Raw genomic sequence first — 72,089 nt, 5'->3', positions numbered from 1 at the left:
CTTCTTTAAAGGTTTTGTAGAACTCCGCTGTATACCCATCCGGTCCTGGGGTTTTCTTGGTTGGAAGTCTTTTGATTGCTTCTTCTATTTCATCTATTGATATTGGTCTGTTTAAGTTGTGAGTTTCCTCCTGGGTCAGTCTGGGCAAATCATATGAGTTAAGGAATTTATTGATGTCTTTACTATCTTCTATTTTATTGAAATATAGGTTTTCAAAATAATTTCTAATTGTTTTCTGTATTTCTGAAGCGTCTGTTGTAATATTGCCTTTTTTATCCCGTATGTTAGTAATTTGAGTTCTCTCTCTTCTTCTCTTCGTTAGTATGGCTAGGGGTCTGTCGATCTTATTTATTTCTTCAAAGAACCAACTTTTTGTTTTGTTAATTTTTTCAATAGTTTCTTTTGTTTCAATTTCATTGATTTCTGCTCTGATTTTAATTAATTCTTGCCTTCTGCTACATTTGCTATTGTTTTGCTCTTCCTTTTCTAGGGCTTTGAGATGAATTGTGAGCTCATTTATTTGTTGGTTTTTCCTTTTTTTGAGGAATGACCTCCAGGCGATGAATTTCCCTCTTAAAACTGCTTTCATTTTGTCCCATGGAATTCAATATGTTGTGTCTGTATTTTCATTTATCTCTAAGAATTTTTTCATTTCCTCCTTTATGTCTTCTGTAACCCATTGATCATTCAGTAACGTATTGTTCATTGTCCATGTGATGTAGGATTTTTCCTTCCTGCTTTTATCATTGATTTCCTGTTTCATTCCATTATGATCTGATAAAGTGCATGGTATTATCTCAGCCCCTTTATATTTACTGAGGGTTGCCCTATGGCATAATATATGATATATTTTTGAGAAGGTTCCATGTGCTGCTCAGAAAAAAGTATATCCACTTGATGATGGTTGATATATTCTATATATGTCAGTTAAGTCTAGGTTATTGATTGTGATATTGAGTTCTATAGTTTCTTTATTCAATTTTTGTTTGGAGGATCTGTCCAATGGTGAGATAGGTGTGTTAAAGTCACCCATGATTATTGTGTTGTGGTCTGTTTGATTCTTGAACTTGAGGAGAGTTTGTTTTATGAATGTCGCAGCGCCATTATTTGGTGCATAAATATTGATAATTGTTATGTCTTGTTGGTTAATGGTTCCTTTTAACAATATATAATGTCCCTCCTTATCCCTTTTGATTAACTTAGTCTTGAAGTCGATTTTATTCGATATGAGAATGGCCACCCCTGCTTGCTTACGAGGACTGTGTGCGTGGTATATTTTTTCCCAACCTTTTACCTTGAGCCTGTGTATGTCTTTTCCAATCAGATGTGTCTCCTGGAGGCAGCATATTGTTGGATTTGTTTTTTTAATCCATGTTACCAGCCTATGTCGCTTTATTGGAGAGTTTAAGCCATTAACGTTTAGAGTTACTATTGATATATAGTTTGTACTTCCTGCCATGTTTGATTATTTATCTCTCTTTTTTTTTTTCTAATTTAGTTTGTTTCTCCATGATTAGCTTTCCCCCCGTCCTCTGTCTTTACCGAGGCACTTCCCGCTGATGGTTTTGGTTAATGTTTTTCATTTCTTCCTCGTGTAGAGTTTTGCTGAAGACGCTTTGCAATGCTGGTTTTCTGGCTACAAATTCATTTAGCTTTTGTTTATCATGAAAGATTTTTATTTCGTTGTCGTATCTGAAGCTTAATTTTGCTGGATACAGAATTCTTGGTTGGCATCCATTGTCTTTCAGTGTTTGAAATACGTTGTTCTAGGATCTTCTCGCTTTCAGCGTCTGTGATGAAAAATCCGTTGTTAACCTTATTGGTTCACCCCTAAATGTAATCTGCCTCTTTTCTCTTGTAGCTTTTAATATTTTCTCTTTGTTCTGTATATTGGATAGCTTCATAACAATGTGTCTTGGTGTTGGTCTACTGTGATTTTGTGTGCTCGGTGTCCTGCATGCATCTACAATTTGTATATCTGTTTCCTTTTTTATTTCTGGAAAGTTTTCTGTAATTATTTCATTCAGCAAGTTACTCATTCCCTTGGCATGAATCTCTGTGCCTTCCTCTATCCCGATGACTCGTAAGTTTGGTTTTTTTAAGTTATCCCAAATCTCTTGGATGTTTTTCTCGTGATTTTTTACCAGCCTATCTGAGTTGGCTAGACTCTTTTCAAGATGGTATATTTTGTCTTCATTGTCTGACGTTCTGGCTTCTACTTGCTGCACTCTGTTAGTGATACTCTCGATTGAGTTTTTAATTTGGTGTATCGTTTCCTTCATTTCTAGAATTATTGTTTGATTTTTTTTATAATCTCTATCTCCTGATAAAGATGCTTAACTTCTTCTTTTATCTGTTTTTGTAATTCATTTTAAATGTGATCTTTAAGGTTCCTTTCCATCTGTCTAAGGTGTTCCTTGAGTTCTTTATATGGCCATTTTTCTGATGACTCCAGGTCCTCCTGAATATTTAGGCTGTCTTTCATTGTTTGTAGTCCTTTTCTTCTTTGCTTTTTTATGCTCATGATACTTCTTGTTCTGTTTGACTGCTGAGTTACTGTTCACTCTTATAAATTTATTTGATGCTTGGGAGGAGAAGTATTAGAAGGGAAGGGAAGAAGTCACTAAAGAGAGTGAGTGTAGGCAGGTAGAATTCAAGAAAGGGGGAATAAGAAAATTGAAAAGAAATGAAAAGACAAAAGAAAAAAAGTGAAAAGAAAGAAAGAAAAAACGAAAAAATGAAAATTCAAAACAAACAAAAAAATTATAATGATAATAAAAAAAATGGAAAATGGGGACCCGCTGCTCCTCGGCCCGGTGCCTAGCTCCTGGGGCCCACGCGGCTGCTGCCGCGGCTCTCCAGCCCCCTCCTCCGGAGCACGGGTCCCCTCGCGGGGGATGCCGAACGACCCCAGAGCAGGCTCTGCCCCAAGGTGCAGCAGGGAACAGGTGACCGAGGCACTTGAGGCCGTGGTCCAGCCTTCGGAGGACAGGGCTCGGCACGCAGCCCAGTTCCAGTCTCTAGATGCGGCAGCTGCACCGTGTAGACCGGGCCATCAAGATAGCATGAAGAAAGCAAATGGCGGCTCCCGCGGAGTGGATTTTCGGCCCCGAAACCACAGCCCAGCCAACAATTCCAATCCACTAACTCTCCCTGTATAGACAATATTCAAAAAAAAAAAAAAAAAAGGCGGGGTGTACTGAGCTTTCTTTACCTCAGGTACTTACAATCCACTGCTGATTACCCATTCAGCTTCTCTGCCTGGAGCGAAGTTATGATCTATTTTTGAGATGGATCCATGTGCTGCGGAGAAAAAAGTGTAACTGCTTGATGTTGGGTGGTATATTCTATATATGTCAATTAAGTCTAGGTTGTTAATTGTGTTATTGAGTTCTATAGTTTCCTTATTCAACTTTTGTTTGGAAGATCTGTCCAGTGGTCAGAGAGGTGTGTTGAAGTCTCCCATGATTATTGTATGGTGGTCTATTAGACTCTTGAACTTGAGAAGAGTTTGCTTGATGAACATAGCAGCACCGTTGTTTGGGGCATATATATTTATGATTGTTATGTCTTGTTGGTGTATGGTTCCCTTGAGCAGTATGTAGTGTCCCTCTTTATCCCTTTTGATTAACTTTGGCTTGAAATCTATTTTATTTGATATGAGTATGGACACTCCTGCTTGTTTCCGCAGTCCATATGAGTGATATGATTTTTCCCAACCTTTCACCTTCAGTCTGTGTATATCTTTTCCTATCAAATGCGTCTCCTGTAGGCAGCATATTGTTGGGTCTTGTTTTGTGATCCATTCTACTAGCCTGTGTCTCTTAATTGGTGAGTTTAAGCCATTAACATTTAGGGTTATTATTGAGATATGGTTTGGTCTTCCAGCCATATTTGTTTATTAATGTTACTAAACCTGATTTGTTTTCCTCTTTGATTATTTTCTCCCCTTTACTGTCCTACCTCCCATTGTTGGTTTTCATTGTTATTTTCCATTTCCTCTTCCTGTAATGTTTTGCCAAGGATTTTTTGAAGAGATGGTTTTCTAGCTGCAAATTCTTTTAACTTTTGTTTATCGTGGAAGGTTTTAATTTCATCTTCCATCCTGAAGCTTAATTTCGCCGGATACACGATTCTTGGTTGGAACCCATTTTCTTTCAGTGTTTGAAATATGTTATTCCAGGATCTTCTAGCTTTCAGAGTCTGTGTTGAAAGATCAGGTGTTATCCTGATTGGTTTACCCCTAAATGTAATCTGCTTCCTTTCTCTTGTAGCTTTTAAAATTCTCTCCTTATTCTGTATGTTGGGCATCTTCATTATAATGTGTCTAGGTGTGGATCTCTTATGATTTTGCACATTCGGTATCCTGTAGTCTTCTAGGATTTGGGATTCTGTCTCATTCTTCAAGTCTGGGAAGTTTTCTCGTATTATTTCATTGAATCGATTGTTCATTCCTTTGGTTTGGAGCTCTGTGCCTTCCTGTATCCCAATGACTCTTAGGTTTGGTCTTTTAATGTTATCCCATATTTCTTGGATGTTCTGCTCATGGTTTCTTAGCAGTCTTGCTGAGCTGTCTATGTTCTTTTCAAGTTGAAATACTTTGTCTTCATTGTCTGATGTTCTATCTTCTAAGTGATCTACTCTGCTGGTAGTATTCTCAATTGAGTTTTTAAGTTGGTTTATTGCTTCCTGCATTTCTAGGATTTCTATTTGTTTGGTTTTTATTACCTCTATCTCCCTGTGTAATTGATCTTTTGCTTCTTGGATTTGTTTATGTGATTGATTGTCAAAGTGATCTTTCATTGTCTGATTTTGCTGTCTCATGTCTTCCTTGAGACTCCAGATCATCTGAAGCATGTATATCCTGAATTCTTTATCTGACATTCCGTCTGTTGCAGCTATTACTTCTTCTAGAGTTGAGTTGACCTGCATTGCTTGCGGTCCTTTCTTTCCTTGTCTTTTCATACTGCTCGTGTTTCTTTCTGCTTGGTGAAACTGTTGTGTTTTTGAAATTGCCCTCTATTTATTTATATTGCTCTTGTATAGTTGAAAAATCTCCCTTGCAGGGCAGGTAGTGGCTGTGATCCTCTTCCAATTGGGGTGATCTGTCTACCACGCTGGCGGGCTGCTACCTCTGCTCTGCCGGTTGGTCGCAGGTCCGCCTACCTTGCAGGTGCAGGGGGAGTGGGCGGCTCCGCCCCTCAGCAGGCTGTTGGGCCTGATCTGCTGGTGGTCACAGTTCCGCCTACCTTCCAGGCATGGGAGGAGGGGGCGGGCCTGCCCCTCAGCAGGCCGCTGGACCTTTTCTGCTGGTGGGTCGCAGGTCCGCCTACCCTGCAGGCGCGTGGGGCAGCTCTGTCGCTCTGCAGGTTGTTGGGCCTGACCTTGCAGGCACTGGGGGAGGGGGCGGGCCTGCCCCTCAGCAGGCCGCTGGACCTGTTCTGCTGGTGGGTCGCAGGTCCACCTACCCTGCAGGCACGTGTGGCAGCTCTGTCACTCCGCAGGTTGCTGGGCCTGACCTCCTGGTGGGTCGTAGGTCTGCGTACCTTGCAGGTGCCGGGGGAGGGGGCGGCTCCGCCCCTCAGCAGGCCGCTGGGCCTGACCTGCCAGTGGTCACAGTTCCGCCTACTTTCCAGGCACGGGGGGAGGGGGCGGGCCTGCCCCTTAGCAGGCCGCTGGACCTTTTCTGCTGGTGGGTCACAGGTCCGCCTACCCTGCAGGCGCGTGGGGCAGCTCTGTCACCCTTGTCTACATTTCTGTTGGCAGTGTATAAAGGATTCCCTTTTCTCCACATCCTTGCCAACATATGTTATCTGTTGTCTTTTTGATGTTAGTCTTTATGACAGTTATGTGAGATGATACCTCATAGTGGTTTTGATTTGCATTTCCCCATTGATTAGTGATGTTGAGCACCTTTTCATAAACCTGTTGGCCATTTTTATGTCTGGAGAAATGTCTGTTTTGGGTTTTCACATTGGGTTGTTTATTTTTAATGCTGAATATTAGGGACTGTTTTGACATCTGGTAAAATTAGAAGGGCCTTGATGGACTAGCTCCTCCCCATTCTGCTTCTATGGATACGGTCCTCTAGCTGAACAGTCCTCCTCAGTTCCTGTTTATTATGAAGTAACAGATTTCAGTTCCTAGCTGACTACAAAAGTAAACAAGACAATATCCTACTCATCCTCTTAGTACTACAAACCCTGTTTCCCAAAGCCACTGGTTGTTCACTCTATTCTAATATTTATCCCCCGTGTGGCCATCAGTGAATAATGTCCTCCTCTCCTCCCAGCTCTGATTGCTTGTGAGGGTTCTGAGTACATGTGACTGTTGAACTTTACCTGTCCAGTGTCAGATGTCATGTGTTTGGCTATCTTCATAACCCTAGAACAGGAATCCCTGCCTCATTAATTGTATGAATAGGAGGCAATGAAAACAGGGTGGCATACATACATGCATTTTTCTAAGGAGGGAAACTATAGTTTTACTGTGTTTCTCAAATAGCCTTAAAATTCTTACGATCCCTCCCCACGAAAACTGCTGAATAAGTTTTGTGAGATGTATTTTTCTAAGTTATCTTTAAAATTTATTTTTCATTCTCTCATGTAATTTCTAGGACTTCTTCTATTGGCAGTAATTCATAGCATTTGCATGTATTACTAATGTTTTAAAGTATAGTATCCATGGTCTTTTACATAGAATCTGCTTTAGAAAGTGTCAAGCACAGTATATTCATTATGTATGTAGAACTAAACAATAAATGGAATATTGGTTTCTTGTTTTAGAATTTCATTAAGTCTGAATTTTTACATAACCTAACAATATTGTCTCTTGTGTAGAAATTTTATTTTTTCAAACATTGCTGAAATTTTTCTGTTGTTGTTTTAGATGGAAAGAATACTTTTATTTTATTTATTTGTTTTTATGTGGTGCTGCTGAGGATCGAACCTAGTACCTCACATGTGCTAGGCAAGCACTCTGCCACTGAGTATCAGCTCTAGCCCCTGAAATTCTTCTTTGACAGGTATAGAAGATTCAGAAATATTTATGCCACAAATTCATGTATTCATATATATATTTGGCTGTTAATCAGTGGCATTTTTTTGTAAATTTATAAATCCTTTGAGATAAAATGCAACTGAAATATTAATAGGGGCTGGGGTTGTGGCTCAGCGGTAGAGTGCTTTCCTAGCGAGGCAACAGGTTCAATCAATCTTATGTTGTGTAACTCCTCTCATGTAAATCTAAAGAAAAGTAGTTGTGGTTTAAAAAAAAATTGAATCAGTTGATCTTTGATATTAAATCTTACATTCTATAGGCAATTAATTTGCTTAATTTTCTTTTTTTTAAAGTATTTTTTAGTTGTCAATTGACCTTTATTTTATTTATTTATATGCAGTGCTGAGAATCGAACCCAGTGCCTCACACATGGTAGGTGAGCAGTCTATCACTGAGCCACCATCCCAGCCCAGAGATTTTCACTTTTGAAACACTTCTTTTTATATATATATTTATTTATTTATTTTTTTAGTTGGACACAATATCTTTATTTATTTTTATGTGGTGCTAAGGATCGAACCCAAGGCCTCACATGTCCTAGGCGAGCGCTCTACCACTGAGCCACAACCCCAACCCTGAAACACTTCTTAAATATTTTTCTTTCTAACAAAAATTTCATAACTGAAACAATATTTTTTAAACCAATCTCACTAAAAATACTTTCTTGTTTGTGCAATAAATCAAGCTCTTTTCTAGCTAGCCAAAAGTATAAGCTCATCTCTTATTAATAATAACCTAATGGGCTGGGGTTGTGGCTCAAGTGGTAGCGCGCTCACCTTGCATGCGTGAGGCACTGGGTTGGATTCTCAGCACCACATAGAAACAAAATAAAGATATTGTGTTCATCTAAAACTAACAAAATAATAATAAATATTTAAAAAATAATAACTTAATAATTTAAAAATATTTCTGGTTATTTAATTATAATTTGAAATGACTCAATTTGTGTTGGTTCTTGTTTTACTTTTGTGAAGAAGCTTATCAAATTTACAGTGTATTTTTGACAATGTCTTTTCCTATTGTATACTTATTATCTTTAAAATTTTGATTAATAAACAGGAAATTAAATTTTTGTTCTGTTATAGCAAGTTACATTTGATATTGATCATGAAATTTGAGATATCTTATTCCAGTTTTTCTTTCCCTTTCCCTTCGTTTTTGTTCTTTTACTGTTCCAATTGGAGGACTAGCTTCTTCATCGGCATGCAGTTCTATTTTGCCAATATAGCTTCAAAAAACATTTTTGCAATTTATTAATCTGCTTGTGAAATAAATACATAGTCTCTACACCTAAAGTCATTGAAAAATCTCTATGTCTGCTTTTTGCCAGCACCAACATTAGCTTTTGCAACATCCTGATTTTCTTCATTCCATTCTTGTGTTCTTGCTATTTTCTTGAGGTCTTTTTTTTTTTCTCATACAGACATACCTGCAAAGTCAATTTGGCTTTATTTTTCATTGCATAATCCAAAAATCCAAAGAAATCCCCCCAAATTCAAGAAATACAAAGAACTGGTATTTCTTGGTAAAGCCGATTGTACCATCATCACAAAAAATGTGTTGTGAATCTGAATACAAAGTTAACATCTAGTGTGGTCCTGTACATTTTGGCTAGGTTTTTTATTTATTATTTATTTTTAAAAAATTTTTAGTTATAGATGAACATAATACCTTTATTATTTTTATTTATTCATTTTTTATGTGGTTCTGGGATTGAACCCAGTAGTGCCTTACATGTTCTAGGCACACCACTGAGCCACAACTCCAGTCCCCTATTGAATTATCTCTCCCAAATGAATCAGTTTGTTAAACAAGATCTGTTATATTGGTGGTGTACTTATTTATAATGTCAAAAGAAAAATTGTGCAATTTAGTGGACCCCTGTCTCAAAAATTAAAAAGGGCTGGGAATGTAGCTCAATGACAGAGTACCCCTAGGTTCATTCCCCAGTACAAAAAAAAAAAAAAAAAAAAAAAGGCAGGTTAAATAGGCAAGGAAATTTTTATTTCATTTTGTCTTTTAAGGGTGCTGGGATTGAACCCAGGGCTTTGTGCTTGCTAACTCTACCTCTGAGCTACACCTCCAGCCCCAGGCAAGGAAGACATTATTCAATACTATTGCAATAGGGGAAAAAGATTGAACTTAACTCTCAATACAACTGGGATTTATAGCTTAGTTGCAGCGTAAATTAATTTGGTAATGTACTTGGTGTTGAGAGTGGGTGAGAACTTCATAAAATATCAAGTGGGGAGGATGAAGAATTTGATTAGATAGCAAGGGCTGGGAAATGCTTAATAAACTGGCTTAGCAACATTCTTGCTTAAATTGGCCTCATCAGACCAAGAACTAGTCCTAGTTGAAAAGAGCTCTCAGAGAAGCAATGTTTGGTTAAGGAGGGAATCCTTGTCAATAATATTAGAAACAATAGTTTCATATGTGACAAAAAGGTTAAGGTGAAATATTATCCTACCAAACAATAAAGTTGTGTTTAAGGAAAAAACAATGATGCTTCTTTTAGTTAGCTTTTTGTTACCGTGACTAAAAGAACTGACAAGAACAATATTAAGAGGAGGAAACGTTTATTTTGTCTCATGGTTTCAGCAATCTCATTCCATAGACAGCCAATTCCTTTGTTCTGAGCTGAGGCAGAACATCATGGTGGAAGGGTAGTAGAAGAAAGTATCTCAGGACATGACAGCCAGGAAGCAGAGTGTGCTCTATTCACCAGGGACAAAATATAAACCCTAAAGGCAAGCCCTAGTGGCCTACCTTCTCTAGCCACACCATACCTGCCTACAGTTATCACCCAGTTAATCCATATCAGTGGATTAATTCACTGGTTAAGTCTCTCATAATCTCATCATTTTATCTTTGAACCTTCTTGTATTGTCTTACACATGAGCTTTGGGGGAAACCTCATACCTAAAGTGTAATACTTCCTCAATTTAAAATTTGTTTAAATTAATTAAAATTTAATAAAGTTAAAAGTTCAGTTTTTCATTCTGTTTAGTCACATTAAAAGTGCTCAGGAGTTCATAACCCACTTGAATCAATCTGTGAAATATGGTATATTAAGAACTATGTAATGTTTTGAACAACCAACAATAAAATAATTAAAAAAAAAAAGTGCTCAGTATCCACATGTGGCTTGTATAGCAAGGCTCTAGATCTTTTTGTGAGTACATTTTTAGAAATATGTATCAATATTCTCTTTTATATAACATTCTCTACCTACAGAAGTAGTTAGCTTTATTGTTGTTATTATTTTTAAATAAATGTTGGGGCAAGGGTACCATCTCTTTTACTTCTGAAGATGAGATATTTGTTTTTTGTTTTTGTACTGGGCATTGAATCCAGCAGCACTTAACCACTGAGCCACATCCCCAGCCCTTTTTTGGGGGAGAGGATCTTGCTAAATTGCTTAGGGCCTCATTAACTTGCTAAGGCTGGCTTTGAACTTGTGATCATTCTGCTTCAGCCTCCCAATACACTGGGATTACAAGCTTGCGCCACTGTGCCCAGCTGATATTTGGGTATGAGAAATAGACTTACCAGCAGAAAATATTGAGTATGACAATATTCTGGGTAGTAACAAAAAGACATGCAAGTTTATTATGTACACGGCATAATCATAGGGGAATGAGTATTCTGTCATCTAGGAGATTTAGAAGTTTATATATCCTTCTTCATGGGGGAGAGAGAAATAGGCTATAGGTAATTTTAGAGGAACAGTAAATGATCCTTAGGGGAGGTAGTGGACCTGAAGAACAGACATGGCCTGGGACAAAGTTCATCTGAGTTCTAGATACGGTGTTTGACTTTCAGTTCTTCTGTGATAGGAGCTTAGTTTTCCTTGGTTGATGAAACTGGAAAGGATGGAAGACAATTGTATTTCTTTTGGTCCATGGATACATAGGGGAACTTCACAGAAAGAGGAGAAATGGGATGACAGATGAGGTAAGGTCAGTGAGACCTTGGTTGTGAGATTGCTTTTTGGGGTTCATTTTTGGAGCCCCAGTATAAGCATAATGGGATTATGGTGTATATATATTTTTAACTTGCTCTTCATTTACCGTATTTTAAAGCTTGTTCTGTGTCAATATATAGAAATCTGCCTCTTTTATTTTTTAATTTTGCTTAAGTAGACCATAGCATGGATATACTCTGATTTTAACTAGTTTTTAACTATTGTGCTTTTAGATTGCTTCTAATACTGTTAAAGTGCTATCCCCAGATTTCCAAATAATTCACTGTGTCCTTTGAAGATAAAGACAGAAGCTTTATTTCTGGCCAGGGCAGAGTGTGCAGAGAACCAAGCAGTTCTGCAACCCTTGAGCCCAATTGGAGTAGGAATACACTTGTAAGGACTAAAACCACAAAGAGGCGGGTGGGCAGGAGGAGCAATCATAATTACAAGGTAGAACTGGGTGTCGTGGTGCACCCCTATAATCCTAGCAGGTCAAGAGTTCAAAGCAATGGTGAGGTGCTTTGCAACTTAGTGAGACCCTGCCTCTAAATAAAAAACAAAATAGGGCTGGAGATGTGGCTCAGTGGTTGAGTGCCCCTGAGTTCAATCCCCAGTACCAAATAATAATAATAATAATAATAATAATAATAATAATAATAATAATTACAAAAAAGACAATAGTGATAATAGTGGTAATTACATTTCATACAAATGGAAAGTTACAAAAAAGAGTCATATACTAATATTTTCAGAAGTTACATTCTCAGAAAAACGATTTTGCTTTAGTCCCATAGAGCAAGGATATTGTGGGATCTGTGCAGGTCGGTGGGGGTGGAGGTGTTAAATTCTACAGGAGTAAGCTCATGTGGAAGGAGCGCCGACTTCATATAGGGTAAGATGTCTGAACAAAATGGGGTAAGTGTGGACTAATTTTTAAATCAACCGATAACAATACTCTGCAACTACGTAGCATACTTCATTACTCCTTGTGCGTATTTGAGTATTTTTCTAAGTTAAATTTTGAAAAGTACATTTACCACAGTTGTACAATGTTTTAGTCATGTAAAATGTTAAGATAGTTTTAGGTCTTTACCTAGGGTGTCATTTTATACTCTTGTCAATAGGACTGAAGAGCACTCCCTTGTATTCTCATTCACTCTTTGTGTACATGTGTGTGTGTGTTTGTGTTTGTGGTACTGGAGATTGAATCTAAGGTCAGTCTACCACTGAGCTACATCTTTGGCCCTGTATATTTTTATTTTTTAATTATTATTATTTGGTACCAGGTATTGAACCCAGGGAGTGTAATGAGCTACATCGCCAAGCCCTCTTTATATTTTATGTTGAGACAGGGTCTTCCCAAGTTACCTAGGGGCTCGCTAAGTGTATATTTTTTATTTTGAGATGGGTACTTGCTAACTTGCCCAGTCTAACTTTGAACTTGTGATTTGTCTCGTCCTACTGAGTGCTGGGATACAGGATTGTGCCATCATACCCAGATACCCTCATCTTATCTTGACATTTCTAGTTTAAAATTTTTTTGCCTATCTGTGGTTGAAAAATCATTTTAGTATACATTTCCTGATAATTAGTGAGATTGAGCTCTTTTAAAATAATTTTTAACAGCATTTCATTTCTTTACACCATACCTGTATTTCTTCCAAAAATAAGAAAATATTATCTAAATAAAGTTATATCCTGTATTTTTTTTATTTCTTTAGTTCTCCTTTATTGTTTTGAAATCTTAGAAAAAGCTAGAATGACTTTGAATATAGGGCAGCTTTGTGGTTGTTGGAGTGGGTCAATTTTTTTTTTTTTTTTTGATACCCAAGATTGAATGCAGGGGCATTTAACCACTGAGCCACATTCCCAGCCCTTTTTTTATATTTTATTTCAAGACAGGGTCTCACTGAGTTGCTTAGGGCCTCATTCAGTTGCTGAGTCTGGCTTTGAACTTGTGCTTCTCCTGCCTCAGCCTCCCAAGCCGCTGGGATTACAGGGGTATACCGCTGTGCCCAGTGGATCAGTTTTTAATATGTATCATTTTCATTAAGATGGATTGAACATCCTTTGAAATGCTTCAAAATCTGAAATTTTTTGAGTGTTGGCATGACTCCTTCTAGTGGAAAATTGCATAGCTGCTCTTTTGTTGAAATGTAGGTGCACTGAAAATATTGTATAAAATTACCTTCAGGCTATATGTTTAAGATATATATGAAACAAATGAATTTTGTGTGTAGACTTGAGTTCTATCCTTAAGATATCATATATATGCAAATATCCCCAAATCTGAAACCCTAATAACTTCTGATTTGAAGCATTTAAGATAAGGGATACTGGGGCTGGGGATGTGGCTCAAGCCGTAGCGCGCTCGCCTGGCATGCGTGTGGCCCGGGTTCAATCCTCAGCACCACATACAAAACAAAAAAGATGGTGTGTCCACTGAAAAAAACTAAAAAATAAATATTAAAAAACTCACTCTCACTCACTCTCTCACTCTCTCTTTAAAAAAAAAAAAGATAAGGGATACTCAACCTATATTTACTAAGCTATAAAACTACAAAAGGGCAAGGAAAAACTAGTACTGTTACAGAATCACATTACCTGTAAGGCAAAAACCTGTCAGAAAACAGGTAGCATTTTATAGAGCACCTAGCAATCTTTAATTTTTCTTTTCCTGCCACATTGAAAACTTCTAGCTCATTTTCCAGTTCAAAGTGATAATAATTTTAATTTGCTTCTCTTCTCTCAAAAGAATGAAAGCAAGATAATTGAGAATTTATAACGTTTCTGTAAAACTACAGTTCCCTGTGCAGGAGTTGTTTATAGATTCACTTTGTTTTCTTTGGGCTTTGCACAGTGGTTGGAAGCATTTTTATAAGTGTTTGGTAATTGGCTGAATTGAACCTTGTTCAAATAGATTATAATTAATTCCCTTATCAGGAGAAACATGTATATCATGAGAAAATAGGTTTGTTTTGTTTAAATTATTATTTATCATGTTTTCAGACTAGGATTAAGCATGGAAACTCATGGTCTTGCAAATGGCTAGATTAGGTGTTTCCTTTTATAGTCTATGTTTTGTGATTATAGCTAAATAAAAATTCTCTATTATAACAGCAAATGTGATTTTGTTGTGTGCATTCCTATGGTGTGATTATGCTGTTTCTCACCATGAATACTTATTTTTACACATAATAAAGCAGGCTAGTATATTCGCATGCATTATAGCTAGAACAATCCATTGCTTTAAAAATGTGTTACCTGGTTTTTATATTTAGTGTTCAACAAAAATTTATTCTTAAATAACAAAAAATATGCAGGAGCCAATGTAGACTGTAAAATGAAGGAGAAGCTTAACTTTACTGTGGAGTCTGAGCTGGGTGTAACCTAACTAGCTAGAGGATATGCAATTCCTGATTGACAGCAGGACCAGCATTATGCAGATTTTGTAAGGGAGAACACCCAGCTCAGAAACAGTGATTAGAGCTCTGTTAGGAATCACTACATTCACCACTCATATCTTTTAGTTTTCGGTCTACTGGATTTGTAAACAAATAGAACAAAACCGTTTCTTTTTTGTTTTTATTAAAGTGATACTGCAGTGCAGTTTCAGTCTGACAGGCATACATGTGTGAAAATTTGATATTCTCACTAAATTAGTTAATTTTTAGCTGTGTTCATGCTTATCTTTAGACCTTTGTGCATTAAATTCTATCTGGAGCTGTTCTCTTTATACACAAGTGTGTTTTGCTTGTGCCTTCCTGTCTTCAGTGAGAAGCTTTATGTAGGTCAGGCTTGGCTTAAGCAGATTTCCTGAACCTGCGTCAGCTTAAGCTGGAGGAATTTTAATAAACCCTCCCCTGTAGGCGTGGGCCTAAATGAGGCTAGCCTAGTTAAGCCTGATCTTTTTCTGTTTGTGAAAAGAGCTGAGCAGAGCTGAAGGCTGCATGGTGGTTTCAGAAACTGCCTACTTAATTTGAAAAGAACAATGGTAGGAAAGGCTAGATCTTCCAATTTTACTTTATCTGAAAAGCTTGATTTGCTAAAGCTTGTGAAGCCATATGTGAAAATTCTCGAAGAACACACTAATAAACATTCAGTCATAGTGGAAAAGAATAGATGTTGGGATATCATAGCAGTTAACTATAATGCAATTGGAGTAGATCGCCCTCCTCGAACAGCGCAGGGCCTACGCACCCTTTACAAAAGGCTCAAAGAATATGCCAAACAGGAGCTATTGCAGCAAAAAGAGGCCCAATCAGATTTTAAAAGCAATATTTCTGAGCCAACCAAGAAAGTTATGGAGATGATTCCCCAGATTTCCAGTTTTTGCCTGGTAAGAGACAAGAACCACATACAAAGGTAAGCTTTATTTTATTTTGTTGTGGAAAATTATGGCGCCTCCTATCTATTGGGCTTTGGCTTAGTTGTGATAGAGATATGCATAGTAAGCATCCCCACAAGGGGAGCAATGAATAGTGTCTTTGTTTTGCTTTCTTAAAAAAAAGAAAAGTGAGACTATAAGGAATTTTTCAACTGCATTAGATTTAAGCCACTTTTTACTGTCTTCCCCTCCCCCCTTCCCTCTTATAGTTTCTAAAAGTGAAGGTTAGGGAGAAATAAATGGGATGAAATTTGTGACATCACTTCATAAACTTTTTAAGCTTCAAATTTAAATTATTTAATTTGCCTTTAAGAGCTGCCTTTTTCTTCTATTAAGATTACATTTCACTAGATTTTTCAATTTTATGTAAAATTTATATGAAGTAAGTAGTTTCAGGAGAAATGTAATCTTTGCTTTTTTATGATTTGTCACTGTCTACCACTTATCGAATGCACTGAACAGAACTAAAATCAACATTTAAGTAAACTTATTAATGATATGATTATATATTTGAAGACAGGATAAATTATTTTTCTAACACTTAAAATAAGATGAACACAACTAAAGGGAATTAATACCTAATTAGAGATTCAGATTACTTAATGAAATTAAGTTTTTGTTGTTTTTATTCATTCATGGTGTAGTTTCACTTTGATTTTGGATCATACAGGAAAGGGTAAGCTTTCTTATACTGCCTTGAAAGGATATCAAACTATGAATTTTATTATACCCATAACAGCAACTGAGTTCTTTTAGGGTTAGAAACAATTTTTGAGATAATTGTGCTCTAAGTAATGTTTTGCCTGGAAATATTCAAAACTATATTATCTTGCCACTAATTAAAATTTTAACCTTGGCAAACGATAAAAATGGCAGTTACATTCTTCTGAACCTTTTAGGATAATTAAAGCAAACTGTAAACTCCTTGTTAGTTGCAGGGTCTTTCAAACAAAGCTTTACACAATGTGCTTTCTTACTAGTAGGAAAGGCATTATGTAAGCAAAATTATTGATTACCTGTGAAATCTCTTTGAAGTTAGAAGAACAGAAGAAAACACTTTGAACCAAGAGATTCTGTGATTTTTGTAATTTACCAGGAAAATATTTTTGAGCTTAGTTTCTTACTACATACTGCTTTTTTCTACTTGATAGAACTATTTTAAAAAATCACCAGTGGGAATTCAGGACATGGATGCACAGTGGATTAATTTCTTGGGGCCACTGGTTAAAATGTTCCCTCTGATGACAAATGATCCTAATATGCTGGACATCCAATAAAGTCTACAGTAAATTTGTTGTATGCTGTGCTGTATACTCATAATTTCCACCTCCATCAACCCCAGAGAAAAAAAGGCTTTTGCTTTACAGGTGGAAAACGACCTTTTTTTGTATTAAATTTTCTATAATTAAAAAACTACACATAAAAACACTGCAGTTTTCATTAGTTGCATATTTTAAAAATACAGTGAATATAGAAGAGAAATAATATATAAATATACAAGTATCTATAGTTTGTCCTCTTATTTGTGTATACATACATCATATAAATGTACATATAAACATTTAAAATGAATTGACTTATGCATTTCTATACTTTTTAAATAATAGTAATGTTTTTAAATTTTAAAGGGAAGAATATAAGAAATATACCACTTAAATTTTTACCTGTTAGTGTCTATATTGACATTTTCTCTTTATTAGCTTGCTTACTTAATATATATTTAATATACTTATTTGATGTCATGTTGAATCTTTATATCAGAAATTTATAATTATTCTATAATCTTAATTATGTTTCTACATAAATATTACTGTTAATCTCACCAAACTCTCCCTTTTTTACAAGGAAATATTAATGTTTATATTATTTAATGTATTTAAAAATATACAGCTGCTTAGTAAATCTGTTTCTACAACTTACTTTGAATTATGTCTTTATTTTTACCTCTCTCTAATGTCAGATTATGCTTTGTTTCTACAACTTCTTGATCCTTTAAGTCCTTTTATTGTTTTTACTACTTTTCTTAAAACTTTCTTTTTTTTTTTTAAAGTTATGCTTGTAATGTTTCAACTAAAATGGAATGGAATATTCCAGATATAAGTATATTTTTAATATAGTGGGAGAAATGTAATATTTATGTTTATACTGTTATACATACTAAACTGGAACAGTATTTATTTGAATTTTTAAAACTTAATTTTTATAATATATATTTTGTTGAATTGTTTAAATTTGTATCTTCTTAGACAAATATCTAATATTTCTGGCAACTTAATGCCATTAATAAGTAACTTATGGGAGTTTTTAATTTTTTTCCTTATTTTCTATGTGAACGTATTCCAACATTTTAATCATCATCTAGGATATATTCCTAATAATGTTATTTATCATTTATAAAATGTTCCTTAAATAATGTTAACATATTTCCATTAATGTTCCAATAATCTCTTTTCCCTTTTTATTTTCCCTTTTAAGTTAGGCAGAAGCATAATTAAAAAAAAAAAAGCTCAAGAATATACATATACGCACACACAAATATATTCTTTGAAAATTTTTTTTTGTAGTTATACATGGACAGAATGTCTTTATTTTATTTGCTTATTTATATGTGGTGCTAAGGTTTGAAGCTAGTGCCTCACACATTCTAGGCAAGCACTCTTGCCACTGAGCTATAGCCCTAGCCCCCCATATATATTCTTAATAGCTTCATGTTATACTTGAAATTATTATTTTTTTTAAATAGGATTTTAAAGTGCATTGTGTTCATAATGTCAAAAAAAATATGCCAGAGTGTAAATTATGCTAAAAACTCTTAATTACCTCTACTAGGAATGTATATGTTATGGGAATTGTTGTAAATTCAGCAAACCTTCAATGTGCCTATATAGGCCATTTAAGAATATTTCATATAAAAATCATTTTATTTGTTCATTTATTCATTCAACACATCTACTATATTCTAAGTAGTGCTATATTATGCTAGATACTGGGTATGCTGTGATGGATAAAACCGCTTGCTCTTGTTAACTTTACCTTCCCATGATTGAAAGACTTAAAGAGCAGCTGAGTTATGTGGTTCAGTATAGGTAAAGGGGTATACTCCAAAGCCATAGAGACCTTAGTTTTAATTTTTTGGGTCAATGCAGAAATCAGTACCTCACATAAATGGGCTTCCACTGTCTTCCTAGAAGTCATGAACCTTGATTATTTTTATAACAATCCAAAGACAACAGAGCGGGAGATCTAAATAAGGTATGGGAAGAGGGAGGCACAGAATATATTAAATGACCCTTAACACTATTTAAAAACCTTGAGGTTATAGGGACAATTGGTATCTTTTTGAGAGCATTAAAAATGGCTTTTCTTTTTTATCTACTTCGTTTATACTATATAAGATTTGTACTTCTTTTTTAAAAGCCCAATTTTGAAGTTAATAAGGGAGGGCCAGGAATTTGGCTCAGTGGTAGAGCACTTGCTTAACATGCCAGAAGCCAGGGGTTTAATCCCCAGTACCATAAAACAAGACACACAAAAAGGGATAAGGATGGGGAGGATACCTATATGTATGTGTTATTGAAATCCTAATCTTAAGTCTCTTTGTTATGCCCAGGGTTAAACTTCTCTTGTTTCAGGATTCTCATATTCACCCCCCCCCCCCAATTCTCTCTTCACTCTCTCTTTTTCTTTCCCTTTTTTTGTAGTAGTGATTGAACCCAGGATGCTCTGCCACCAAGCTACATCCCCAGCCCTTATTATATATTTTGAGACAGGGTCTCACTAAGTTGCTGAGGCTGCCCTTGCACTTGAATGAATCTTCTTGCCTCAGCTTCCCCAGTTACTGGAATTTCAGCATGATCACCATACCTGGCTTTTTAGGCTTAATAATTAGGTATATATTAAATATGAAGCATGCTATAAATATGCTCATATCTTCATTTGGTTTATATTTTATAATGCTTTTTTTGTGTGCTGTAGTGCGAACTTGGATGAACCTGCACAAGCCTGTACCAGTTCACTACAGGTAATGTTGGATCACCATCCTGTTGCTATTACAGTGGAGGTGAAGCAAGAAGAAGACATTAAACCACCTCCTCCACTGGTTTTAAATCCTCAACACAGCGATGTTTTAGAGCAAAGAGAAGAACATGAATTAGTACATGTTATGGAAAGATCTTTGTCACCATCACTTTCCTCTGTTGATATGAGAATGACATCATCTCCAACTTCTACTCCAAGGAGAGATGATTTTTTTCGGCATGAAAGTGGAGAACATTTTAGGTCTCTATTAGGGTACGATCCTCAGATCCTGCAAATGTTGAAAGCAGAGCATCAGATAATTTTAGAAAATCAAAGAAATTTTGGATTATATGTTCAGGAGAAGAGGGATGGATTGAAAAGAAGGCAGCAGCTAGAGGAAGAGCTACTGAGAGCAAAAATTGAAGTGGAGAAGCTGAAAGCAATTCGCTTACGGCATGATCTACCTGATTATAATAATCTTTGAGTTTTTTGGTTTTTTTAAGTTTTTCAATTTGATTATTTAAATTTCGTCCAAAATTACTTTGGGAATATTCTGTAGCAAATAGATGTATGGAAAATGCTGTTAGTCTCTATTATGGAAAAACTTTTGACATGATTTTCTTTTTTCTTTTTTTGCGGGGGGGGGGCATGGTTTCCTAATTATTTGACTTTCTTTTTGGATATCAAAACTTACTGATGTGTTGATTGGTAATATTTTTCCTCCAATTTATTTTTAATTATTGCCCTTATAGATGGCCTTTTATTTTAATCATTAAAATATATACAAATATGTATATATAAACATATTCTCTCAAAGTTCTGTCTTCAGCACTTTGGGTTAGAAGTTTGAAATTTATAGTTAAAGGTTTTAAAGTCAGTCCAATTTAGAAACTATACTGACTCAATAACAAGAAGCTTTTCTCTGTGGCTGCAGTTGCAGCTTGGTGGTAGAGCACTTACTTTGAGATGTGCAAAGCCCTGGGTTTGATCCCAGTACCACAATCACCACCACCACCACAAAAAAACCTTATCTATATGACACTGTATTTTTTTTTTTTTAACTAGAGGTTTATTTATAGTTATACACAGTAGTTGGATTAATCCTGACACACTCTTACATGCATGGAAATTGTTTTCAGTTCATGATTCTCCCCGTTTTCTTTCCCATCTTCTTCCCCTCTCCCATTCTTCTTCCTCTACTAGATTTCCTTTTGCTCATGTATTAATTCATATTTGATTGGCTCTTTATATTCTATCTTCCCCTCCCACTTTCCTTTGTTTTATTCTAGCTTCTGCATATGAAAGAAAATGTTGAATTTCTGAGTTTGGCTAATTTCACATAGCATGATATTCTCCATTTCCATCCATTTACTGGCAAATGCCATAATTTCATTATGACACTATTTTTTATGTTTTCATCTTTTGAAGGAGTAAGTCTTAGATTTTAGAGATGGAAGACATTTGGAAAATACTTTTTCCCTCCTCTTCAATTTAGAGGTAATGAAATAGGTCCCAGGTCCAAGGAGAACTCAGTGACTTACTGCGGTAACAAAGCTTCAGCAGAGCAAGCACCAGTATTCATTTTTCTTTTCTCCTCTCCTCCTCCCAATTTATTCTATACAAGTAAAAATCTGCTAAAATATCCTCCAGATTTCTAGATATAAAATTTTGAAGAATTTATTTAATTAAAGCTACTTTTAAGACTTGGAATGTAGTTTAGTGGTAGAGTGCTTGACTAGCATGCATGAGGCCCTAGGTTCAATCTGCAGGACCACAAACAACAGCAGCAACAAAAGATTACGGTTAACAATTGTTAGGTTAAAACCAAGGGAATCATACCCTTTCTCTTTTTTGTTCTATAAATTGAGATCTGATATCATACTGAAGTTGTATTTTGACTGTGTGATTGAAAGTTCTTTCCTATTTCATTTTCCTGAAATAGGTTTCTTTAAAAGTAAAAATCAGTGAAAAATGAAAATTTTACTTTGAAAATAGCAAAATATCTTATGTTTATAATTTAATGAGATAGCCTTGTTTCAGGTAAACATTGCTATTTTAGTATTTGTGGAAATAAAACCTTGATTTTTAAAGAACACATTAAACTTTTGTTAAATTTTTAATATGTGTTTTACTTAAGAATATCTATTTGGCTGGGATTTTGTTGAGAAAGAATTTTAAATCAAGCTTGAGAATGGGCAACTTAGAATTTCAGCAATACAGGGAGAAAGGGTGTTTGAAGTCAGAGTGAGCTCTTGAAAAAAGGAATGGAGAGTGGGGAAAAAAATGATCAGGATGTGCAAGCACAAATGCAATGCTAAGCCAGGTGCTTTAAAGTGAAATTACAGGGGCTGGGGATGTGGCTCAAGCGGTAGCGCGCTCGCCTGGCATGCGTGCGGCCCGGAAAAAAAAATAAATAAATAAAGTGAAATTACACAGACCCAATTCAGACTCTGGTAACCTAGACTAGGACACCTCTCTGGAGCTTTTATTTAACTTGAGTAGAATTTTACTTGCAGGAGTAAACCAGAAACCTGCAATATACATAATATTTTTCAATTTTAAAATATTCACAAATAATTCAAAATGTCTTTCAGATACCATGTAGACATGTGAGTGGGCTTCATTCAGCCATGGGGCTTCCAGTTTGTGACTTTTTGGAGTAGAGCTATCATTCTCCAAGTGTAGTGCTTTGTAACATCAGCATCACTTGAGAACTTGTTAGAAATTCCATTTGAATCAGAAACTTTTGAGGATGGCGTCCTGCAGTCTTTTGTAATAGGCCCTCTTATGGATTCTAATGCTGGTTAAAATTTGAGTCAATGAGATAAGTTTTATGTATTTTTAAAAACAGTATTGGGGGTTAAATCCAGTAATTTTTTCAGAGTTAGTCTTGTTTGATTTTGATTTGCAAAAGTTTAAATGTATTTTAAAGACATGTTTAAATATCTGAGCTACATCTCTAACACCCCCCCCCCCTTTTTTTTGAGATAGGATCTCACTAGATAGGATCTCACTAAATAGCCTAAGGCTAGCCTGGAACTCTCAATCCTCCTGTCTTCAGCTTCCTGAGTTGAGGTGCCTCACTGCACCTGGCTTGAAATAAGAGTATTTTACAACCTAACTTGGTGCCTAAATCATGTTAGACTCTCAAAAAAAAGTTTTGTGGAAAAGCAGAATGGGTTGAAGTAAGCAAAGGGATATCAATTTGGATGTTGGTTGGTGCCAGATAACGGATTAAATAAAATGCTATTTTAAGGAGTCAGACTTAACTGAATATACAATGGGAAGCCACTGCAAATGTTTGATTAGGGGGACAATATAATAGAGCTGTAATTTAGGAAGAGAGTATAGTAGCATTTAATAGTAGGCATTGTAGTGAGAGAAAACTTAATTGGAAATTTAGGTTGTGGCTATAGAAACAAAAAATAAACTCTTGTGGGTACTATTTTAGCTAATTGATTACTTAATTTCATTAGTTGAATTAAAAAACTTTTTATACCTTGTATTAGAGTTAAGCTTTTTATTATAGAAATGTCTTGGGTATAAATCATATTCATTTGACAATTTTATCTTCTCTCTTTCATCTGTGCTATGGCTTTCCTTTGAGTGTCACGAGTCCTCTAATTTGAGGTAGTATTTTTATAATTCTAGTAAATACTTCTTTAGACAGTTTTACTTTTTGAAATTACAATGCAAATTATTTATATGATATTTAATCACATATTCAGCATGCTATCACTTGAAATTGATGAGTGTTAAAGTATTGACTTCATACAACAAAATCAATTTAACAAAATGTGTTTTGTGGAATGTTAATTCTCTGAGATGCTTCTAGAATATTTTTCTGTTCAAAAAGTACAACATACCTCTTTTGGTAGTTTGGTTCTAAAGTCATTGTACAAGGTAAAAAAAAATCATGTATATACAAAATGATATGTAATTATATTGCCTTTGAAAATTCCTTTATTGCCCATCAGATGGCATAATCTGGTAATTGTATTTTTCTCCAGAATTATACAGAAGTTGGTTGTTTCAGGTGACAAGATTCATTAGCATTTTAGGACTGTGCAGATTAAGAAACTTTATTTTTATGTATTTTTAAATGCCAGAATTACATTCATTGGAGTAAGTATACTGAAGTAATTTTTTCTGAGTCAATCTTGTTTGATTTTGATTTGCAAAAGTTTAAATGTGTGTAATTTTCCATTTTCTAACCACTTCCTCCCTACACACCATGATTACCATAGTGTAGTTTATAAGAATTTCTGAATAAAGAAAATTGCTCGTTTCACCACAGAACATTTTTTTGGAGGTTGTTATTATCTTTTAAAGTATCTTAGGGAAATTATGAGTTAACCTTTTTTTTTTTTTGATATTGAGATATTTTGAGTTTGGGGACTACTTACCAACTTCCATTAGCAGTTTTTTTTTTGAGGACAGTATCACTAATGGGAGGAAGAAATTCTGCTAGTACCAGCGGTGTATACATGGAACCTTCCAGACATCCTACGTATGGAATTTTATCTATGACATATAGTACTGGGAAAATATAGAGAAGAGTGAATTTATTTTGATTTTAGATTTGATTCTGTATAAGTATTTTAAATTTGAAAATTAAATTGAAAGTTTATTTCACTCAATGTATTAATCTAGGTAGTGGATAGGTTATTTTTGCCAGCTTTCTGTCTTCCTTTTATCCATATGAGCTTAAATGGATATGTTGTTATTATTATAACTTATGATTTTCTAAACTAGATATGATTTATAATAAGAAAAAGCTTAATTTTATAAGAAAAGCTTAATTTTCTCATTTCTAATAAATGCCAGGTTTCTTGAAATATTAAAATTTTTCATTTTGTGTAATGAAACAACTTGGTATTTCACTTTTGAAAGAGTTGATCTTTCCTTTTCCATCTTTTTGTGATAATGTTTAAAATATGAATATTTTCCATGTGCCTTCTTTTAGAATAATCTGGTAATTGTATTTTTCTCCAGAATTGTCCAAACTTGGTTTCAAGTGACACAATTCCTTAGCATTTAGGGCTGTGCAGATTAAGAAACTTTATTTTTGTGTATTTTTGAATACCAGAATTACATTCATTGTAATAAGTATACTAAAGTAATTTTTTTCTGAGTCAGTCTTGGTTGATTTTGATTTGCAAAAGTTTAAATGTATTTTAAAGACATGTTTAAATATCTTAGAGTGCAATAAATTATATTTAATATATACCACTGATGATGGTGGTTAAGCAAATGATTTATTAATACATATTCTTTTAATTATAATTAATACATTATATTGATTTGTATTTTTTTATTACCCCCACCCCCCAAATACAATAGAGTTGAAATTTTTTGATGAGGTATAATTGAAATAAATTTATTTAGATGATTGTATAATACCAAATGTACCTATCTAAATATTATATTTTTTCAAATATTAAGACCCACAAATTCTCAAAATCAAAATTTGATAGTGAAGGTTGTGGTTGTAGCTCAGTGGTAGCAGTTGCCTAGCAAGAGTGAGGCACTGGGGCTGGGGATGTGGCTCAAGCGGTAGCGCGCTCGCCTGGCATGCGTGCGGCCCGGTTCGATCCTCAGCACCACATACCAACAAAGATGTTGTGTCCGCCGAGAACTAAAAAATAAATATTAAAAATTCTCTCTTTCTCTCTCTCTCTCTCTCTCTCTCTCTCTCTCTCTCTTTCTCCTCTCTCACTCTCTCTTTAAAAAAAAAAAAAAAAGAGTGAGGCACTGCTTTTATTCCTCAGCACCACATAAACAAAAATAAAAAATAAAGGTTAAAATCTTTAAAAATATTTGATAGTTAATTTGATTATAAAAAGAATTAAATGAAATATTGCATAATTAAATACAAGAGAAAATTCTTTAAGTATGCAACTAAATTAAACATTAACAGAATTATACTAAATCTTCATGTACTATTTTGAGAAATTGTTTAATTTTTTATATATCTTTTAAATTGATTAAAACTAGTAGCTATGATTTGAAATTATTTAAAGTTTTCAGTAGCTTTATAAATAGTGGAAAGCAAAATAAATGAGTAAATGCAAATAAAACTACCAATCAAGTTAGCCTAGGCAATTGAAAAAAATGGATCTATTAGTATTACACTTTATTAATAGATCTTTTGTGTTTTAAAAGTATGTGTGGTGCTGGGTGCAGTGATGCACTCCTGTAATCCCAGCTACTTAGGAGGCTGAGGCAGGAAGACTGTAAGATTGAGGTCAGCCTGGACAAGTTAGCAAGATCCTGTCTCAAAATCAAAGTTAAAAAGGGGTGCATCTCAAAATCCAAGTTAAAAAGGGGTGGAGGCTGGGGAGTGTAGGTCAATGGTAGAGCACCCCTGGGTTCAATCCTCAGTACCACCACCCCCAAAAATGGTATGGAATAAACAAAGATTTTTACAAACCCCAACATTTTTATTAAGAAATCATATATACAATAAAAAGTTGAAAGAATTTCGTAATGAATATTCATATTCCTACCACTTAGATTTTGCTTGGCATATGCTTGATTAGGGAACTTATACATTTGACTTTAAGAAATTGCCAGACCTTTCCCCAAAGTGATTATACCATTTTATAATTCATTCAATAGTGTGTTTTTCTTGGGCTGGGGATGTGGCTCAAGCGGTAGCGCGCTGGCCTGGCATGCGTGCGGCCCGGGTTCGATCCTCAGCACCACATACAAAACAAAGATGTGTGTCCGCCGATAACTAAAAAATAAATATTAAAAATTCTCTCTGTCTCTCCCTTCCCTCTCTCACTCTCTCTTTAAAAAAAAAGTGTGTTTTTTTTAAATAAAGCTTTACATGTTCAATAATTGTAATGTCAGAATTGAAAAGGTTCTAGTATTTAAATCAATTCAAAATATCAGTTAATGTTTTACTATATTTGCTTTATTGCATATTTATCTAACCCCCCATTTTTTAAGGAAACCACTCTTATTATTTTATTTTATTGAGAAAAAAGAAAAACAAGTTTTATTGCTTTGCTAAGAAAGGAGAGACACAGGGCACTACTGTCCCAGAGTCTGTGTCATAGGTCTTCTGGAGCCATCCCTTATTCCTGTGGTGGTGTGTGCTCAAGGACAGAAAACCCTGCCTGGGATGGGGAAGAAAGGTAATCCTTATTACTCCTTGTACCTCCTCTGGTCTCAGTATATTGTATTACTTGGTGGTCAAGCTAAAAATTTAGAAGCCATTTTTAATTACTGTCTTTTCCTAACTACCCACATCTAGGCTCGTTCTGATGTCCCTATCCTTAAAAGAACCTCTGAAACTGATCCTTTTCACCATATATGCTGGGATCAGCTTCAAGAAAAACATTATTTTAAAGCATGTTACAAAATTAGAATAGATATCACTAAACATTTCAACATTACTAGAGTCTTATGTTTATTTGCACAAAAATAAATATTTGTGTAGTTTTGAAATCTTAAATGTATGATTTGATAAGTTTTGGAAAATACCTACATTTGTATTGCTCAAACTCCAAATCAGAATTTAAAATGATGTAAGAACTGGAGGAAAAGAAATGTGGACTTGGAGATGTTTCAGGTTATCTTGCTCCTTGTTGATTTAAGATTAATCATTCCAGGGGCTGGGGATGTGGCTCAAGCGGTAGCGGGCTCGCCTGGCATGCGTGCGGCCGGGGTTCGATCCTCAGCACCACATGCCAACAAAGATGTTGTGTCCACCGAGAACTAAAAAAAATAAATAAATATTAAAAAAAAATTTAAAAAAAAAGATTAATCATTCCACAGAGTGGGAAAGAATTTACACTGTAGCTCTGTGCTAGCCTATCTTGGGTGAGGCCCAGGGTTCAATCTTCAGTACTGTGCATACACACAAAAGATATAGAATGTTATCACATCAGAAAGTTCCTCCTGCCCTTTTCTTGAAATCAATCCCCTGGCACCTCAGACAACCATTGTTCTGTTTAAAAATCTTAAGTAGATTTTGCCTGTACTAGAACTTCATATAATTGGAACCAGGCAGTGCATAATTTCTTTTTTTTTTTTTTTAAGAGAGAGTGAGAGAGGAGAGAGAGAGAGAGAATTTTTAATATTTATTTTTTAGTTCTCGGCGGACACAACATCTTTGTTGGTATGTGTTGCTGAGGATCGAACCCGGGCCGCACGCATGCCAGGCGAGCGCGCTACCGCTTGAGCCACATCCCCAGCCCACTTTCTTCTTTTTTAACTTGGTCTTAACTTAGGTTAACTTAGTGTTTTTGACATTCACCTGATTTCATATATTGTATCAATAGTTTATTGCTGTATAGTATTTCATTGTATAGATATATAAATTTATCCATTTTCTTTTGATGGACTTCTGGGAAATATCAAGATTTTGGCTGTTATGTATAAGTATTTTATGAATATCCTACGGATTTATTGTGGACATAATGCTTGCTTAGGGAACTTTTACATTTAATGTTTAAGAAACTGCCAGACCTTTCCCCAAAGTGATTGTACCATTTTTACATTTCAATCAACAATATATAAGTTTTTTTTTAAATAAAGCTTTGCATGTTCAGTAACAAATGTCATAATTGAAATTGATGTATAACTCATCTAATATTTAAATGAATTAAAAATGTCAAGCAGATAATTTAGATACCTGGAAATATTGTAGTTTGATTATTTTTTTCATTTTGTACTTGCTGCATATATTCTTTGACATGAGGTATTGAAGAAATATGAACTGTGTAGTCCCTGTCATGCTTATAAAATGTATTCAGAAAATGATCTCTAATGCAAAAAAGTATCTTCTAAGTTTATTTTACACATAATGATATTTGTACTTAGTTGACATTCAATTTCTTTTATTAGATAAGAAAACTATGGCTGATTATCTGTCTGAAGGGACTTATGCATTAATGTTTTATAATTTTTAGTTTAATAAAATCTTTTAGTCTTAAATTCATATTGCAGTTATGTGTTAATGTGTGTTAAAAGTTCTAGAGATTTGGTAATTTTGAAACATAAAAACAATCTGCAAGACTCTTTGCATTTTTTATTATTTTAGATATTTTAAATTTTATTTGTACCACTGAAAACAACTTTTGTGTTTATAATATTAAAGGCTTGCAGTTGTGGGATATATAATTAAGTCATCCTATACTTAGGAATCTTTCATTAAGATGATAATGCCCACTATTAATAGTAAATGGCATTATCTTCTTCAAAGCATGATTTTAAGCATCCTTTGTAATCTTGCTGATGGGCCTTCAATTGTCATGTTCATGCAGATCTGTTGATTTGGGAAGTACAGTACATGGTCAAGGGGGATATAGATCAGAACCAAGTTTAGAAATAACATATTGTTAGATTGGAATTTTTTAGAGTGATTAGCCTGGGACATAGTAAGTCAATATTTTCTGTTGTACAAATAGTCTAGATTTAGGAGGTTGTGATGTTCCACCATTCCATTACTGATCTTCATTGTATTTTTTGGAGTTACTCATCTTCTTTTACCTGCCCAAGTAGGTAGATTTTTTTCTCTTTTTTTAAATATTGAAGATTGAACCCAGGGTATTCTATCACTGAGCTACATTCCCAGCCCTTTTTTCTTTTCGTTTGAGACAGGGTCTTGCTCAGTTGCTACAGCTGGCCTGGAACTTTTGATCCTATTCCTCACCCTCCCGAATTGCTGGTATTACAGGCATGTACCACCATGCCCTGCACCTACATAATATTTTAAATGGGACTGATGGGAACAGGGCAAAGGTAAAATGATGATGACAGTAGTAAACACTTAGGGAGCATTTTTTATGTGACAAGAATGGTTCTAAGCATTTTACATCTGTTATCTGATGTTCATGATCAGTTTGAAGGTAGGTATTAGTATTCCTTTCATTTTATAGAATCATAAACTGTCACAAAATGTTTTAATAAGTACTTTTCCAGGGCCACCTAGCTATTAAATGGTGGATTTCAAGATTTAAACACATGCAGTCTGGCTCCATGGTTTGTGCTCTTCCCCTGCTCTGCGAGAGTGTATTAAATCTGGAGAGTCTAAGGCTATTTCAAAGTTAATTATAAGTAATTTCTGAGTTCCCGGAATTTAATTATTATGCTTTATTTAATTCAGCTTTTTCTTTTTCTTTTTTTTCTTGCTGGTGGTGGTATTGGAGTGTTCTTGGATATAACAATAATTTGTTTAGACAGTGAAAATATAACAGAATATTTGATCTAGGATGTTTTCCCGAGTCATTTTGATGAGACATTCTTTTTACCCTGCCTTAGGGAACTCTTGGACTATTTAAAGGAAATTATATTTTTCTCTTGAATAACCCAATAAAAAGCAGAAGGCCACATTAAAAAAAAGTTATTATCAGTGCTTTATTTGATTCATAGTAACTACAGCTATTAGAATTACTTAAGTACTAATTAAAATTGGTTACAGTTGCACAACACAAAATTTTTTAAAGTTCAAAAACTGGTCAAATCACCCCATCTTTTTTGTTACTGCTAAAAACCTTCAAACTTCCTCTGGGAAATCGGGCTTAAAAACAACGAAAATAACACATTGACAAGTAATGTTTCTGAAAACCGGCCACTAATTTTTGACTAAAAATTGGTGGATTAATACAATCTTGACTAAATTTAGTTATACAAAATGAGCAATTTACATTTGTTAGAAATTATGGTTTTAAAAGAACTCACATTGATAAAAGCTGTAATCATTAAGATATGATACAGAAAGAAGTGGCTGGTGAATCTTAGAAAGTTTACTTGGGAAACAGTTGCTCTGAGAGTATCAAGTCTTTAAAGTAAAAACAAAAATGAGTTTATTTTCTAAAACTATTTTCCAGATGAAAACTAATTTTGAGATAATTCTATCTTTCATAAATATTTTCAAAAACATGAAGTCAAAATTTACCTACAGTCAAAATGGCAATTTTGAAGAGTACCTATTATCTGGGAGTTTGTTGATGAACAAAGTCAAAACAGACCACTCAGCTCAGGATTCAGAGTATAGTGGGGAAGACTGATCCTAAGTAATTTGTTATATAATCAATTGTTGAGATAATGCTGAAATAATAGGGCAACTTGATCTAATCCATTAAACAGGGAAATTTATACAGAAGTGGGTAGAAATTAATTTAGTTAAGTGCGTTAGAGGAAGACAAATAAAAGGCCCTTTGACAGGAAGCAGCATACTTCCCTGAGAACTATAAAAACTAATGAATTTTAAGCAAGAGGGATACATGCTCAAATTTATATTTAAAAATAATAAATGTGGAATATGGTTTAAAGAAATATTGGCATGAAAAGAACTCAGTAAAGATTTCTCAGAATAAGTGGAGGCAACAGAGAAGGCAAATAATATATAACTTTGAGAATCGGGTCAACTTGTCTGGATTATGTGGTTGATCAGCTGTGGGACTAAGGAAGTAGAAAGTATCAAGGATGATTTCCAAATTTCTCACTTGAACAAGGATAAGACAGGAAAAATAAAGAAGATGCAGTTTTTGGAGAGAAGATAGTGGACATGATGAGTTTGAGATGTTGGTTAGACATCCATGTGGACATGTGTGGAGATAGTTGGGTATATAGATACACAAATCTAGAGTTGTGGTCTGTGATAGAGATAAGGGAAAAAAAAAGTTGTTAGTACATGGATTGTATCAAAGCCACGGGGAGGAGGAGCTAATTCAAGATGTGCATGAGAGTAGAAGGCGGCCTAGTACTAAGTTCTTAAGGGCTCCAATAGGAAAGGTTAGATAAAGAAGTATGCATTGACTAGGAAGCAGCAGCTAATGAGGTAAGAGGAACCTTATAAGGGTGTTAAGAGCTACAGAAATAGAGTTCACTATTTCAAGGAGGGAGTAATACTGTCCAAAGCTTTTGAGCATTGTATATAGGAATAAAAACCTGGGTTTATTTTTATTTTATTTCACATTTCCATATGTTGTGATAATAATACAAATGCACAGTGAGATAGGGCACACAGCTGTAGTATAGCCAGTGTTCTTTTTATTTCTGATTATGTTTTTAAACCCTATTTATTTATGTTTTATGTGGTGCTGAGGTTTGAACTCAGTGCCTCACACATGCTAGGCAAGGTCTCTACCACTGAGCCATAGCCCCAGCCCTGACCTGGATTTATTGACAGCTCCTAAGTGACCCTTAATATTTGCAGTTTTGGGGAGAGGATGATACTGGAAGTCAGACTGGAGTAGTTGGAGGGTGGGAAATTGAATAGAGGTAATGACTAGGGTGTTTGGTGTTAAAACTTCTCTTTATACAGAGTGTCCTTATTTCTCCCTGAAACATAATGTATTTTTCCATGCAATGGTCTTTTCAATGATTTACTGTGGAAAAACAAGTTTGTCAAGTAAGAAGCCAAAGAGTGCACTAATTCCTCCCTCACTACCTATTTTCTCTTATTAAAAAAGAAAAATCAAGTATTGTTTGGCTCTTTTACTGAAACACATTGAATATTCATTGATTTAGAGTATAGTATAATGCTTATATTTCTAATAAGTGAGTGGGCTTACTTTATCTTGGCAACTTTTAATGTGTTAAATATTACATTGCCCAAATTTTCTTTCCCTCCTCTTTTCTTCCCCACCCTCCCCCTTCCTCCCCTCCCCTTCTCCCCCTCCCCTTCACCCCCATTCCTTCCCTCCCCATTCTTTCCCTTACTCCCCTCCCCTTCTCCCCCTCCCCTTCTCTCCCCTCCCCTTCCCTCCCCTTCCCCTTCATTCCTCATTCCTTCCCTTCCTCCCATCCCCTTCTCCCCTGCTGCTCGCTCCCTCCCTCCCTCCCTCCCTCCCTCCCTTCCTTCCTTCCTTCCTTCCTTCCTTCCTTCCTTCCTTCCCTCCCTCCCTCCTTCCTTCCCTCCTTCCCTCCCTCCCTCCCTCCCTCCTTTCCTCCCTCCCTCCTTCCCTCCTTCCTTCCTTCCTTCCTTGTGGGTAAACCCTGACAAAAATAGGACAGTCTGTTTAAATGACCTGTGTTTATTTAAAGTTTTACAATTGCTCCATATCTTAGTAACTCCTATTAAGTGAGACATTAAGTAGATTCTTGATTCTTCTAGCACAATCAATGTTTTAAGTGTTTTTTTTAGCATTTTACATATTAAAATGTAATAGTTTTGTGTTTTTTATTTAATTTTGACGGAATTTCTTAATATTTATGTTTTTTTAAGTTATCAATGGACCTTTATTTATTTATTTTTTTAATGCAGTGCTGAGAATTGAACCCAGTGCCTCGAATATACTAGGCAAGCACTCTACCACTGAGTCAGCACCCCAGCCCCTAATTTATATTCTTTGTATCTGTTTTCTATTTAAAAATTTATGTGAAATTTTGAAATAAGTAGTGATTGAGAGGGCTGGGGTTGTGGCTCAGTGGTAGAGCGCTCGCTTAGCATGTGCGAGGCCCTGGGTTTGATCCTCAGCACCACATATAAATAAATAAATAAAGATATTTTAAAATAAAAAAAAAGTAGTGATTGAGAGTCTAGGTTTAGACTGTACATTTTGGACAACATGTTGGCTTAAGTGGACATTGTGTGTTTTCTGGTCAGATTAAAAATTTAAAGACATAAGAATTTTTTTTCCACTTTAAAGGGGGCTCATTTATTGTCACTGTTCTAAATCTATAAAAAAAGAAAGAAAAGGAAGGAAGGAAGAAAAGAACATAACCCTCCTCAACTCAATTTCCTCCATCCCACAACATAATTTTTCCCTAAACCAAACCCCCAACTGGTCCTGGTAGAGGAAATGAGAATCTTCTTTTTTACCTTAAGTATATCCTTTAAGTTGAATGTGACTTAGGGGAGTCAAACAAAGAGAAAACGAAGATATATCTAAAAACGTCTTATCACCAATAATCAAATTTGAATTATGTCATTAAGAAGATACTATTTCTACCAGTTAATTGGTAAACATGAGTGTTCACACAATATAGAAGCTTATGATAGTCAAAAGCTGGAAACAGCTCACTGTTCAGTATTATATATAATAATAAAGAACAACTGGGTGTGCTGGCACATAAATGTAATTGCAGCTATTTAGGAGACTGAGATCATTGGATTACAAGTTCCAGGTTAGCCTGGACCATTTAGGGAGACCCTGTGTTAAAATAAAAAGGGCTGGAGATGTAGCTCAGTGGTAGAGAAACATTGGGTTTAATCCCCTGTTCTGCAAAAATAAATAAGCTGTTGCTTTAAGCAACAATTTGGGATGAATCTTAAAAACATTGTATCAAGTAAGAGAAACCAGTCTTGAAAGTTTGTATACTGGATGGTTCCATTTATTGGCTATTGTAAAAAAACTGAAACTATATTTATGGGAAACAGGTCAGTAATTTCTGGAGGGGTAGGGTGAGTGTATAGCATTGGAGTCTTGTGGGATTGTGGAAATAACTATTCTATATCTTGGTTGTGGCAGTTATATTAATCTATATAGAGAGATTCATATAAAATTCATAGAACTTGGACTGGGGATGTGGCTCAAGCAGTAATGCACTCGCCTGGCATGTGCAGGGTGCTGGGTTCGATCCTTAGCATCACATAAAAATAAAGATGTTGTGTCCACCGAAAAACTGAAAAATAAATATTAAAAAATTCTCTCTCTAAAAAAAAATTCATAGAACTACATCAAGAAAGAAGACAATTTTACTGTATAAAATATTAGAAAGTAGTTGGTAAAGATGATATTGTGCTGATGATATATTGTGATTGGTGGGAATATCATTGATACAGCCTTTTTTTGGAGAAAAATTTGTTGGTTTAAGACGAGTCTGAAAATATTGAAACCTGTTGGGACAGTGCTTTAATTTCTAGGACTTTATCTTGAAAATCAAGATGAACAATGATTGTGTAAAATAGAATTGATAACAACAAAAAGCTGAACAATAGAGCACTAATTAAATTATACGTTATTCCAATAGAAGATTATGCAGAAATGTATTTACAATAATATATAAACAGTAAAAAAGTGTACATTTTTTTAGTGGTATATACAAAGAGATATCTGAAAATTATCCTTTATCCATATACCCTTATTATGGAAGGAAGGTCAGGAAATACTTTTGTTTTCTAATTAGGAAACAAAAGTATTTTAATAAAATTTAGTCTCATTTATACCTTGGTGCTCTACATGTGTTCTTATTTGAAAAAATATTACATACCACACGATCCAGCAATTCCACTTTTAAATATGTAATATATAATTTCCTCCCCAAAAGAAATTAATATGTTGAATAAATATCTGCACTCTCAACATTCATTTCAACAATATTCACAATAACCAGCTATGGAATCAAACTAAGTGTCTATCAATATCAGTGGATAAAACTATTCAGCCTTTCAAAAGAAGAAAAACTATAGGCTGGGAATTTAGCATATGCAAGACCTTGGGCTGATCATCAGCACCTAAATAAAGAAATAAATACATATCCTGTCATTTGGGACATCATAAATGAACCTAGAGAACATTATACTGAATGACATATGTGAAGCATAGAAAGATAATTACAGTATAATCTCATACGTAGACTCTAAAAACATAATAGAATTCATGGAGAGTAGAGTGGTGATCACCAGAGGAATGGGGTGGGGTTGGGGGATTTGTAAAATGTTGGTGAATGGATATAGAATTTCAGTTAAGGAGGAATAAGTTCCAAGACTGTAAAACCTGGTGTCTGTAGTTAATAAAAAATACTGTATTCTTGAAAAATGCTATTAATTTCAAATATTTTCACTATGAAAAAATGTGAGGAATTCCATAATGTATATAATATATCAAAATAGCATGATGTACTCCATAAATATATATATTTTTGTTAATTACACAGTAAGTGAAGAAAAGAAAAATATAGGTTTTTATTTCAGACTATTACAATATACTTTCCCTCAACTTGTTGTGTCACTGTTAATTAAATCAGTGGTCAAAATGTAATTTTAAATATTTCCCAATGTTATAGACATTGAAATAATAACTTTGTAGAGTTCCAAAAATGTTTACAGTGATTATTGTTACTCTACTTCAGTTGAGTTTGTATAACTTATGGGTGATAAGAAATTTATCTTCATTGTATTCATGGTAATGGTAGCCCCTGACATTTGAACTTTTTTGTTTCTAAAATGCTAACATAAGCTTAATCAAAAATTATTTCATATTACTTAATAAATCTGATTTTCTTGTACCTTTTTAAAAAACGACCCTAACATTTAAACATTAAAGTCATCTCTAATAATGTTTTGTTTGTTTGTTTGTTTGTTTTAATTCTGATTCATTTAGCTCCTAAAGAAATAACAGAGTCCAAGGGACAAGAAGAGGAATCTGAGAGCCTCGTTAAATATTTTAATGTTGTTTGGTGTAAACCTTCAAAGAAAAAACACAAAAAGTGGGAAGGTGATGCTATTCTTATTGTAAAAGGAAGGTCATTTACATTGAAAGATTTGGATGGCAAAGACATTGGAAAAGGTATTATGATATTACCTAATGTTTATGAATTGATCTAAAATTAATGTATATTTTTGATTATAAAATTGAAATATAATTGGGCTTTATAAAGTCCATATTCATGCCATATTATGTATGATACATAAATTATTTCATATTAATCAATTATCCTAACTATCTTAGGATCTGTGTTAGCTCAATAAGATAAATTCAACTTATGGTTTCATTTTCTCCAAAAATGGTCAGCCAATTATATATAGTTATTTTGTCATACTTCTAAAATTAAGCAGTTTATGTTGATATGCTTTTTCCTCTTTTTTTGTGAATGGTTAGTAATTAAAAATTTTTAAAGGGTGTTGATAGCAAAAGTTGAATAATAGAATTTCAGTGCTATGCAAGAAAATTTTGGGAAACAGAACAAGGAAATAATGGTTAGGCTTACATAGATTAACACATCTAAATTGGAGGTTACCATTTGTGTTATAAAATGTTTCCAGTGTAATTGACCCTAGTACAAGTTAGCCTATACATTCAAAATGCTTAATATTATATTAAGCTTGTGTAAATGAAGGAGCATATTATTATTTGCATTGCTTCCTATTGTTCAATTTTGAATGTGGCCAAATTATAAAATCTGTTTTACATGTTCATTCCTTCACTTAAAATTATTGTTTGTAGCTGGGTGTGGTGGCATACTCGTGTAATCCTAGCATTTTGGGAGGCTGAAACAGGAGGATTGTGAGTTCAAAACCAGCCTCAGCAATAACAAGGTGTTAAGCAACTCAGTGAGACCTTGTGTCTAATAAAAAACAAAATAGGGCTGGGGATGTGGCTCAGTGGTTGAGTGCCCCTGAATTTAATCCCTGATATTAAAAAAAAAATTAATTGCCCCTGGGTTCAATACTCCCCTCCCCCACAAATTTTTAGTAACATATGTGTGCCAACCACTATGCTAGGAGTAAAGAATTAAAGGTTATTTTAATTTAGAGTTTAGTGGGGATAATGCATTTAATAATTAGGATACAATAAAATAATTGTTTCAATAAATTTTTATTAGGTGTAGTGATAACATAAAAGGACCATTTAATTTAGCTTAGGAGACTTAGGGATAAGCTCATCAGATTTACTGTTTAAGAAATATATATTGAAAGTATATATTTGGGAGGTCATGTTAAAGGGGCTTGTGTAAATGGAAGAGCATATACAAAAGGCAGGAAAGAATTAAATTAATTCGGTATTTCAGAAATGTAGCGTATGGAAGGGTAGTGACACAGCAATAAGGGTTGAAATTGAACTTAATGATCTGCAACAGAATGTTTTATTTATTATAAAAACAGGAGGCAGCTACTATGTATACAATATTTAGTAAGTAGAGGACAGTACTCATTTCATGTTGTTAAGGTAGATTGGGGCTAGGTTTTTCAGCTAGAGAGGTAAAATTCTCAGAATTAACTCTGTAATATCTTACAAGGTATCATATACATAGTTTTGTGTATGTAGTTTACAATAAAATGATCTTTTATTTGCAGGTATAAAAGTTAAACTGGTGGGTTTTTAACCCTGGTCCTGCAAGTAGAGTCAACTGAGGTGCTTTAAAAATTCTAATACCTGGGCTCTAAACTCTGTGGCTCTGATTTAGTTGATGAATAGGTAAAGGGACTGGTCATAGGTATGTTTTAGGTTTCCAGGTGATTCTAATATCCAACTATGAGAACCAGTTATAAACAATGAAGGGGATTATATTGGTTTTCAAATTAAAACATCTAACTATAAGACTTGGCTTTCCTAATTATAGCATTAATAAGAGCTTTAATTGGGAACTAATTGTGCAAGTGACTGCCTATAAACAAGCAGATTTTCTTTGAAATAATTGGATATATAGGATTTAAATTTGCTATAGGGATAGTTGCTAAGAAAACCAAAACTGGAACACTAAAATTATTGGTAATTGTGATAGGGCAGTCAAGCTCAATGGCCACTATTATACCATATCCAGAAACAAAGCAAAAATGAAAAACAAGGGTGGAAAACAGAGGGTAACAGTTAAGAAAGTCTTCAGGTGTTTGAAAGAGCCATTACTGTGGACCAATATAAAATGAGAGATTCTGGAATTAAAGAATTTTAAAGATATCCTCATGCTTATTCCTGTCTTTCATTTTCATGTAAAACTGAGTTTAAGAGTAATTGGATTCTATAAGAATAAAAGCTAAAACTATAATCTTCATTAATGTGGAGAGGTCAAGACCATTGCTGAATCAGAATGAAGTGAAGGAACATCACTAAACATATTTGGAACGTCAGCTTAAGCACAGGTTAAGCATTCCTTGTCTCTACAACTTTTTTGAGCATCATATAGGTGCTCTAAAGATTCTGGGTTTTGGACTTTTTAGATTTAGGATTTTTGGATTAGAGATGTACAACCAGTAAAGTCTTTCTACTTAAGAATATTAAAAGTAAAACATACTTTACCATAAATAATTTTAAAAATATTAATTAAAATGAAAAAATATTAAACACTTTTAAAACTGGTTCAGATAATAAATTTAAGATGAGTTTTATTGGGGCAAATTGTAGAATTTTCAACTAATAATAAGGGTCATATTTTTTGAAATATGACAGTCTATTAATATTTTTTTAGAAACTTAAGAACAGTTTATGATATACACAGTTCCTGCCCTTTGTGATGGCACAATAACTATACATTTCATATTTTGACTCACTTGATAGGAAAGTATGAGAGTCTAAAATTCTATCTATCTAGTTAATGTTCATTTTGAACAGACTTGTTGAATTATTCATATTTATATTCCATCAGCACCCTACACATGGCAACACTTAAATGTTCATTAAGTTAATATTAATTTAAACAATATTATAAAATATATCACTTTATAATTATATAATTAAAGAGCTGTAACTTGTAATATCAAAAGCTTCTTGCCACAACTGTATTTTAACTTTGCTATCTCAGTACACTCACTTCTAGTTGTGGTAACCATTACTTTTATTGCTAATTCTTCAGATTTCTAGCTATTTCTAATTGGAAACAGAGATATCATAGTGTCTCTCCAGAAAAAAAAAAAAAAAGAGAGTTCATGTAGCCTATTACACCATTTTCTTGGCTTGATGTTTTCAAACCAAAGCAGCCTTGTTTTTGTTAAAGCGTGGCTGATTTTCATAGTCGTAATTTCTTCTGACTTTAGTTTTTTCCTAATGAAAATAAAAATTATGTTTCATTTGGGCTAACACATTGTACAAGGTTAAAATATATGCAGAGTTTTCATCCTGTATTGTTTTGGAAAGGTGGCTGTAGTATCACTGTCATCTTAGAATGTTAGTTTAATTAATTTGTTTTTCTTTATCAACCTAAAGGTATTGGACATAAATTCAAAGAGCTTGAAACAATCGAAGAGGGCCAAACACTGATGATTCCGGGAAAAGAATTGGAAATCGTGGGGATAATCCCTCCTGATGACTTCAACAGTGGCAGGTGTTTTCAGCGTGGAGGAGGAAGTCCTGCTATCCCAAGTTCTCAAACTGCCAGAAAGTGCTTTTCTAACCCTTTCAAGAGTGTGTGTAAACCAAGTTCAAAGGAAAATAGACAGAATGGTTCCCAAAATTGCAAACCACGTTATGATCCATATGCACCAAGTGAGATTTAATAAATAATTTGAATATTCTGTTTTTACTTTCAAAATCATTTTTGGTATATGAATTAAAGTTTAAAATTTTGTTTTGTAGTGTTCAGCTGAAATACATATTTTCCTTCATATATTCAATCTTACACAAGGGATAATGTTGAAGTCAAACAATAAGAGTTTGGTAATTATTTAATGTGTAAATGTATAATCCAGAAACATAGTAATCAAAATATTATACATGTGTTGAAGGAAAAATACTAACTGAAAATGTGACATACACAAAAGTATAATTTTTAAAAAATATTTTGTAGTTGTAGATGAACACAATACCTTTATTTTATTTATTTTATGTGGTGCTGAGGATTGAACCCAGTGACTCACACATGCTAGGCAAGCACTCTACCACTGAGCCACAACTGTAGTCCCACACAAAAGTATAATTTTGAATGAAATTTGACTTCTATAGAAAGGAGAAAAAATAGTCAATTTATAGACCAGAATTGTAATTATGCTTTGAATAGCATATGCTTTGATCACATGTCTTAGTGTATGAAAATGTTGAATGGTATGATGCCATGCAAAGAAATCAAGTTTCACGTGTAAAATTCAGTTCAATTCAGTTAATGTTCACATTAATGAATTTCATTTTAAAAACTTTACTTTATAGGGCCGGGTTTGTGGCTCAGTGGTAGAGTGCTTGCCTCCCATGCATGAGGCCCTGGGTTCAATCCTCAGCATCATATATATTAAAAAAAAAATCCATTGACAACAAAAAAATTATTTTAAAAAAATTATCCATTTTTACTTCCTAATCCCTTGCCTAATTGACCTCAAAGATGAAAGCATTTTTACTTAGAATCCTGGGAAGATCCACAGAAAAATTGTCCTCTGGGTGATTGCTAATGGTAAACATGATCAAAACTCTCATTTTGATGTGACTGTATATTTCTACATGGATGAATTTAAGCTACTGGAACCTATTTCTTTCTCTCTCTTTTTTTGGTACCAGGAATCGAACCTAGGGATACTAAACTACTGAGTCATATCCACATATTTTTTTGTTTTGAGACAGGTTCTCACTAAGTTTATGAAGGCCTTGCCAAGTTGTTGAGTCTAGCTTTGAATTTGTAATCTTCTTGCCTGAGCCTCCTGAGTTGCTGGGATTACAAGTGTGAACCACCACACCTGGCTGAACCTATTTCTTTTGTTTTCATCTCCTTATACATGTCTCTCTTTTTTTTTTGTATCTAATTCAATTTTTAACCATGATATAAACATGCAAATTCACCCCCAAAATAAGTTTGATGGTTTTATTATCTTACCTCAGATTTATCATTTGAGACTTGCCTTATAGCTTTATTTGCTTTTGCCTTTATGACGGTACTTGGAGAATTACTTTTTTTTCCTCCCACTTCCAGTACTGAGGATTGAACCCAGGTATGCTCTACTACTGAATTACATCCCCAGACTTATTTTGGTTTTTCATTTTGTGACAAGACCTCACTGAGTTGCCAGGCTGGCTTTGAACCTGCTATCCTCCTGTCTCAGCCTTTCTAGTGACTGGAATTACAAGAATGTACTACTATGTACAGAGAATTAATATTATTATTCAATTGTTTATTTCATGTGGCTTTGCACAGGATCATGAATTTGTCATTTATGAATGTAATAATTAACTTTAAGCAAATAATGATAGCTTAATCATGGAAAATGTATGATGTTTATTTCTGATAATAGGGATAATGGTCATTTTTTGTTAGTATATGTAGGACTGAAAATAAGAAAGCCTTTATGCTAAGTTTGGGGAATCTTTAGAATGTGAAGCCATAAGCATTGATAAATGCATCTTTGCAAAATTCTAACTTCAGGTGAAAGTAGTTCTCTACTCTGAATACTGAGCTAGTGAATGTTGTAGCTTACCAAGTTTCTTATTAGACAAGAGTGAATTAGTGGTTTCGAAGCAGTCTGGAGCATATGAAGTTTGGGAAGCTTTTTGTAATTCTTTGAATGAAATCATACAATGGTAAGGTGTGAGAGTTTCTTTTTTGGTTTTGTAATCTTGTTTAGCATCAGTATTACTAAATATCATGTTTTTTTTTTCCCATAAATGATGGCAAGAGTTCTATCTTGGGAATTAATGAAAACAAGATAAGTGTAGTTGCTGACAAAGTGAAATTACATTTATAATTATGCTTTTATCTTTATTTTAAGATTCCCTCGTTATGCCACTACCAGACAAGAATCACCAGTGGATGTTCAATAAGAACAATTTCCCTCTTGTGGAGGTAGTTGTTGATCCTCACCTTGTATATCATCTTCGCCCACACCAGAAAGAAGGAATCATATTCCTTTATGAAGTTGTAATGGGAATGAGGTAGGAAAAGAAGTCATTTGTTTAGTCTAATTTGAGTTTTGATTTACCCTGTAACATAAAAATGCTTTTCCAAGAATAGCTTGATAAGAGGAGTCTAAAGGGTACACTGTGAATTTTAGTTGGTAGGAAAGGTAAGTGATACTTAATGAGTATATTTATTTCAAAAGTGGTTTTTGATGGATGCTATGTGCCAGAAATCATATAGGACTTAGGACCATGGTAATCATATAGGACTTAGGACCATGGTCCTTACTCATAAGTGGTTTTTAAAATATTTCAACATTAAAGTGATAGAATAAGAGGGCTGGGGTTGTGGCTCAGCAGTAGAGTGCTTGCCTCGCATGTGCAAGACCCTGGGTTCGATCCTCAGCACCACATAAAAAAAATAAATAAGTGAAATAAAGGTGATGTGTCCAACTACAACTAAAAAAAAAAAAAGTGATAGAATAAGAGCTTGCTACTAGTATGATAAGGGGTTGGGAAGCAAACAAGAAACTCATAATTTTTCTTAGAAGAATTTTGGGGAAAAGATTTTCTTCTATTTCACCTCTATTTTTCCCACTTTGAGGTTTTCCTTATTAAGGAATAGTAGTATCCTTAAAGTTATAAGACACACATCTACACAGCAGAAAGAAGAAGAAAAACAATCAAAGGCCCCCAAATTAAATACCACAAACATCTTGGAATATTTCCTTGTTTTGTTTTGTTTTTAAATGCAAAGGCCTTTGATTTTTATATTTGTCATTTAAAGGTAATGATAAATGTACATTTTCCCCAATTCGAAGAATCCCGTGAATGATAGGAAATAACTGTCTCCCAGAAACTTTTAGCTAGATTTAAGTTCTCGCCTCCTCCTTTTGGAGATCTTATCTTAGTTGGCCTAGGAATCATCTTTTTCTTTCACCTTCTGATCTATAGTAAATACCTGTTTACTCTTTAAAATTCTTTGCAAGGTGCATCTTCTCTGTGAAGTTTTCCTGCTCCCTTTTCTTCCACCTTGAAAGGGTGGATTTCTGTTTTCTCTCTGCTATCATTCATTCATGTCTCATTTGGTCTGCATTGGCCAGTTGTTTATCTAAAAAAATGGAGACTTTACTTCATGTTTGTAATTTTTTCTCTATACCTTGAAATAGAAAGCATACATAAAATTATTTATTGGTTCTTATTTCTACTAATAAGAAATATCATTAGCTATTAAAGTATATTTATAATTTTGGTAATATCTTTAATTCCCTTGGACTTTGTTACTTTTAAAAATATAAAGTGATATAAAATGCATGATTTTATTATTAAATTGTATTAATTTAGTTGAACTGAAGAACAGCATACTTTTATTAAATTATATGAATCTGATCAAGTATTTATTAATTTTTTAAATAGTATTTAGATCTGTTTTGGTTGAGGATTTCATTTTCTGCCAGACAGTGATAAATTCTTATTCTAAAATAAACTTATTTATTTTTAATAAATTCAGCTCAGTAGATCTTGCTGATATATTTTTAACTTTTGATATCTAATACAGAAACTGGTGAAAATTGCTCAACTATAGTGATAACACAATTATAGTTAAATTATCCAAATGTAGATATAAAATTGGGATTCATTTCTAGACTCCAAAATATATACATATAAACAGTAACTGTTTTAAATTCAGCTTCTAATTTCAGATTATGTTTTGGTAATTTCGTTGAAAATATGTAAAGGATATAATTATCAAAGATGCAAAAGAGATGTGTTGTAAATCAGCTGATTGAAAAACCATAGATAGAGCTGGGCTTGGTGGTCTATGTCTGTAGTTCAAGCTGTTCTGGAGACTGAAAAGGGAGGATTGCTTGAGCCTGGAAGTTTGAGAATAGACTGGACAACATAGTGAAACTCCTCCATCTTTAAAAAGAAAAGGAAAAAAAAAGAGGAAGAAGAGGAAATATTGGAAGATTCTTCATAATTACAAAATATCAGTTTCTGGTTCTTGATGATTTGGGGAATATAAAATATTTCCTGTAGTTATTAAAGAAAGTAAATTATTTCTAACAGAATGAATGGCAGATGCGGAGCTATTCTTGCTGATGAAATGGGTTTAGGGAAAACGTTGCAATGTATTTCGCTCATCTGGACCCTGCAGTGTCAGGGACCCTATGGAGGCAAGCCAGTAATAAAGAAGACACTTATTGTCACACCTGGAAGCTTGGTGAATAATTGGAGAAAAGAATTTCAAAAATGGCTAGGAAGTGAAAGGATCAAGGTGTTTACTGTTGATCAGGTAAGAGATTTTTGAAAGCTTAGCCTTAGTCATTCTTTAAATCTTTAGCTTTTCAAATCACTAATTCAGTTTTTAACTCTTTATGATGCAGTTTTTCAAATATAACTCCCTAATATCTTTGCACAAAAATGGAGTCTTAGCTTACATTTTGATTTTGAGTTGTTATGGACAGAATGTTTGAATCCCTGCCAAATCCATATGTTGAAGCCTCAATCTCAATATGCAGATGCTCCTTGCCTTGCCATGGGGTTATATAATATGAATCAAAAATGCATTTAACACATGCAACCTATTTGAATATCATATCTTAGCTTATCTTACCTTAAGCATACTGTTTGGCAAAATCATCTAATAAACAATAAAATATTGAATATCTTGTGATTTATTGAATCATGAAAAGAAGAAATAGAAGGATTATATGAGTATGCTTTTGCACCACTGTAAAATAAGAAAATTACAAGTTAGTTATCATAAATCCAGGGACCCTCTCAGGAAGTGGGGTCTTTGGGAGGTAATTAAGCTTACATAAGGTCAGGAGAGGTCAGATAAAATTAGTGCCTTTGTAAGAAAAAGAGGAGACACCAGAACTTCCCCTCTCAACCATTTGAGGATATAGCAAGAAGGCTTCCATCTGCAAGTCAGGAAGAGGGCCGTCACCTATTATGCTGGCACTCTGATCTCTGTCTTCCTAATCCCCAGAACTATGAGAAATAAATGGCTATTGTTTAAGCTACCTAATCTGTAGTATTTTATTATCACAACCTGAGCCAACCATGACAGAAAAAGTTAACATGTTCTAGTAGTTGATAAACAACTGTAAGAAATATTCTTTTTAAATTTGATTTCACATAGTTTCTGCTCATAGTTTGTTAAATGTTATTCTTTTTCCCTCAGGACCACAAAGTTGATGACTTTATCAAATCTACATTTTATACTGTTCTTATCATCAGTTATGAAATGTTACTTCGTTCCCTGGATCAAATTAAGAATGTAAAATTTGATCTTCTAATCTGTGATGAGGGGCATCGTTTGAAGAACAGTTCCATTAAAACAACTACAGCCCTCATTAGCCTCTCTTGTGAGAAAAGAATAATTTTAACTGGTCAGTATTCACTTTGGGGAACACATGATGGAATTTTTGCCTATTGAACATGTACGATTTATAATCTGATATTAGACATCCAAAGAACTGGTTGTGTTGAATGGAATTCATACTAATAAACCCATGTTAATTAAATCTTGATAGGATTCTGATCATTCAAACCCTTTTGTGATTTTTCTGCAGCCCTGATTTTGAGGATTTCTGAGGAATAAACCCAAACCATAGTAAAGAATATAGGAGATGGGGGACTAGGGAAGTAGCTCAGTGGTAGAGTGCACATCTCGCATGGTGAAGCCCTGAGTTTGATCCCCAGCACTGCAATAAAATAAAATAATCAATTAAAATAAAATAATAAAGAACTAAAATCCAAACTATGAACCAGTAATTTACAAAAAAAGAAACATAAAAGAATATAGGAGATGGGGCTGGATTGGATTGCCTGTGCTTAGCTTCTGAGTTGGCAGTGACATTTACAGCTGTACAACTTTGGGCAAGTTATTTAATTTCTTTGTGTCCTAGTTTCCTTAGTGAAATAGGGGTATGGTGTCATCTACTATATAGTTATTGTGATGGTCAAGTTATTCTGTGTAAAATTCTTGGGACTATCTGACATGTGGTAAACATTTAATATCAAGGTCCCCCTTTGCCTCAGTACTGGGGATTAAACCCAGGGCCTTGCATTTGCTAGACAAGTACTCTACCACTAAGCTCCATCCCTAGCCCACTGTATCAAGTATTTTCATGTCTGTGCTACATGTGCAGGGCTTATTTGCTGGCCAAACTTCTGGCCCAGATGGTCTGGAAAGGTGTGATGGACCTTGTGTAAATATAAGAATTCTTTTCTAAACAGTTATTTTAAGCTTCAGGCCTAGAGTTAGGTCTGAATTACTTAACATACTTCTGTTTCATACCTCATCTGGGTCTTGTTCATCCTTCGTTTGCCCCTCTGGCAGGAGCAGAAAGAAGAGAATCGTATTCACTCCTAATACTTACAAACCCTCCATTTTGGTAGGCTCCATTTCCCTACCATTTTCAGCCCTTCTGGCAGGAACGGGCAGGGCATGATTCTTCTTATGATTCTTCTTCTTCTTCTCCTCCTCCTCCTCCTCCTCCTCCTCCTCCTCCTCCTCCTCCCTTCCTCCTTCCTTCCTTCCTTCCTTCCTTCCTTCCTCCTTCCTTCCTTCCTCCTTCCTTCCTTCCTTCCTTCCTCCTTCCTTCCTTCCTTCCTCCTTCCTTCCTTCCTTCCTCCTTCCTTCCTTCCTTCCTCCTTCCTTCCTTCCTTCCTCCTTCCTTCCTTCCTTCCTCCTTCCTCCTTCCTTCCTCCTTCCTTCCTCCTTCCTTCCTCCTTCCTTCCTCCTTCCTTCCTTCCTCCTTCCTTCCTTCTTCCTTTTCTCCTCCTCCTTCTTTCTCCTCCTCCTTCTTTCTCCTCCTTCTTTCTCCTCCTCCTCCCCCTCCCCCTCCCCCTCCCCCCCTCCTCCTCCTCCTCCTTCTTCCTCTCCCCCTCCCCCTCCCCCTCCCTCTTCTTCTTCTTCTTCTTCTTCTTCCTTCCTTCCTTCCTTCCTCCTTCCTTCCTCCTTCCTTCCTTCCTCCTTCCTTCCTTCCTCCTTCCTTCCTTCCTCCTTCCTTCCTTCCTCCTTCCTTCCTTCCTCCTTCCTTCCTTCCTCCTTCCTTCTTCCTTTTCTCCTCCTCCTTCTTTCTCCTCCTCCTTCTTTCTCCTCCTCCTTCTTTCTCCTCCCCCTCTCCCTCCCCCTCCCCCCTCCCCCTCCCCCTCCCTCCTCTTCTTCCTCCTCCTCCTCCTCCTCCTCCTCCTCCTCCTCCTCCTCCTCCTCCTCCTCCTCCTCCTCCTCCTATGGATGCTTTACCAGTGAGCTGCAAAGATCTTACTAAGTTGCATAGGGCCTCTCTAAGTTGATGAGGCTGGCCTTGAACTTCCAGTCCTTTTGCCCCAACCTCCCAGGTCTCTGGATTGCAGGTGTGTGACACCATGCCTGGCTTTTTTTTTTCTTTTTTTTTTAAATTATATCTATTCACACTTTGCTTTCATTCCCAGATTCACTCATTTTAAGATGGGGTGTGTGTGTGTGTGTGTGTGTGTGTGTGTTGTTGTTGTGCTGGGGATGGAACCCAGGGCTGGCCCTTGAGCATGCTAGGCAAGTGTTTTCTTTCATTGAGCTACATCCCCGCCCCATGATTGTTTTTACTATATCATGACCTTCTGTGTATTTTTTTATCCTTAGTGTATTTTCTCTCTCTTTTTAAAAATGTTTTCTCTTTTTCTTTTTTTTAAGTTGTAGATGGACACAATACTTTTATTTTATTAATTTATTTTTATGTGATACTGAAGATTGAACTGAGGACTTCATACATGCTAGGCAAGCACTCTGCCACTCACTGATCTACAACCTCAGCCCCCTTATTGTATTCTTTATGCCTGTCAGATCTCTTATTGGAAGTTAAAATGAGAAAGAACAAGTGGGAATAACTGCTTGTTCCTTCTTTTTAAATCCTTAGGGTAGAAGTATTTCTTTTTTTTTTTTAGTTGTAGATGGACACAATATCTTTATTTATTTATTTTTATGCCATGCTGAGGATCGAACCCAGGGCCTCACACATGCGAGGCAGGTGCTCTACCACTGAGCTAAGGCCCCAGTCCAGAAGTATTTCTTAAAGCAACAAGGAACAGAAAACTCCTTTTGTTATTTTTTGACTTTAGGTAAGAAAGGAGCCCATCTTTAAGTAATCCATAGTCATTTGACATCCAGTTTGTGTAGAAATTTTATATTAACCATTATCAGAGACAATTTTTAAAACTACTTTTTAAAAAATAACTTTTGACTCAGGAGGCTGAGACAGGAGGATGACAAATTTGAGGCCAGCATCAGATATTTAATGAGTCTTTTTAACAACTTGGTGAGACCCTGTTTAAAATAAAAAGAAAAGAAGGGCTGAGGATGTAGATCACTGATAAAGTGCCCCTAGGTCAACCTAATCACCAAAAATTAAAAAATAAAATTGAGAAATGTTACATGATCTTTTTATTTTTTGAATTTAGTCACTTGTCAGTTAAAGATGAAAAAGATTAAAAAAAAAAGACCAGAGTAAAATATCATAGTTACTTCTATCCTCAAGATTTAATAGACGCTCAACAAATGTTTGAAAGTAATAGTAATATGGAAGCCAGAGAATGGAAAGGCTGGTATTGGTTATTTATAAAATATTATTTTTAAAGGAGAAAAGGAAATGGGGAACAGAAAACTTATGTGATTTTCATGTCTTTGACTGTTCAAGCAACTGAGGCGATTCTTCATTCTTAATTCCCAAAGCCACAGTTCACACTTCTTGACTAGCCTTTGATCTTGATATCCTTGGGACTGGAAAAGGACTTAGCTGAATTTAGCTGTCTTGTGTTAGAAGAGAAAAGCAGATTATTTCTTCTGATTGCTCAATATGGGGTCAATATTGCTTATTTAAAGAATAGTTGTAGCTATAAAATAAAGAAGATTAGCACTAGAAGTGATGAGTAAAAGAAATAAAGAGGAGTAGGAAATAAAGGTTATTGAAAAGTATTGAAGGTCAGGAGTGAAAGTAAAATATCCCCTACTTGAAAATCAGATAATTTTCTTTGGTAAAGATGGAAAGTTTTATATTCTTGATTACAAACAAATACCAATTTAACTAGCATTCCATACTAAATTTAATCTTTGCAGTAAAAAAAAAAATTGATTCTGGGACTTCATTCAGAAGTCTTTTGAGTGGTAGTGTTGTCCTCTGTATCCTTAATTTGTGAGTCTTGAGATTCTTTCTGCTTTCCTGTCCTTGTCAACTCAACCCCCTGAGCTCTAAATTTAGGAGAAAACTAACACTAACTTCCAAATTGGAAATACTTACTCATAGTTGATGTTTGTATCCTGAGATTTGCCTGAAAGAAATTTTGGTTTTGTTTTCTGGTATTATCCATCCAAGTGCTATGGAAAGCGTTCAGTTAATATTGACTAGAAAATGGTTAGGATTCAGATTGAATACAGTGTAATAATTAGTTTCCGAGGGTCACCATAACAAAATACCATAGATTGGGTAGCTTAAACAACAGTTACTTATTTTCCTACAGTTCTTAAGACTGGAAGTCCACATCTAGGCACCATTAGTGTTGTATGGATTGGCTACTTTGATCCTTAAAACCCGAGGAGCTACTCTGTGATAAGAAACTGGTAGAAGTAATTTGCTCAGGGTCACTTAGGGAAGAAATGATGCAGGTAGGATTTGAACCAAAGCAGTCAGACTCCAAAGCCTGTACTCAGCCACTATGCTGTGAAAACCATAGATAAAAATTTATATGATTATTCATATTTTTAACTTGATTTGACCATTCTTTATTAGTTTTAAGGAAGTTGCTTGTATTTATTCCTCTTAAGAAAGAGAGTACAAATTGCTTTAAAGACCTTGATTATAAAACAAACTTGACTTTCTCATCACTTTTATCTTGGAAAATATATGAAGAACCCATCATTATGTCAAGAGAGCCTTCTGCTTCTGAGGTATAATTTACTTTACCAAAAAAAAAAAAAAAAAACCTGTATACAGGGCTGGGGCTGTGGCTCGGAACTACAGCACTTGCCTAGCATGTGTGAGGCACTGGGTTCTATCCTCAGCACCACATAAAGTAAACAAAACAAAACAAAACAAAAACAGATTGTGTTCACCTATAACTAAAAAATAAATATTAAAAAAGAACTATATACAAACAGGCAAAGTGGTACATACCTGTAATCCCATGGCTGCTCAAGAGGCTGAGAAAGGAAGATCATTTGAGAGCAGGAGTTCAAGGCTAGCCTGGGTAACATAGTGATACCTCTTAGAAACATAAAAATTTTAAAAATAGTGTATATCTATTGCATATATCTTGTGATCTGGTAATGCTACTTTTAAGAACTTATAAAGAAATAGCAAAGGTTTGTTAAAATATTCTCCTGTAAGGGTAGCAAATTGGAAACAGAAAGGAAACTAAAAGAAAACAAACATTTCAAAAGATAGAACTGTATTGACTATCAATTGAAATTGTTATAAGTTATTGATTATTAAAAAAAAAACACACCCTTGGGGCTGGGGTTATGGCTCAGCGGTAGAGCACTCGCCTCACACGTGCAAGGCCCTGGGTTCAATCCTCAGCACCACATAAAAATAAATGAATAAAATAAAAAGTCACCAAAACAAACAAACAAACAAAAAACCACACCCTATTTCAGAGAAGTTAAATGTATGAAAATAATATTGTTTCAGATTCATAAACATAGTAATTTGTCAACAAATACTTATTGAACATATTCCATGAGCCAGGAACTATACAAAATAATAGTTTATGTGAATTTTTTTTTTTTTTTTTTTTTGGTGATGCTATGGTTTGAACCCATGGCTTTGCATATGCTATGCAAGTGCTCTACCACTGAGCTATACCCCCAACCTGGTTTATGTGATTATTTAGTAGCACGGAAAATGTTCATGTTCCATTATTTAAAAATAAAATCATATTAGTTAATTTATCCAACATATATGTTAAACATTGTAAGTGGGTCAAAAGCTAAGTGCTAGACACTGGGAGATAGATAATGAGCCAAATAGATTGGTTCTTTGTTTGCCTGAAACTTTGTAGTTTGAGATCCTATTTTTGTTACAAATAAAAGTTAATCATTATATTTGTGTATGTAGAGAAACAAGGCTTAGAAGATATACATAAAAATCTTTACAACAATGCTTGTTTCTGGTTGGTTAAATTTCTTATTTTTGCATGAATGTAATTTCTTTCTTTTCCTTAGTGCATGTATTACTTTTGTAATAAAAATTAAACATTGTTTTAAAATACAAGGAAAAAATTTCTGATTCACATAGGAACAATATATACATATGGGACTTATTTTATACTTTCCTGTAAAGTTCTGTATGCTGAAAAGTTTATATAGAGAATTTTTAACATATTTTGATGATACAGTTGACTTTAAGATGTACTGTTATTTAGTCAGCAATGTATAATGATTTGTAAAGCATCAACAGTATCTTGTGCTATGAATTTCTTGTAAGCTTAGTTTTAGGATCAATACTTTGTCAAAATATTTGCTTCCAAGAGAAGCAATCAGAAAAGTGTGGTGGTACATGCTTATAATCCCACCTACTTGGTAGGCTGAGGCAGGAGGCTTGCAAGTTTGAGGCAAAACTCTACAACTTGGTGAGACCCTGTCTCAAAAAAAAAAAAAAAAAGGGCCAATATTTGGCTCAGTAGTAGAGTGAGTTCAATCTTCACTGCAAAAAAAAAAAAAAAAAAAAAAAAAAAGAAAGAAAGAAAAAGAAGGATTTTGTTTTTGTTTTGTTTTTTGCTGTATCAGGTCTTTGTTGATAATTTTAATATTATTTTAATATTCTCTTTTTCCATAGGAAGAAAAGAAGTTAGGAGAGAGACGAGCAGCAGAACTTACTTGTCGTACTGGACTTTTTATCCTTAGAAGAACCCAGGAAGTCATAAATAAATATCTTCCACCTAAAATAGAGAATGTTGTCTTTTGCCGACCAAGTGCACTACAGATTGAACTGTATCGAAAGCTGTTGAATTCTCAGACTGTCAGATTTTGTCTTCAAGGGTTGTTGGAAAATAGTCCTCATCTAATATGTATAGGGGCTCTTAAAAAACTGTGCAATCACCCCTGCCTTTTGTTCAACTCTATAAAGGTAAGTAGGATATGAAACGATGTAAGGAATATCAGATGAGGGTTGTATGGTATGTGAGTCCAAGAAGGCAGGTTGGGCTAATTCCTGAGCTTACATTTATGGGTTTTTGAAAAGTTCTGTGGACTTTCCATGATGGCTGTGCTATTGCACTTCTCCAGCTTTCTACTTGTTCTTTGAAGCATGTCCACATTCCTGGAGCTACAGTGGGGATGGGAAGAGTTTAGGCACTGCCTTAAGGAACACTTCTAATACTTTGCCATGGTGTCCTGTCCTATTTTATGTTAATATAGTCAGTTGTTTTTGTTTGTTGCTAACAAATATGAAATTTACCATTAAAAATATTTTTTTTCTCATCATAAAATTGATACCCAATTATTGCAGAATATTTGGAAAATTCAGAAAATCACAAAAAGTAAAAGTCATCATAAGCTTTCCAGATACAGAAAATCAAATTTTGGTATTAATAATAATAGTAATATTAGCTAACAGTTATTAAACAACTTATCATATACCAAAGACTTAAAGTGATTTTCTCGTTTTATTTACTCTTTATAAAACTATGTGAAATAAGCACTATTATTACCATTCCTCCCTGGTCTCACTGTGTTGTCCAGGCTAGTATCAGACTTCTGAGTTCAAATGATCCTTCTACCTCAGTTTCCTGAGCAGCTGAGCCTAGAGGTATATATTACCATCTGTTTTTTGATGAGAAAATAGAGGCTCAGAGATATGTATATCATCTTTATTCTATAAAAACTTTATTCTATAAAAATTTTAATGATGTTGTGTTCACTATTTTTAAATTATTTTTTACATTAATTTGTGAACATTTTTACAAATTTAGATACCTTCTACAGGTATGATTTTTTAAAAATAACTACAAAGTTGGGCTTTTGGATATTTAATAAACTTAAGACAGTTTGGAGTATGGTAGGAGTTTTCTGTTTTGAAATTGGAATTGGGTATTAGTACCTACTTTACTATTTATTAGTTCTTTATAAACTATCAACAAATTACATAATCAAGTTACACCTGTGAGCCTTGGATTTCCTATCAGGAAAACAGAGCCAATGATAGTTGATAATGCTCTTGTGACAATTTGATAAGAAATTATGGAAAAACCTAGCAGAATGCCTGGCCATACATGTTGCACAGTATCCATCAATAACCTGTTATTCCTAGTTCACCCTGAACCATTTTTCTTCTTTTATTTTTTTGTTGAACAGTAGAATCAAAATTTGATCAAAAAATAACCCACCAGAAAAAAAATTGTGATAAAATGCTACATTATACTTGAAGTTATTAATTATATATTTAGAAAATGGAGTGAATTCTCCAAGTTTGGAGATTATATTTACCTAGCTTATCACAGGACAAGTCAGCTTTGTGTAACTTTACAGAAGGCAGGATTATAACAATTTATTAAGTAACGTTTTTAAGAAACAGATTCTATACACAGTGGTAAAAATTAAACCCTTTGGGCATGAAGCCCAGCAAAAATAGAAACTAAAAATTCCTCCTTAAAAGGAAGACTTTATGATGGCCCAGAATGTACCAGTTAATTTAGAATATCCTTAAATGATCTTGAAGAAAGCTGCAGGGGGCTCTGTGTGTTTCTCCATTACTGCCATATGGCCACAAATAATGGGCATAGGATACTACGAGCTTCAAATAGGGTATCCTCATGTACAGTCTGAGACTTATTCAGAAAACCTTCATATTGATATTGATAAGCATCAATATGAAAAGGGCTAAAATGAGCCTTCCACTTGTATAAGTAAACTTTAAGCAATGGTTTCTAAATACAAATGTGTTCCTATTGAAAGATTGTTTCAGTCAAAGTGATGGATCTCTCCATGAAATATGAATAACACATGTAACAATTGTATAACAGCAATGATATTATAATGCATAATCAAGATTATTGGATTACTTGGAGTCAGGGAACATTTTGTTTAGCTGATAGATGCCTGAATTGACAGTCTCTGTGATGAAGGTGTTGAATCAGGCTGTTATAGCATAAAGATATTATCCATTAGTTGATTATTAATTAGTGGTATATATAGCAATGTTCTGGGAAGCTTTTAAAGCTGTATCTAGCTAGGCCTCAACACATAGGGACTGATTCAGAATCACTGAAAACAGGACTCAGGCATGAGGATTTTTACAAAGCTTTCACAAGTGATTCTGATTATGTGGTCCTGGTTAAGAACTTGTGCATTGCAATCACCTGTCTCCCTTGTAGTCTGATTTAATATTCATCAGACAACCTTCTGTTAGGGATTTGTTTTCCCATTTGGATCTTCTTTAATGGGACAGAATAGATAAACCAATTCTTTTAAATAGACGTGTCTCATTTGCAGATCAGTAAATTTTCCAGAAAACATTGAATTCTAATTTATTCAATCTCTGAATTTGGTTAGCTTTAATCATTAGTCCATAGAGCTTAAGCATATTCAGGTTTTTCAACATTAGACCCTGGATCTGCAGACCTTTGATGACCTTGCCAAGTCGCAGGCATTTTAGCAGACCTAACATGAAGCAGCTAGCAACCATCTCTTTCCCCTCATATGTATCAACTGATATAAATATCTTAGACTTCCAAGTATTTTTAATCCAGTGAATTTACTGAATTATTGCTATATTAGTACTTAATTCCCAGCATCTTATACTACAGGATTCACTGCCCTTAAGATATTTCTCATACTATTCAAGAGGGAATGAAAACATTAGGAAAGTATAACAGTAACTGTTTAAATAAAGTCAAAGCTGAAATGTACTGGGAAGGGGAGAAAAAGACTGTGAATAAAATTGGGGGAATTTGCATTGGGTCTTAAGTATTTATAGAATTGAGATAATTGGCCAAAAAATAAGAATGCATTCCAGGCTGTGGGTGTAGATTGAAAAGAATTTTGAAAACAGTGATATATCTGTTAAATGTGGGAGTGAGGAGATCTGCCAGTTTGGGGAATTTAATCTAAAGAGTGAATAATCACTAATAACTTAATCTCTATTCATATGTTAGCTAGGCTGTTTGGGGGAGGAATTTCATAGATGCTGATATAACTTTGGAATAAAATTATTCCGAAGACTATTAGTAAAATAGGGGCTGGAGTAATTCAGTGGTAGAGTACCTGCCTCGTATGTGTGGGGCTCTCGTTTAATCCCTAGAATGCCTTCTCCCGAAGAGACAACTATTAGTAAACAAAAAATATTATTGTAAGAATACATTCCTCTGTTAGTCGATTGGGTAAAATTGTAACTTCCTACTAAGAAACTGATAAGATTAAATAGACTATTAATGCTTTTTGGGTTTTGAATATCACCTGGTAGGTGTTGTATGCAGCCACAACTTAGATGAAAAAAAGAATAGGAAGGGAAAGGAGAAAATTAAATAGAAAAAGAAGTATTGATAATGGAAAACATCCATGTTTTGGAGAGGACAGATCTTGCACCACTTCTTGACCTTTATTCCTCTCCTTTCTTTCTCCACCCTCTACCCCCCATTGTTGTATGTGGGAAATAATCCTGCACTTGTAGGGTGGAGGTAGCAGCCACTAGGCGACCGCATTAGAACCGCTCAATAATTAACTCAGTAGGATGGATGCATGTTAGCTTTTTTCAAAAATGATAAAATCCTGACCTTTAAAGATTTCCTTAAGAATGAGCTTGGATTTTTCAGGTAGCTATTGATCTTTACTCCCCACCCTCATAATTTTAGCATTTTTGCCTCCTTTAAAAAAAAAAAACAAACAAGCCAGTATTAACAATCATTATTTTGAACAGGAAAAAGAACGTAGCTCAACTTGTGATGAAAATGAAGAGAGGCGCCTATATGAAGGCTTACTGAGGGTGTTCCCTGCTGATTATAACCCTCTCCTGTTTACTGAAAAGGAGTCTGGAAAACTACAAGTGCTGTCAAAGCTCTTAGCAGTTATCCACCAACTTCGTCCCACTGAAAAGTAAGAGACCAGTTTAACAAACTGCCTATAAGCACTCATGGAATTGTGATTGCATTATTTCTTAGTTCTCCCCTGCTTAATAAGAAAACATTAAAAAGAACATTCTTCTTTAGGGATGTGGTCAGCTCTTGGTATTTTGTGAAGTTATTTATAAATAACAATGTGTAAGTTTTATTTAAGAAAAACTAAATGTAATATATTTATATTTTTTAAAAATCTATTGATGTTTTCTGATATATAACACAACTTACTTTTGAATCTTCTTTAGAATCCCTTCTTCCTCTTTTGTCCCTTAAATGTTGATACACATCAGGGTTTTTTCTTTAAACTTTTTACTCTCAACACACTTCCTGGGTGATCTCTATTTCCCATACTTTGAACTGTCATTCTTATAATATTGACTCCATGTCTATATCTCTAGTCCAGTCCACTCTTCTAATTTCCACATGGTTATTTCTGTTTAATTGGCATCTGAATCTATCTTGGTGTCCTAGAGGCCTTCAAGCTTCAGGTAGTTGTCTAAAATTAGCTTCATCATTTTGCCATTCAAGCCTCATCTTTTCTCATTATCCCTTGGCTTGATGAATGATATCATAATGCATGTAAAAACCTTGAAAGTTATTCAAGACTTATTTTTCTTTTTCACTTACCTAATAACATTTCCAGTTGCTAAATCCTATTTGTTTTATGTCTTGATCTCAGGAATCCATCTCCTTTCTGATACCAAGATTTTGATTATTCTGATTCCTGATTTGGGTTGTGATCTGATTCTTTTACGAACCACTTCCCTTTTATTTTCAACCCATTGCATACTCAACATTGCCTTTAGTTATATTTCTAAAATATTAATATGATCATGTCACTCCTTTTCTTAAAAAATTCATTCAAAGACTCTTAATTTGTCTTGTAGAAATTTCTAAACTCTAGCATCTTTTGGGGGGAGGCTTGTTACCTCCACCAACTTAGGGGCACTCCACCACTGAACTACCTCCCCAGCCATGTTTTGTATTTTATTTAGAGACAGAATCTCCCTAAATTGCTTAGCACCTCACTTTTGCTGAGGCTGGCTTTGAACTCTTACCTCAGCCTCCCGAACTGCTGGGGTTATGGGCGTGTGCCATTGAACCCAGCTTCAACTCTAGCATCTTTGACAAGACCAATGGCCTCCTTTTCTAGTCAAACCAGTCATGGGTCCAGTTATACCAGACTATCTGTGAAACCTGTTATTTGCCTTATTTCTCACCCTGTGCCCCTTCTGTGTTGCAGGTTTCCATGCCTGTTATTATCTCTGCTTCTCATTCTGAGTCCAGCCTTAGTAACTTCATGAGGCTTTTTCTCAAAATAAAAAGGGGTGGGTAAAGCGTCAGTGGTAGTGTCCCTGGGTTCAGTCCCTGCTTTAAAAAAATTCTGTCTTTGATACTTGTTTGTTTTGTTCCCATATTGCTGTCCTGGTTTCCCTTAGTTCTTGGTCTATTTTTCCTCTTATTTAAGACAGTGTTTTAAAGTTTTTGTTTTCTAAGAGTCTCATCTCTGCTGCTTCTTGGGACCTTAGCTGTTTTCAATAATCTCTTTCCCCAGAGGCGTATAGTTCCCTTTTGGTTTTCACAAGCCATGCCCACTGCTTCTGTGGCTTCACCAAACCTGAGATCCCGGTTACTTTAGTTCTCTGGATTCCAAGTGAGGTGTCACAGAGACCAGTCCCTCAGGCAGCATTCATGTAGGGTAGAACTTTGCAGCCACTCGGCTGGTTTCAGTTCACAGAAGGAAGCTGGGAAATGGGTTGCTGTATTCCAAAGAATCCCTCAAGCTTTGCAGCACAGGGGAAGGGATAGGGCAAGTAAAACACCAGGAACTAGTAATGCAACAGAGATCCAACATGGCGGCGGGCGCAGAGAGATCAAGTCTCTGACCTCTTCAGCTGTGCAGGCATAGGGAGTCGTAAACAGTCTAAATGCTGTTTGCTCAGGATCACTAGGCATTGCTGAGCTGACATGGATCTGGGGCGAACAGTCTGGGCCTCTCAGAACACACACTGAGTCCGGATCGGCTGAATTCAAGCTCCCGTTCACCTGCTTCCTGCAGACAAACAGCTGTGACTCAGCACTAATCCATCCCACTGAAACAACTGGTCAGCCCTTCTGATCCTACGGAGGTAAATGCCAACCAAGCCTTCATAGGCAGTGGCCACAGATTTAAACGGGGCTTGGGAGAGACAGTCAGGACACACCCGTTGCATTGGTCACCCGGCAAAGGGAAACGAACTGTCGCCATTTGCAAGAGATACCACCATGGCAGAGAACTGACATCACCAGACTGCAGGGGAGGAGTTAACTTCATTGAAACCTGCGGCTACAGGTGTGTAATCCCCTAGCCTTCCCTCTCCACACATCGGGGAAACCTTAAGGGCCCCTCCCAGCTCTCCCGTAAGGACCCCTCACAGCTCTCCCGTGAGCGCGATAGCCAGACCCAGGGAATCAGGAGTGGCACGGGACCCGAGGCGCGGAACTCCCGGCTACTGCTCCCACCAGTGCTGACAACTGAGGTCTCTTGCACCAGCTACCGGGGGCGTGGCTACCAGAGGGCAAGTAAAATTCGATGAGGATTCTCAGCCCCAAGCTCTACAAACTTAGGGTCTGAGGGAATGGCAAACAGGGAAAGTGTGCCCAGTCGTTCATGAAAACAGGGCTCCCGGGAGCACCAGACCTGGCGTGTAGCCAGTATTTTGGTGAGCGTCACCGGTGAGCGGGGCCTGGCTTGAGGAAAAGTGGGGAAGTGACTAGACACAAGAGAAGGCCCTAGGCACTCAGGATTGGAGACCCGCCCAGTCTTGGAGGAGGAGCTGCTGCACAGTGATTGGTTCCTGCGTATTGACAGGAGAAACTTGGCCTGGTGGGCACAGTGCCACCTATTGGAAGAGAAGTTAATCAAACTCTAAGACTGCATTTCTTAGTTTTTTGTTTTTGTTTTTTTTGATTTGGGTTTTTTTTTTTCATTTTCATTTTTCTTTCTTGTTTTTTTAAATTTTTTTCTTCTAATTTTAATTTTTATTATTATTTTAAAATTTTTTTTTCTTTTTTTTTTCCTATATATTTTCTTTTTTCTTCTTTTGTCTTTTCATTTCTTTTCAATTTTCTTATTCCCCCTTCCTTGAATTCTACCTGCTTACTCTCATTCTCTTTAGTGACTTCTTCCTTCCCTTCTAATACCTTTCCTCCCAAGCATCAAATAAATTTATAGGAGTAAACAGTAACTCAGCAGTCAAACAGAACAAGAAGTAACATGAGCAGCATGAAAAAACAAGGAAGAAAAGGAGTACAAACAATGCAGGACAGCCTAAATATTCAGGAGTACCTAGAGTCATCAGAAAAATGGTCATATAAAGAACTCAAGGAACACCTTAGACAGATGGAATGGAAACTTAAAGAGGATACGAGACAGCAAATTCAAGCAGCGAAAGAACACATTGAGAATGAATTACATAAACAGATAAAAGAAGAAGTTAAGCATCTTTATCAGGAGATAGAGATTATAAAAAATAATCAAACAATAATTCTAGAAATGAAGGAAACTATAAACCAAATTAAAAACTCAAATGAGAGTATCACTAACAGAGTGGAGCAAGTAGAAGCCAGAACGTCAGATAATGAAGACAAAATATATCATCTTGAAAAGAGTCTAGCCAACTCAGAAAGGCAGGTAAAAAATCACGAGAAAAACATCCAAGAGATATGGGATAACATAAAAAAACCAAACTTAAGAGTCATCGGGATAGAGGAAGGTATAGAGATTCAAACCAAGGGAATGAGTAACCTGCTGAATGAAATAATTACAGAAAACTTTCCAGAAATAAAAAAGGAAACGGATATACAAATTGTAGATGCATACAGAACACCGAGCACACAAAATCACAGTAGACCAACGCCAAGACACATTGTTATGAAGATATCCAATATACAGAACAAAGAGAAAATATTAAGAGCTACAAGAGAAAAGAGGCAGATTACATTCAGGGGTAAACCAATAAGGTTAACAATGGATTTTTCATAACAGACACTGAAAGCAAGAAGGTCCTGGAACAATGTATTTCAAACACTGAAAGACAATGGATGCCAACCAAGAATTCTGTATCCAGCAAAATTAAGCTTCAGGTATGACAACGAAATAAAAATCTTTCATGATAAACAAAAATTAAAATAATTTGCAGCCAGAAAACCAGCATTGCAAAGCATCTTGAGCAAAACACTACCATCAATGGGAAGTGCCTCGGTAAAGACAGAGGGCGGGGGGAAAGATAATCATGGAGAAACAAACTAAATTTTTAAAAAAAGGATAAATAATCAAACATGGCTGGAAGTACAAACCATATATCAATAGTAACTCTAATGTTAATGGCTTAAACTCCCCAATAAAGAGTGAAGCTAGCCAAGCCCTAAAAAACAAATGCCAAATGTCTTCTTTGATATAAAGAGAGCAACTAAGAACAGAACAGGAAGGAAGAGCATGAGGAAAAGACTAACAGTAAACAAAGACGAATGGGGGGAGAGAAAGGGAGAGAGAAGGGAAAGCATATGGAAATGGTAGGAGACCTTCAATGATACACAAAATTATAAGAGGTTGTGAGGGGCAAGGGGGAGTAAAAAAAGGGGGGAGAGAATTGAACAACAGCAGAGGAGGTAGAGAGGGAAGATGGGAGGAGAGGGGAGGGGAGGGGGGATAGTAGGGGATAGGAATGGTAGCAGAATACAACAGTCACTAATATGCCATTATGTAAAAATGTGAGTGTGTAACAGATGTGATTCTGCAATCTGTATTTGGGGTAAAAATGGGAGTTCAAAACCCAATTGAGTCAAATGTATGAAAGATGATATATCATGAGCTCTGTAATGTTTTGAACAATCAATAAAAAAAAATAAAAGCATAAAAATAGGAAAAGAAGAACTTAAATTATCACTATTTGCAGATGACATGATTCTATACCTAGAAGACCCAAAAGGGTCTACAAAGAAACTACTAGAACTAATAAATGAATTCAGCAAAGTGGCAGGATATAAAATCAACACGCATAAATCAAAGGCATTTCTGTATATCAGCGACAAAACTTCTGAAACGGAAATGAGGAAAAACACTCCATTCACAATATCCTCAAAAAAAAAATAAAATACTTGGGAATCAACCTAACAAAAGAGGTGAAAGATTTATACAATGAAAACTACAGAACCCTAAAGAGAGAAGTAGAAGAAGATCTTAGAAGATGGAAAAATATACCCTGTTCATGGATAGGCAGAACTAACATCATCAAAATGGCGATATTACCAAAAGTTCTCTATAGATTTAATGCAATGCCAATCAAAATCCCAACGGCATTTCTTGTAGAAATAGATAAAGCAATCATGAAATTCATATGGAAAAATAAAAGACCCAGAATAGCAAAAGCAATTCTAAGCAGGAAGTGTGAATCAGGCGGTATAGCGATACCAGATTTCAAACTATATTACAGAGCAATAGTGACAAAAACAGCATGGTACTGGTACCAAAACAGGCGGGTGGACCAATGGTACAGAATAGAGGACACAGAGACTAATCCACAAAGTTACAACTATCTTATATTTGATAAAGGGGCTAAAAGCATGCAATGGAGGAAGGATAGCATCTTCAACAAATGGTGTTGGGAAAACTGGAAATCCATATGCAACAAAATGAAACTGAATCCCTTTCTCTCGCCATGCACAAAAGTTAACTCAAAATGGATCAAGGAGCTTGATATCAAATCAGAGACAAGGCATCTGATAGAAGAAAAAGTTGGCTACGACCTACATACTGTGGGGTCGGGCTCCAAATTCCTCAATAGGACACCCATAGCACAAGAGTTAATAACAAGAATCAACAAATGGGACTTACTTAAACTAAAAAGTTTTTTCTCAGCAAGAGAAACAATAAGAGAGGTAAATAGGGAGCCTACATCATGGGAACAAATTTTTACTCCTCACACTTCAGATAGAGCCCTAATATCCAGAGTATACAAAGAACTCAAAAAATTAGACAATAAGATAACAAATAACCCAATCAACAGATGGACCAAGGACCTGAACAGACACTTCTCAGAGGAGGAGATACAATCAATCAACAAGTACATGAAAAAATGCTCACCATCTCTAGCAGTCAGAGAAATGCAAATCAAAACCACCCTAAGATACCGTCTCACTCCAGTAATATTGGCAGCCACTATGAAGTCAAACAACAACAAGTGCTGGCGAGGATGTGGAGAAAAGTGTACACTTGTACATTGTTGGTGGGACTGCAAATTGGTGCGGCCAATTTGGAAAGCAGTATGGAGATTCCTGGGAAAGCTGGGAATGGAACCAGCATTTGACCCAGCTATTCCCCTTCTGGGTCTATTCCCTAAAAACCTAAAAAGAGCATGCTACAGGGACACTGCTACATCAATGTTCATAGCAGCACAATTCACAATAGCAAGACTGTGGAAGCAACCTAGATGCCCTTCAATTTAATGTATTTCCTGGCAAACTCTTTTGTTATTGTTCAACTGTCCTTTTAAAACTTTATTTTAGTTATAATTTGAAATTTCTTTTTTTTCTTTTTAATGTATTTCCTGGCAAACTCTTTTGTTATCGTTCAACTGTCCTATTAAAACTTTATTTTAGTTATAATTTTAAATTTCCAAGATATTTTTCTTATTCTTGATTGTTCCTTAAAATTGTATCTCCCCCCACTCCCCTTCAGTACTGGGAATCAAACACAGGGCATTGTTCTTGCTGGGTAAGTGCTATACCCCCATACTACATTCAAAGCCTTGTATTTTTTTTTCCCTTCAAATTGTCTTCTTTTTTCTTTGATTGCTGTTTTAGTTAGATTTCTTCTTTCTTGTTTATTGGTTTTAGTTTCTCCTTTTCTTGTTAATCTCATCGCAGTAGCTGGTAACCCTTGGGGTGAGGCAGTCAAAATGTTAATTGGACACGGTGGGTAGGCAGGGCTTGTTAACTCATGGTATTCACTGGATGAGACACTAAATTGGCTTTTCAATTTGGGGACTTCATATCTGTGGACTTTTTTTCTGGAATCATTCAAGATTTTCCATAGACAAACAATCCTTGAGCTGGGACATGAGAGGGGTACCTGGCTATTTATTGATCTGGGAGTTGGCAGAAAAAGGGGATTAGGGTCTTACCATTGAGTATCCAGGCTTTCATTTTTTATTTGACACAATATCCTGCTTTATACAATCCTCTGGTCTGAGCTTCTTTGTTTTATTTTCTCCAGAAAGTAAACATTCTATTTGAGAAAAAAAAAGTCAACTGTTCACATGGGGGGGCGGGTCTAAGTTCTCTTTGCCAATGTTCTTTAACAGCTCCAGTCTAAATTACTTCCTTCTGAAGTGCCTTTGCAAGATTCTAAAGTGTGAGTGAACTTGTATTTGTTTCTTATTAGAATCTGCCTCTTAAGTTTCACATTCTCTCTCCTCCTAATAAGGTCGCTGCTTTACTCTTCCTTTTTGTTTTCATATATGAATTTCTACTTGTTTTAACAAAGAGTGCCTTTTTTGTTCATTTGTATATTTTGCTCATTTTCCTGCTCTTTCTAGGGTGATTTCAGAGAAATGTAAAGAGAGGTTGGCTCCTCTTGCGAGGAGAAAGGTCCTTATTCCACTGTCTTAAAACTGGAAGTTTAGGGCTGGGGATGTGGCTCAAGCCGTAGTGCGCTCGCCTGGCATGCGTGCGGCCCGGGTTCGATCCTCAGCACCACATACAAACAACGATGTTGTGTCCGCCAATAACTAAAAAATAAATATTAAAAAATTCTCTCTCTCTCTCTCTCTCCCTCTATCACTCTCTCTTTAAAAAAAAAAACTGGAAGTTTAGACAGTGACTTTAAAATTGAATGTGAAGGAATACTAAGTTGTAGTTGAATAAAGTCATTATTGCATGTTCTGTAAATATCACTAATAATATTATGGTGGTATTTTCCTTCAACTAAAAAATGTTACTGTCTTTAATTGTATATAAAGAATCTTTCTTTTTGATACAGGGTGGTATTGGTATCCAACTATACACAGACCTTGAATATTTTACAAGAAGTATGCAGACGTCACGGATATGCTTACACAAGACTTGATGGACAAACACCAATCTCTCAAAGGCAACAAATTGTTGATGGCTTCAATAGTAAATACTCTTCTGATTTTATTTTTTTGTTAAGTTCAAAAGCTGGTGGTGTGGGACTTAATCTTATTGGAGGATCTCACTTAATTCTTTATGACATTGATTGGAATCCAGCTACTGATATCCAGGTAGGACTATTTATTCATCAGACATTACTGAATGGTATGATGATGATGATGATAATGATGATGATGAAGTAGTATAAATAACTGCTGCACATGGAGCCCTTATTTTGTGTCAGATACTCTGCTAAGTGCTTTTCATTTAACTTTTTAATCTTTAAAACATCCTTACAAATATGGATATTAGCGATCCTGTTTTTTACAGATGAAGAAATGGAAGCTTATAAGGTCCTCCAGCTTATAAGAGAGAGGGAGAACCAGGATTCAAACCCAAACCTTATATTTACAAGCCCTAAATCACTTCATAGCACTTTTGGGTCTTCGTGATGCTTGTGACCATGAGGGAAAAACAATAAAATGCTATGAATTGCTGTGATCAATTTGTGCAGGCTATGGTGAGGGTATAAAATTAGCTTATTTTGAATAAGTTTTATTATTTTTTTTTTTTAGCAAGGATTTTTTCCCACATTTTTTTGTTGGTGCATCATAATTGTACATAATGGCAGGATTTGTTACATATTTGTACATGAACACAATATAACAATATAATTTGGCCAATTTCATTCCCCAGTATTTCTCCTTTCCATCCCTTTCATCTACTCTACTAATCTCCCTTTGATTTTCATTTTCTTCATCCATCCATCCATTGGTTGGTACGTAGGCTGGTTCCTGAAAGAAAACCTTTGGTTTCTTTAGTATCTAGTCTATTTTCATGTATTTTGAGATTTCTACGTATAGATTTGTACCTAAGTTAGTATATGCATTAGGGAATCCCAAGACAACTGTCAGGTTTACTGATTCACTGGAAGGACTCACAGAAATGAGAAAAGCAGCTATACTCACAGTTAGTTGTATTAATGTTAAGGACACTAAAATCGCCGAAGGAAAAACGTGCATATGCAGAGTCCAAGAGGGACTAGGCACAAGCTTCCATTTGTCCCTCCCAGCAGAGTTATTTGAACAACTCTTAGTTCTTTTCAGCATTAATGAGCGATGACATATATGAAGTATCATCTACCAGGAAAGTTCACCTGGTTTAGAATTTGGTGTTCAGAATTTTCGTTTGGGTCAGTCTTGTAGGCATGGAGCACATGCATGGCTGACCTTATTTGCTTAGACTTGGCCCTTCCAGAGGTCAAATTTAGACCACATGGTCCAAGGCCTTCACCTGTATCACATTGTTAACATAAACTGTCAAATGTGGCTTCAGCTAAACAAGGCACTATTTTGATATAGGATACTCTAATAGCTTAGAGAGATGATATCTCTAGGAGCTGATTGGAGGCCAGACTTTTCTTTGAAACATGCAAAGTTTGAATGTCAAACCTTTATAGTACCATTGTTAATTCTTAAATCTCAGGGTTCTACATAGAGCCTGAGTTGATTGCATATATCCTGCTACTAGGACTGGGAATGAACCCTTCATGCTCATGCTGTTCTTGATTCTTTACATTCTTGCTGTTCAAAATTACTGTCTTATTATTTTTAAAGATATACCCTTTTATTGTATGGCAACCCTGCAATTTGTTTTACAGTACCTCAGTGAATGCTTAGCCCTCCCTTTATGTAACCTAGGACAAAAATAGGAAATGGGTTATTCTTGGGGTTACCTAGGGTTTGGTTTTTGGAGTTTTAAGTAAAATACAGAATTTTCAATCTTAAAAATATGTTCTGGCAAATTACTTATGTGGCAAGGACCATTAGTTTCTGCTGTACTCAGAATTATCACTTATTTTTTATAGGCTATGTCTAGAATTTGGAGGGATGGTCAGAAGCATTCTGTACATATTTACAGACTCCTATCCACAGGTAATAACCATTCAGTGTGACCAAAAAATGTATACCCTTTGAGTAATTAAAATAATTTTTTTGATTAATCTGTTTCAATGTCAGAAATATATTATTATTGTATTTACTAGTATTGTAATAAGCATGTTTACTCTACAGAAATAATAGATATAAACATCTGAAGGAAATCTAATGAATGTTTTTTCTTCAGGTACAATAGAAGAAAAGATCTATCAAAGGCAGATCAGTAAGCAAAATCTTTCGGGGGCAGTTGTAGATGTAACTAAGACTTCTGAACATATACAGTTTTCAGTAGAGGAACTTAAAAATTTGTTCACATTACATGAAAGTTCACTTTGTGTCACTCATGACCTGCTTGGCTGTATATGTACAAGAGGAGAAGATCAGACAGGTTAGTTGTATTTTAATCTGTAAAGTGAGTTTGTTTCTCTTTAGCCATTGAAAATATTTAAATAACTTCAAAATATTTATCATTTTCATATGTTGGTTTTCTTTTTTTCCCTCAGGTCGCAGAGCAATGCCAGGTAGATATTTGAGAAGATATTCAGTTGAACTCAATTTAGCACCTTATTTCTGAATTGATTGTGAAAAATTAACTTGTTTAAGAAAAATCTTTTAAAGCCTGGTATAAAGCCTTAGAGTTAGAAAAAATGTTTTTAATTCTTGCTTCTATTTCATAAAAAAAATACTTGACAAAATAATCCCACTGTTTGTTTATATTGTGTAGAACTTATTCATAATGGGGTCAGACTTTCTGGGATTCTTAACATGGTCTGTTGTTACAGTACTTGGTAAACTGCTCTTGCTACTTAAGTAAAGCTGAAGATGTCAACTCTCCAGAATTGGATACTATTCAAAAAACAACTAGATCAGGAGTAGGATTTGAGCAAGCAATGTCCAGTAGTTGAAAGTCACTTGATATTTGTATTGAGATATTAGACTGGGTGATACTGACATGAAATAATTTGTTATATTAGCATATAAAATATTTTATATGAAATTTGTATATTCTGAATTTTATATTCATTAGAACTAATATAATCAGATATAATCATAATTATAATTATAATAATAAAACATTAGGTATAATATAAAATATGTATATAGTGGATAGATTTTAAACTTCAGATAAATGTTTTCAGATTTTCTCTTTAGCCATTTTTAGTAATAAAAATCGACATTTGATTTTATTATATATTCTTTGTTTTAATATATTATTTTCTATCTTCTTTTTACTTGTAGTTACTCTAATGTTCTTTTTCTAATTTTAAGTCAGATACTTAGTTTAATGACAGCACCATTACAACCAGTTGAGATTTTTAAAGTTGTGATAAAATTTAAAAGAAGTCTGTCTTTTAGAATTACATAGTGAAATATTTGTAGGTGAAATGATATATGCTTTGTATTTATTTCAGAATATTGAGGAAATGGAAAAAGTGTGGCAATCTAAATAAAAAATAATTGGCCATTAGATGATAGTCACTGAAGATTGAATTATATACAGATTCTTCATTTCTATCCTACCAACTTTTATCTTAATTAGAAATTTTCCATAGTTAATAGTACCAGGGATTGAACCCAGAGGCATTTAACCACTAAGCCACATACGCAGGCTTTTTTTTTATATATTTAGTTTTGAGACAGGGTCTTGCTAAGTTGCTAAAGCTGGCTTTGAACTTTCAATCCTCCTGCCTCAGCCTCCCTAGCCACTGGGATTAGAGAAGTGCACCACCATGACCAGCTACAATCTTTAAAGTGGTTAGTCAGGATAGGCTAAGTGCTGTAACAGGAAACTAAAAAAACACAATGTAATTATATTTGTTCATGTAACAGGTTAGTTATGACATTCGGTGGATAATTTTTTTTTTTTTTTTTGTAATGTGATTTAACAAACTAGACTTCTTTCACTTTGGGCCCTTCCACCCCTTGTAACTTAGTCCTCTGTAGAGATCCCCTGCATCTTCTATCTAGCAGTGAGAGAAGAAATGTAGGAAATTTTGCATAAGGATTTTTATAGGCCAGACCTAGAATTTTCACTGACACATCCCATAGGCCAGACTCAGTGGCTGTATCTAATTGTAAGGGAGGCTGGGAAATGTGCTGAGGGCCCTGCAGGGAAAAGAAATGGATTTGGTCCCTGCCATTCATGTATTTCGTAATTCAGCCCTTGAATACTTGCTTCACCTGGAATACTTACTTGATTCAGTAATACTGAACTTCTCCTCTTGCATTGTTCTTCGCCTTTACTCTTTAGGCTTGTGATTGTTTTTGGCTACTACCAGTTCTTCAATATGTCAGCATCTCTTTCCTTTCATGACCTTTAAATGTACTTTTCCTGGAATGCTTTGTCTCTTCCCCATTTAATTCTTTGTCATCTTTTAGATCTTAATAGAACATTTTCTCAGGGAACCCCTCACTTAACCTTCAGACCAGGTCAGCCTTTCATTGTGTTTAGAGCCCCCTGTATTTTTTGTAATGTAGTGCCACAGTTCCTTATCTTCAGTTCTGAAATCTATAGTGCTCAAACAACCCAAAGGGTTTTTGTCTTCATAAATTTGCAACAAAATTATTTGTGGCAAAATGCTTACCTAAAATGGATATAAGCTTATTGGTAGTCTCTAACACATTTATAAGGCTTTTCATCTGACATTTGTAGAATACTATGAGATTGATTATGGAATGCTAACCACATTATTCCAATTATATTCTGAATTTGAAACAAATCTGGCCTCATAGATTTTTAGATAAGGGATTATGAGCCTGTAATATATTATTTGAATAATTATTTATTTAATGTACATTTCTTCCATTGAACATAGGTTCTTGATTTCAGAGACCATGTCTATAAGGTCCTTAGCTTCAGGATGGCCATCTTAAGTGACAGCCTCCATTTTAAGGAAAAAGTTTTGCTTTTCCACCCCAAGGGCATTTCTGAGAAAGACACACCTCTCCCTCATACTAACCCAACCCTTAACTGCCCGCATTCAGACTGCTCAGCTCTGATTCCTGAGCCTCTGAATAAAAGTCACAGAACTCAAGTTTGTTTTGCCTCTCCATCCATTAGAGAGATGGCCTTTATTTGTCAGTTCTGACAAATAAATTCTCATGTTTCTCTGCCTGGTCTCCATCTTTCATTTCTCGCTTACCCATCTCTTGTTCCTCGCTTTCTCTTCGATGTCTATATTTGTTCATAATTTTTGCTCATAATGCTTACATGAATACATATATATATATAATTTGTGGAAAGGATGAACTGAATCTTTTAACTTGAAAAATGGTGATCAAATGTTGTAAATCACATAAACTCATTGTCATTAAACAAAAAAATATTGTATACAATAAGATATTGGTTGGTCTAAGCATTTTCTCCTTGGTATTTATTTCAGATGATTCTTCGGAAAAGATTGCTATCTCTAGACATTGTCAACTTGGTCCACATCACCAGAAACCAAACTCCCTAAAACCTCTTTCCATGTCACAGCTAAAGCGGTGGAAACATTTTTCTGCAGATGATATAAATCTTACAGATCCTTTTCTTAAAGGAATAAGAGAAAATGTGTCATTCTTTTTTCAGAACATAACAACCACACTACGGCCATGCAGTGATAAGACTACTTAATGATGTTCCCTTGCTCCCTTTGTAAAATTTAACATAGTAATTAAATGTAATTTTTGAAAATTAATAGAATTACTTACATTTTGCAACAAATATGATTTATCAGTTCTTATACAATAATAAAAATTGAGTTAATTATTCTACTGTCATGTATAATTAAAAGAACAAATAAGGAAAAAATTGAGTTAATTTTTTAACTTATTTTAATGGGTTTATTTTGTTACGTATTGACTAAAGCATTTTTTATTAAATCATTTTCACAAGGAATATGAAAAGGTAAAAATACTTTGAGAAATCTAATCTCATGAAGAATATTAAACATACACAATTGAGAATTTTATAAATTAAAACTGTAGCTCAAGGGGGGAAGAATCTGAGGCTAGAATTGTAAATGCTTAAGACATTGAGTGTAGTTGAGGGCAATTTGAGAATAGTCGGTAGGTTGGGGCCGGATTTGAAGGAAATTGGGACATTTCAGAGCACTAGTTCCTGGTCTGGGACCTCAGACTTTTGGGGGCCTAATATGCAGACAATAAAGGCATGCCCACCAAACATTGTACACTGAATAAAGTTCAGCTCCCATCATCAGAGGATTGTCTGGAGTAATTTTTGACATTTAAAAAAGAGTTTAATGTACAAAGCAAGTATTAAAGGACTGATATCTACAAAGAGAAAGGAGTTACTCATCTAGTCTCCAACTGGGTCTTCTGTGGTCAGCTTTTGCTTCCATTTTGGAAAATTTCTTTTAGACTGAATTTTTTGTTGTTGTGCATGCGAGACAAGCACTCTACCAACTGAAGCTATATACCCAGACCCTTAGACTGAATATTGTCTTAAGGTGTTCAAGATTCAATTATTGAGCTGGGCTTGGTGATGCATGCCTGTAATCCCAGCAGTTTGGGAGGCTGAGGCAGGAAGATTTTAAGTTTAAAGCCAGCCTCAGCAATTAGTGAGGTCCTAAGCAATTTAGAACCTGTCCCAAAGTAAAAATTAAAAAGAGCTGGGGATGTAGTGTTGCAGGGGACAGACAGGCAAGACACCAAATGGGAACAGGTTTATTTGACTATAGCCAGGTTCAGAGGGCAAAGCTTTCGCTGTAGTCAATCAAATTTCCTAAACCCCAAATTCAGGCAGTTTCAGAACTTTATACCCAGCGTGTAAGGGGAGGGGCTCAGAAGTTCTCAGTCTGCAGAAGTTCATACAAAAGCTTTTTCTGTCACTGTTCTTGGCAAATTAACCTTTCAAGGACAGTGCCTGACAAGGGAGAGCTTCTTCTCCCCTTCTTTCTTCCCCCTACCAGCTGTTACCCAGAGTACAGTTAGTAGCCTCTTCTCTTATCTACCTCTCTGCAGTTCCATTGAGAAACCGACCTGACTCCATTTTTGAAAAAAGCTACCTCAAAGCCTGTCCAAGGAAGGGGGCATGACCCTTGTCCCTGGAAAAACCCACAGAGCACTCCTAGGCACATACTCACCCTGCTAAGTTGTTTGCAAATAACTGGAGAGATCTGAGGCACCAGGTGTCCCTAACTCAGTTAGGCTAGGTGAGGACCCATAGCAACCCCCTAGCAACCACCAATCAGCATGAGACAGGGAAATACCTGGGATGCCAGATGACCCTCCCAGTAGTTTATGGTGGGTGATAACATGTTGTGAAACCATGTAATTTAGCACTTACACCCCTCGTGGCTTTAACCAATCAGTTCAAACGAATCCCCCTCTTGTACTAACCAATCACCCCTACCCAACTTTTTCCCACCAGTGAATGTGCTAATCAATATTAAGAGTTATGAGGCCAGGCTCAAGCTTGCAATAAAGACTCTTGTGTGATTCCATCGGATTCGGCTCCTGGAAGTCTATTGCGGTCCCCCATTATATCATCCCAAGGCCAGGGGTCTAGTTAAAAGAATCTGTTTTTCTTATCACACTCTGCATTTACAAGCACTCTTCTACAAACTATTATATATGTTATTTATGTTAGATAGTCCATAAACGTTTGTGAAAAACTAGTAAAGGGGCATTCAACACGTGGAGCACTGATCTCTTCCAGGCTGGTGGCCAAGTAAGGTAGAACAACAGGAAATAGGAAGTTTATTTGCTGATAGTCCTAAGAACAATTATGGAGGAGGGAGTGCCAGTACAGTAGCTTTGTGGTAAAGCACCCATGACCATCCTCCCCCCCCCAAAAAAAAATTCAGTTACCAAATACTGTAACAGTGGTTCACTTTATGGTTTGAATATAGCCCTTGCTGCTCTGCCACTGCAACTTATTTTAAAATTGTGTTTCTTTCTCTGCCTCTCTTCCTAATCTCTGCCCCTCCCTAATCTCAGGGAAACAGGATTACCTTTCTTCCCCATTTTAGGCTGATTTATCTGTCCTCGAGTGCACACCTACCACAGGAACAAAGTAATCCAGACTTTGGGGATGGTAC

General features: G+C 35.2%; 1 protein-coding gene across 1 annotated transcript; it reads left to right on the top strand.

Moving 5' to 3' along the window:
- Window positions 1–14,971: 14,971 nt before the first annotated feature.
- RAD54B (RAD54 homolog B) lies at window positions 14,972–69,837 on the top strand. Its single transcript, XM_081266362.1, has 14 exons — window positions 14,972–15,391; window positions 19,389–19,534; window positions 35,717–35,902; window positions 39,254–39,532; window positions 41,734–41,896; window positions 43,931–44,156; window positions 45,051–45,258; window positions 49,636–49,793; window positions 51,682–51,972; window positions 55,759–55,934; window positions 63,978–64,239; window positions 65,976–66,042; window positions 66,233–66,433; window positions 69,429–69,837. The coding sequence occupies exons 1-14, from the start codon at window positions 15,018–15,020 to the stop codon at window positions 69,659–69,661; spliced, it is 2,970 nt and encodes a 989-aa protein (XP_081122488.1). The 5' UTR covers window positions 14,972–15,017; the 3' UTR covers window positions 69,662–69,837.
- Window positions 69,838–72,089: the final 2,252 nt, after the last annotated feature.

This window comes from Spermophilus citellus (genome assembly GCF_964194105.1).
Source record: "Spermophilus citellus genome assembly, chromosome: 14".
NCBI lineage: Eukaryota > Metazoa > Chordata > Mammalia > Rodentia > Sciuridae > Spermophilus > Spermophilus citellus.
Note: the sequence above shows the minus strand (reverse complement) of the source record. Positions and strands in the feature narration are given on the sequence as shown.

What these genes read in the sequence shown, in the direction of transcription:
- RAD54B (XM_081266362.1), top strand. Translation starts at nt 15,018, where the DNA reads ATGGTAGGAAAGGCTAGATCTTCCAATTTTACTTTATCTGAAAAGCTT. An exon ending in TTTTGTTCAACTCTATAAAG is followed by an intron (nt 51,973 to 55,758) that starts GTAAGTAGGATA and finishes TATTTTGAACAG; the next exon opens with GAAAAAGAACGTAGCTCAAC. An exon ending in ATCCAGCTACTGATATCCAG is followed by an intron (nt 64,240 to 65,975) that starts GTAGGACTATTT and finishes TATTTTTTATAG; the next exon opens with GCTATGTCTAGAATTTGGAG.